This window comes from Oncorhynchus masou, chromosome 24, assembly GCF_036934945.1.
Source record: "Oncorhynchus masou masou isolate Uvic2021 chromosome 24, UVic_Omas_1.1, whole genome shotgun sequence".
Lineage (NCBI taxonomy): Eukaryota > Metazoa > Chordata > Actinopteri > Salmoniformes > Salmonidae > Oncorhynchus > Oncorhynchus masou.
Genome location: NC_088235.1, coordinates 77,501,680 through 77,572,815, shown reverse-complemented (window position 1 = coordinate 77,572,815; position 71,136 = coordinate 77,501,680). Strand labels below are relative to the sequence as shown.

General features: G+C 42.9%; 5 protein-coding genes across 12 annotated transcripts in view; 1 reads left to right on the top strand and 4 right to left on the bottom strand.

The window, feature by feature from the left end:
• tax1bp3 (Tax1 (human T-cell leukemia virus type I) binding protein 3) overlaps nt 1-57 on the bottom strand; it is a 5,039-nt gene extending 4,982 nt beyond the window's left edge. The window contains exon 1 of the mRNA XM_064935021.1: nt 1-57. This exon is cut by the window's left edge and continues 161 nt beyond it. The gene's annotated coding sequence lies outside the window, so the exon portion shown is untranslated.
• Nucleotides 58-16,245: 16,188 nt separating this feature from the next.
• On the bottom strand, nt 16,246-21,282 carry LOC135512709 (hematopoietic SH2 domain-containing protein homolog). 5 transcript variants are annotated; one of them, XM_064935007.1, is made up of 7 exons: nt 21,145-21,267; nt 20,626-20,677; nt 20,314-20,452; nt 20,061-20,150; nt 18,047-18,212; nt 17,526-17,819; nt 16,246-17,275 (listed from the first exon to the last, which is right to left on the bottom strand). In XM_064935007.1, exons 3-7 carry the CDS (start codon nt 20,433-20,435, stop codon nt 16,721-16,723), a joined length of 1,227 nt encoding a protein of 408 aa, XP_064791079.1. In that variant the 5' UTR covers nt 20,436-20,452; nt 20,626-20,677; nt 21,145-21,267; the 3' UTR covers nt 16,246-16,720. The 5 variants fall into 5 exon arrangements, with proteins under 5 accessions (XP_064791079.1, XP_064791080.1, XP_064791082.1 ...); XM_064935008.1 differs by having other exon boundaries at nt 21,195-21,257; XM_064935010.1 differs by lacking the exon at nt 20,626-20,677 and having other exon boundaries at nt 21,195-21,282.
• A 1,894-nt stretch (nt 21,283-23,176) lies between these two features.
• LOC135512711 (ras-related protein Rab-8A) lies at nt 23,177-30,157 on the bottom strand. Its single transcript, XM_064935017.1, has 8 exons — nt 29,979-30,157; nt 27,925-27,985; nt 27,713-27,773; nt 27,268-27,345; nt 27,061-27,150; nt 26,737-26,802; nt 25,006-25,056; nt 23,177-24,916 (listed from the first exon to the last, which is right to left on the bottom strand). Exons 1-8 carry the CDS (start codon nt 30,100-30,102, stop codon nt 24,827-24,829), a joined length of 621 nt encoding a protein of 206 aa, XP_064791089.1. The 5' UTR covers nt 30,103-30,157; the 3' UTR covers nt 23,177-24,826.
• Nucleotides 30,158-30,344: 187 nt separating this feature from the next.
• LOC135512714 (small ribosomal subunit protein eS27-like) lies at nt 30,345-34,038 on the top strand. The gene is made up of 4 exons (XM_064935022.1): nt 30,345-30,498; nt 31,182-31,290; nt 33,451-33,561; nt 33,683-34,038. The coding sequence occupies exons 1-4, from the start codon at nt 30,493-30,495 to the stop codon at nt 33,709-33,711; spliced, it is 255 nt and encodes an 84-aa protein (XP_064791094.1). The 5' UTR covers nt 30,345-30,492; the 3' UTR covers nt 33,712-34,038.
• LOC135512710 (tropomyosin alpha-4 chain) lies at nt 34,039-58,255 on the bottom strand. Of its 4 annotated transcripts, none has more exons than XM_064935012.1 (9): nt 57,892-58,248; nt 53,780-53,905; nt 39,562-39,695; nt 39,099-39,216; nt 38,860-38,930; nt 38,487-38,562; nt 37,731-37,793; nt 37,549-37,618; nt 34,039-35,398 (listed from the first exon to the last, which is right to left on the bottom strand). In XM_064935012.1, the coding sequence occupies exons 1-9, from the start codon at nt 58,003-58,005 to the stop codon at nt 35,316-35,318; spliced, it is 855 nt and encodes a 284-aa protein (XP_064791084.1). In that variant the 5' UTR covers nt 58,006-58,248; the 3' UTR covers nt 34,039-35,315. The 4 variants fall into 4 exon arrangements, with proteins under 4 accessions (XP_064791084.1, XP_064791087.1, XP_064791086.1 ...); XM_064935014.1 differs by having other exon boundaries at nt 35,313-36,270; nt 57,892-58,255; XM_064935015.1 differs by lacking the exons at nt 53,780-53,905; nt 57,892-58,248 and adding an exon at nt 49,703-50,222.
• Between the last annotated feature and the right edge of the window lie 12,881 nt (nt 58,256-71,136).

Below are 71,136 nucleotides of genomic sequence, written 5' to 3'. Positions count from 1 at the left end.
TAACAACGAGCAAATGATTCCTGGCATGTAAAGGCAGGGTTGGTGATGTCATACTGCCTTCCGTGGTTAGTCATCATCATGGATCCTGTAATGTCCTGGGACAAGGTTGGGGTGTAGCCCAGAAAAGGGTTAGGCAGGCCCGTTACAGTATTTATCTTTGTATGATGGGCATACTACCTGCCAATTAAGAAAATAGTTATTCTGTCAAGAGCTTTACTGAATGCCCACTACTTTTTAAGGACTTAATTTAATTGGCAACTGGAAAACTCATGTCATGGAGGATTCATTACCACTAAAATAAATGGTCTTTCTCACAGAATTCTGCTTTGTGTTTGAGTTTGACAGGGCATGCATCTCAAGTTAACTGCCTAAAATCAATGGCCTCTTGGCCTTTTCTCCTGTTCCCCAGTTAGCAAAATGACTCTGGTGCAGCTGTGGGGCACATACTTTGTGTTTTTCTGGACCATATGCCTGGGTAAAATACGGCATCACCATCAGATTAAAAAGGACCTGGCCCACAGAGTGCAGACTGATCAAATTGAAATGTGTGGCCCTCTGTAAAATTGTTCATTGTAAAAGGTGTGGCCCATATATGGTGCAAAACGGTTGTAAAAATAAAAAGGTCTGGTTCACGTACTGCACAAAGGTTGAGTTCCCACCTAGATTCCCGGACCAGAGGGTGGCTAGATGCACGCTGCCACACGGACCTTATATGGGGATATATTAAACCTGCTACTCCCCAAATCAAAGGTAAGTACTCTGCTATCAAATTATGTATTTAAATTAAAGAGAAGAGCAGATGTAGTCAATCAAAAATATATCTGGTTCATAAAAAGTTGCAACAGGTAACATGGAACATAGGAAAAAGAGACAGCTTCTGAAATGTAGTGCACAAAATGCTAATACACTGAGTATACAAAACATTAGAAACACCTGCTCTTTCCATGACATAGACTGACCAGGAGAACCCAGGTGAAAGCTATGATTCTTTATTGATGCCACTTGTTAAATCAACTTCAATCAGTGTAGATGAAGGGGAGGAGACAGGTTAAAGAAGGCTTTTTAAGCCTTGATACTGTTGAGACATGGATTGTGTGCCATTCAGAGAGTAAATGGGCAAGACAAAAGATTTAAGTTCCTTTGAACGGGGTATGGTAGTAGGTGCCAGGCGCACCAGTTTGAGTATATCAAGAACTGCAATGCTGCTGGGTTTTTCACACTCAACTGTTTCCCCTGTATGTCAAGAATGATCCACCACCCAAGACTTCCAGCCAACTTGGCACAACCTTGGAAAGCATTAGAGTCAACATGGACCAGTTGTAGAGTCCGTGAGCCAATGAATTGAAGTTGTTCTGAAAAAGGAGATGCAACTCAACATTATGAAGGTGTTCATAATGTTTTGTACTCATTGTATATAGGTACTATTGACTTGCAGTGGATTGTTGCCACAAATGCAAAAAAAGTTATCATTTGAAACAGTGGCCAGGTAAACACAACCAAAGCATGGACTGTTGTCATACCTTGTCCATAGACTGCTTGCATTCTAATGACATTTGGGTGAGATTTCCTTATTCTTTAGAACCCATAGCGGCCATCTACGGCCATCTAGTCAGTTGCACAACTGAATGCATTCAACCAAAATGTGTCTTCAGCATTTAACCCAACCCCTTTGAATCAGAGAGGTTCGGGGGACTGCCTTAACTGACGTCCACGTCTTCAGCGCCTGGGGAGCATTTGTTGTTGGGGTTTAACTGCCTTGCTCAAGGAGAGAACGTCAGATTTTTTTCCCACCTTGCCAGCTCAAGGATTCGAACCAGTGACCTTTTGGTCACTGGCCCAACACTCTTAACCGCTAGGCTTCCTGCCGCAAATTATGATATCGAGGTAATTGAGATGAGTTAACAGCAGATGTAAATTGGGAAAATATTCAGACCCCTTTTTCCACATTTTGTTACGTTACAGCCTTATTCTAAAGTTGATTAAATTGTTTTTTCCCCCTCCAATCATCTTTCCCTCGATCCTGACTAGTCTCCCAGTCCCTGCCGCTGAAAAACATCCCCACAGCATGATGCTGCCACCACCATGCTTCCCGTAGGGATGGAGCCAGGTTTCCTCAAGACGTGACTCTTGCCATTCAGGCTATATAGTTCAATCTTGGTTTCATCAGACCAGAGAATCTTGTTTCTCATGATCTGAGAGCCCTTTAGGTGTCTTTTGACAAACTCCAAGTGGGCCGTCATGTGCCTTTTGCTGAGGAGTGGCTTCCATCTGGGCACTCTACCATAAAGGCTGCAGAGATGGTTGTCCTTCTGGAAGGTTCTTCCGTCTCCATAGAGAAACTCTGGAGCTCTTTCAGAGTGATCATCGAGTTCTTGGTCACCTCCCTGACAAAGGCCCTTCTTCCCCCGTCAAAAGTTTGGCCGGGTGGCCAGCTCTAGGAAGAGTGTTGGTGGTTCCAAACTTCTTCCATTTAAGAATGATGGAGGACACTGTGTTGTTGGGGACCTCTCACACTACAGAAATGCTTTGGTACCCTAACCCAGATCTGTGCCTCGACACAGTCCTGTCTCAGAGCTATACGGACAATTCCTGTCAAATCATGTCCAATCAATTGAATTTACCACAGGTGGTATTTGTTATTTTATTAGGATCCCATTAGCTGATGCAAAAGCATGAAACATGACATAATACAGAACTCCAACCAAGTTGTAGAAACATCTCAAGGATGATCAATGGAAACAGGATCTACCTGAGCTCAATTTTGAGTCTCATAGCAAAGGGGCTGAATACTTATGTAAATCAGTTATGTCTGTTTTTTCTTTTTAACACTTTTTCTAAAAAGCCTGTTTTAAATGGATCCTTATGTGGTATTGGTAACCATTTTATAATGAGTATTTAACAAAACAAAATATGGAAAAAGTCAAGGGGTCTGAATACTTTCCGAATGCACTGTATGTTTGAAGTTGTCCATGTTTGATGCATTGAAATTTGGGGAGTAGCTCTCAGATGAGCAAATCCTGTCACGGTCTCTTGGTTGGTACAGGCGAGAGCACATCAACGGTGGAGCTCAAATGATTGCTCTCTGTCTCGTCGAAAGAGTTGCAGTGTTTAGCTGTATATAGTCAGCTAACTAGTTGGTTGTTTTGTAATGTTTCTACTGATGTAATTAATATGGAAACGTCACAAACTGCTTGGTATATCTAGCTAGCTAGTCTGTCAGGAAAGAAAGGTTGTGTGGCAGTAAACTGCGTTTGCGACGCGTCAAACTCAGCTGTCACTTTTACTAGCTAACCATACCAGCTAACTAGCCACCGAAATGTAGATTAGAGTAATTGTTGTTTATCTGTTATTATGGTTTGTCATGTTTGCTAGGTACAGATATTCATAGTCTTTACATTGCCTCGTTTTCCTATTATTTGACAGTTTAGCTGTCGTGTTAGGGTAGATGCCCGCGCAGTGATATTTGTTTACATAGCCAGCTGACAAGTTAAATGTATTTGTTTTGTCCTGTTTCTACCGATGCTATTCATGTGAAAACTGTCCTAGCTTCGTAACTAATCAGCTAACATTGGCAAACTCTGTAGTTAGTCTGTCAGGCAAGAAAACAAGAGTTGATTGAAGGCAACATTGTGCTTCGCTCACTCGCGACGCTTTCACTTGATCGTCACTCCTTCTCCACAAAAACAACCAGCAATAGCTGATGTGTTAAATCTGTAAACAGTTGTGCCACATACTTTAAATGATCATCTATGTAAAGTAATCTGACCATCGGTTTTGAGGTGTGTGTATCCTATTTATCTATAATATGACCCATCTATGAACATATTCATTAATGTATTTTTGTGTACTCTATCCTGTCTGATTATTCATCAGGCTGCCATACATATGCACACCATGAACTGAAAAACAATCTGGCCACTAAAATAGGGCTTCATAAAATAATATTGATTAATTGAAAGTGCTGTATAGCATCATTATGATACTGTGTGTGTATTTGGGGCGAGAGCAGCAGGAAGCTCATGTTGACAGGAGAGCCCACCTGCACTTGGCTGGCTTAAACAGGAACAGGATAGGACATCAAACAAGATAGATATGGCAAGAGCAGTAGTGCCTTGTATGTCCCGGGTTTCTCGGGTGTAGGCCGGGTTACTGTAAAAGCACTTTGTGACAACTGCTGAAATAAAAAATATATACTTGATTGATAGATGGTATATTAAGTACAAGTGATGACCTCCTATTCATCATGTCGGAGGTAGCTGTGCCAACACTGCCCCTTTGTTGGGATGTCCACCAACAGAGTGACACACAACACACAAAAGGAGAGGAAGGTCATGTCTTCCGTGACCTACTTCCTCAGAGGGAGCAGAGGGAGAGTAGCAGGTTAGAGCCCTCACACACTAGCCCCTTCAGAGAGGACAGAGGGTACGACACGGTCTGCCTCCCCACCTCCTACACACACAAACACACGTCTCCTCCCTTATTTCTCCATGTCTTACGAGTAATGGCTGTACCACAAGGAGTGTTGTTGATAGCTCCATGGCTGTGTGCATGCAGTATAAGGGGTGCTCCCCGTTCTGGCCCTTTCCACAGTCACGTTGAACTCTCCCTGCTCTCGACCAACACCTAGAACACTCACCAGAGAGACTTCATACACAGTTGCATCTCGGCAGCCCCTACACACACACACACAAACAGACACACACACACACAAACCCAGACACACAAAACTCAATTGAAGTAGCAATCAAGCTAACGCATCATCACATAATAGCCTATAGGCTGTGTATGATGGTTAGCACAGACACACAAACCCTTACTAAAACTAGTAGCATGTAGCAAGTCTACTATTAACATTACAGTATATTAATTAATAACGAATTAATCATAGATTAATTTATAGATAGTAGATTAAATAAATTAGAAGGCTGAATTTATGAACTTATTTTGAAGGGACAGGAAGTGTTGGCTGTGCATTTGAGCAGTAACAGACATTCCACATTTAACCCCACCCACTTGTGAAAATCTAAATAATTTATATGCAAAAGCAAGATGACAAAAACAAACAATTTCTCATTTCATTTTTTGACAAAAAGGAAAAACAAACAACTAAATATCAACAACAACAAAAAATCTACAAAAAAAATCGACATTTCTCAATTGTTTCATTTTTTTTTTCAAAAAGGAAAAACAAACAACTAAATATCAGCAAAATACAATTTGTTTTGTTCATCTGCCAAAGATGAGAACAAAAATCAAGGAATTCTTCACATGTGAAAAAAAAAAATGGTCCGTTTTCACATTGCCGTTTTACATCGGAAATGATATACACCGATATACACTGGAAGTGAACGTTATTTATAATAAGGACTACATGGAGAAAATCGGGCCTCTCTAAATGAAAATGGATGGCCCTCCCTTCAGTAAAATATATTTTAACTAAACCCTCCCTGAACGCTTGAAAAAACAAACAAGTGACCCTCCCCTATACCCAAAATAATAATTAAAACAAAGTGGAAAGCAGAGAACATGACTACCATTTATTCTATCTACTTGGACAGACCAGAGCTTTAAACAACTGTTTTGGATGCTGTAAGCATTACAAGACTTACAAGGAATTTTGATAGCACAGAGGGCTGTCAGCCAGAAGGTTGTGGGTTCACAGACCACCGTGGACAAAAGTAGGGGTGGAATCTATCTATCTATTTGCAGGTCCGAGAAAAAATTGTCTTTTAAAAAACACTTCTATAAACAATTCTACATAATTTGACATAGTAGCAGTGTCTTTTTTAATACCACACAAACTACTGAAACTACAGGCTAAAAATGGACAGTGTCACACCCTGATCTGTTTCACCTGTCTTTGCTTTGTCTCCACCCCCTCCAGGTATCGCCCATCTTCCTCCTTATCCCCAGTGTATTTATAGCTGTGTTCTCTGTTTGTCTGTTGCCAGTTTGTCTTGTCAGGTCTTCCCAGTGTGTTTTCCCATCTCCCTGCTTTCTCAAGTTCTGTTCCCTAGTTTTCCCGGGTTCTGACCATTCTGCCTGCCCTGACCCTGAGCCTGCCTGCCGTTCTGTACCAGCCTGACTCTGCCATGGAATATGGACCTCTGCCTGCCTTTGACCTGTATTTTCCCTGCCCCCTGTTTGGGTCAATAAACATCTGTGACTCTAGCTGTCTGCATCTGGGTCTTATTCTGAGTTCTGATAGAGAGATATATGCCTGTGTGTTCATCTTATCATATTTCTCCAATGTCAAATCAGTGTGTCTTGTTTGCAATGAAATCTGAGACGCCATTAGCATGGTACTTTCAAAAGTTAGGCCTACCTTTCCTCCCCAGACAGAGTAGGACTACCGATGCTGAAAAATGTAAGCTTTAACTGCTGGCTACCCTTCTTCTGTGGCTTAATCCAACTAGAGAAGGTCACAAGTGTTTCCCTAACAGCTGTCTGGGTTTAAACATCTTCTATTGCACAGAAAGTGAATAGCTTAATCAGTTGATAGTGACAGAATTAGATTACTTCCCATGCAAAGTCATTTTTTGGTCTCCTCGGCTATAGAAGGTTGTATCCCAGCCTCTAAAACTCAAAGAAACTAAACAATGATATCCCCATGTGCATCAGAGTTACGTCTTTCCCGGGTATTTTACAGCTTGTTTGTAGCATAAACCACCGTGGACCAAAGCGCTGTCATAGATCAATGTATATAAATCGGATCAGTTTTATTTTCCTCCAAATCTAACAAGGGGTAGGCCTGTGCTTTTTTCCATTTTCTTTAATAAAAGGTAGGCCTATGGCACACTCTCTCATCATTTCGTCCTGTTTTTAACTTAACAGTCACTGACAAAGAGGTAGGCTTTTTAGGGTGGGCGGGCATAAAGCACCCCTTGAGAAACTCTTATTTTTTTAAATTATTACTTTTCCCCCAAAAGTAGTACACTGGACCTGTATTAGTCCTGTATTAGCGGACCAAAACAGCCATCTGTAGCATGGGCAAACACTTTTCTGTTAAACAGGTAGGCCTACCTCTTATTTCTTAAATAGTAAGGAATAGACTCCAACACAAAACCGTCTAGTTGTGAGTCGCATTCAAATGAAGACATTGAAATGAATTATACCTAATTGAATTTGCCTACTTTCAGCACCGTGAGCCATGTCCATTTCCATGTCCATTTCCGATTGTGCCTCAGCTGCTGTTTCATGTTTCAGCAACACAATGTAAGTTACTTGAATCTGACTTATTTTGTGGACAATATCTCTGATAAATACGTCATGGGTAAGAAACAGTTTTTATTCAAATCAATTATAGTTGTATCAAACTATCAAAGTTGACCTCTGGTCCTCCTCGTCTTTGCGCTTTCCTTCTCAAACTGAACAGAACATATGCTATATTGCATTTTTTGGACTAGGCCCAAACAACACAAAAATTCAGAAGAAACCTTTGATTCTCTTCCTGAACTGCCCATGAAGGCCTACACAGCACAGCATTGGTTAGGCAGCACAGAAGAAAGGTTTTGATCAGCAAGAGTAGAGCAGGCCGGGGCTTAGGGTTGGAATATCCATTGCCGTGTATAATATATCTTAGTTTTATTTACACCATCCCAGCAGCTATCTTGGAAATATACTGTAACTTTGTGTTTCTTCGAGCATGCAGTTCATAGCCTATAGATTGAGACCACACTAAATAGCCTATAGGTGAACTTGATATTGTTCACCCAGCTGAGAATCAGAGATGAGGGTCGGCATAGGGCACACATCAATATACTTTATAGCCTAACAAGCAGCTCATTCTAAAACTCAATGACATGATAAAAAAAACTCTCCCCTTGACTGAAATTGAAAAAGCATGACCCTTCCCCATTTTCCTCCAGGTACCAATTCTGTACATTTCAATCCATCCTTTAGTATATTTGGTCCAGCGATAGCGTTAGCTAGCTATCAGATGGTGTAACAGGCTACCTGGATAGCTGCTTATTTACAGATTGTAACTATCTGTATGGGTCCCCAAGGTCTGTAGCATAGAGAAATCACACAATGTTATGTCTCATTGTTTGAATGTCTACCACTGAATCAAGAGACAAACACTTCAATCACAGACTGACCTTTTCCATTAGACCAACTTCTCCTGATGCACCTACTTGCACTGCTACCCTGGCTGCATCTCAACATCATCATCGTCTCCTTTTAAGATTTTTCTCAGGTAATTTTGCCTTAACCTGTCTAGGTTTTTCATATCACTGTAGTTGAAGGACAGTCACTAAAACATTGGCCTCTCACTAAAACTAACATGAATACTATTGACTGTGGCTAAATCTCCCTACCACATACACTCACCCAGTATGTATTGGCTAACTATTTAGCAGTCTTATGGCTGGGGGGTAGAAGCTGTTCTGGAGCCTTTTGGTCCCAGACTTGGCGCTTGCTGTGTGGTAGCAGAGACGACAGTCTGTGACTTGGGTGGCTGTAGTCTTTGACAATTGTGAGGGCTTTCCTCTGACACCGCCTGGTATAGAGTTACTGGATGGCAGGGAGCTTGGCCCCAGTGATGTACTGGGCCGTAAGCACTACCCTCTGTAGCGCCTTCCTCTGACACCGCCTGGTATAGAGTTACTGGATGGCAGGGAGCTTGGCCCCAGTGATGTACTGGGCCGTACGCACTACCCTCTGTAGCGCCTTCCTCTGCCACCGCCTGGTATAGAGTTACTGGATGGCAGGGAGCTTGGCCCCAGTGATGTACTGGGCCGTAAGCACTACCCTCTGTAGCGCCTTCCTCTGACACCGCCTGGTATAGAGTTACTGGATGGCAGGGAGCTTGGCCCCAGTGATGTACTGGGCCGTACGCACTACCCTCTGCCACCGCCTGGTATAGAGGTACTGGATGGCAGGGAGCTTGGCCCCAGTGATGTACTGGGCCGTACGCACTACCCTCTGTAGCGCCTTGCGGTCAGATGCAGAGCAGTTTCCATAACAAGCATTGATTCAGCCAGTCAAGATACTCTCAATGGTGCAGATGTAGAACTTTTTGAGGATCTGAGGGCCATGCCAAATCTTTTCAGCCTCCTGAGGGGGAAGAGGCGTTGTCGTGCCCTCTTCACGACTGTGTTGGTGTGTTTGGACCATGATAGTTCCTTAGTGATGTGGACACAACAGAACTTGAAGCTCTCGACCTGCTCCACTACAGCCCTGTTGATGTTTCCTGTGGTCTACGATCAGCTCCTTTGTCTTGCCCACGTTGAGGGGGAGGTTGCTGTCCTGACACAACACTGGCAGGTCTCTAACCTCCCTATAGACTGAATCATCATCGTGGGTGATCAGGCCTACCACCGCCCTGTTGTCGGAAAAGTTAATAACGGTGTTGGTGTCGTGCACGGCCACGCAGTCGTGGGTGAACAGGGTGTACAGGAGGGAACTAAGCACGCACCCCCGAGGGGAGCCCATCATTGTCTCCTTTTCTGTGCAGGTTTTTCATATCAGTGTTGTTGAAGGACAGCATGGCCTGTCACTAAATACACTGGCCTCGCACTAAAACTAACGTTAATACTATTGACTGTGGTTAATCTCCCTACCACAGTCACTCCCCTCGTATGTATTTGTACAGTGAAGCTAACACAAATGTAATAATAATATTTGTCTCTATACTCACAGCATGTTTCCTATGGGGATTTTCATACATATCTGTTTTTACCATTTAGAAATTGAAGCAATTTATATATCTAGTACCCCAATTTGAAGAAGTCACATGTATTTGGACCAATTCACCCCAAGTGTTATAAAGTAGTCAAAAGATTAGTATTTGGTCCCATATTCCTAGCTTGCAATGACTATATCAAGCGTGTGACTCTACACACTCTTTAGGAGCATTTGCAGTTTGTTTTTGGCTATGTTTTTCCCAAGAGAAACTGAATGATCACTGAAATAATTATCTGTCTATGTAAGTAGATACAGTAAAATGTTTCTGAAGTATACTACCTACCAAGCAAAAAGGCAGTAACTGCTCAGAGTGTGAAACTGAGCAAAATGACTTTTATTTACCTTGGTTTCACAGTAACTTTATGCAGTTACTGCTAACATAACCCCAATTTTCTCCAAAACACAATACAATAGAGTCGGGAGAAGGAGAAGACCAAGGTGCAGCGTGCTAAGTATTCATAATACCTTTTAATCAATACGAATACTTGAACAAACTAAATGACAACCGAACAGTTCTGCAAGGTACAAAACAGAAAACAACTACCCACAACCCATAGTGGGAAAACAGGCTGCCTAAGTATGGTTCTCAATCAGAGACAACGATTGACAGCTGCCTCTGATTGGGAACCATACCAGGCCAAACACCTAGAAATATAACACACAGAACAAAACATAGAAAGCCCACCCCAACTTACGCCCTGACCAAACTAAAATAGAGACATAAAAAAGGAACTAAGGTCAGGATGTGACAGGATACTTGTCCATATGATTAAGCATGTATTTAATGTAGCAAAAATGACATGAACTAATTTCCGACCAAATGAGCAGTTACTGCCTTTTTGCTTGTTAGGGCAGTACATTATAATGCCACGATTCAGAAAAATCAGGAATAATGATGAATGAGAAGGTTACAGAGGCTACAACAAAACATGCTAACCTCCATCACCATTACCAATAACAGGGGAGATTAGCATTTTTGTGGGGGGTATGATCTTTGTCCTTCTGTAACTTTCTCACTTTTTATCTTTCACAATGTATTCATGATTATCCATAATAATGGTATCATCCACATTAACGTCGACGTGTTCAGAAACATCCTTTCCTTATTTCCTTTCCTATCTCTAGCCCACCAGATTTCTCAAGACCTTGCAAGACCTAGGCCCCAGCAGACACCACCACAAGAAAAGCCAAGGATTCATCAGACGCACAAGGGAGAGATGGGTCCATCCTACGCTGAGGATAGACACATATTCCCTGTCTCTCCTTCTTATCTAGGTGGGCAACGATACCTCACTTGCTCATGTTTCAGTGTCAGCTGGTGGAAGGAGAGATGGTGAGGATGTGTCCATCCGTTGCATAGGAAAGATACATCTTCCCAATCTCTCCTCCTGGTGGGCAGCAATATACTTCACTCTAGTCCACCTCGTTGTGTTATAGTGAAATGCCCCTTAAAAGGTTTTTTCAGCGTTAATTCAGGAAATGCTCATCAAGCATGGAACAGAAAACAATCATCATACACCTCATAGTGGAATGCTGCAGAATATGTGATTGAAGAAGGCCTTTTGCCGTCTAAGGATCAACAAGGTCTCCACAGCCTGGAAACCAAACTTCAGGGGGCCGACTTCAGACTGAAACTGGTGAGTTTCATTCCACTTTGTATGTCATGCTCTTTTTTCAGAGATTCAATTTTACAGCATTCCATTTACCTCCATTTACCAACTACATTTCACATATTTCCAACCAATTGTGCTCTTGTTCTGCTGCTGTCCGGAAGAATCTCAAAACATCTAAAGTACAGTGGAGTCAGTCATGAAGAGGTGGTTGCAGCAGGCAGCAGACCGGGAAGGAGGAAGGAGGAGACGAGCCAGGGGTGTGGAGGCACCTGTGCCATGATGGACTTGGGTAGAGGGGTGTATTTGAGGTTGGAGAATGGTATGGAGTGGGGGATGGTATGTCCTAGCTGGCGGATGGAGAGATTGGGAGGATGTGTCCATCTGACGCCGAAGAGTGACACCTTCCCTGTCTCCCCTTCTCCTGTGGGGCAGCAATACCTCACTCACTCATGCTTCAGTACCAGCTGGGGAAGAGAGATGTGGAGGATGTGTTCATCCGAAGCTGAGGATAGACACATCTTCCTTGTCTCTCCTTCCAGCAGCTCGGAAGATATATACCAATCTTATCAAATTCAGGTATAATTCTCAGGTTTTGACCTCCTGTTGAAGTGTTTGTCATTTGAGTATGACTATCCCTTTAATTACTGTTTCCCCTTCCTACTTACACTGGGCTCACAAATAGTTAATACAGCACAATAGTGCAAAAATCCAAATAAAATACAGAAAACAATTAACCCTATCAACACCAGTGGACTTCAAGTGGGAAGGGGAAACAGTAATTAACCCTCTAGACCCCAATAGAATTCTAGAATGCTGCTGTAGAATGCTGCTTTATTAGAATGGTGCCGGAGGGGATTGCCACGGTTCTTACGGCTCCTGACAAATTGTGATATTTTGTGTGTTTTTAACTTTTTTTGCCATCGTTTCCTATGACCGAAAATAGCTTTTGGACATCAGAACAGAGATTTCTCACCTCGATCTGGACAAGGATGTTTTCTTTAATGACTCGTATGGAAAGGATATAATGTTCTTCCCGGACCAGGCCCAAAACCCTGTCATTCGTAAGTAGAGGAGGTGCCTCTCCAGGGGTCGACAAGCCGGATGCCTGGCGAGACTGCATCGGCGAATGGATAATCCGCCTCTACGCTCCGTTCCACTGGTGAACGTGCAATCACTGGAGAATAAACTGGATGAACTTCATTCGAGACTATCCTATCAACGGGATATTAAAAACTGTAATGTCCTATTTTTCTCTGAGTCCTGGCTGAACAAGGGCATGGATAATATACAGTTAGCTGGGTTTTTCGTGCATCAACAAGACAGAGCAGCAGCCTTCAGTAAGATTGGGGGGTGATCTATTTTTCTTTATCAACAACAGCTGGTGTGCTCTAATATTAAGGAAGTCTCAAGGTTTTGCTCGCCTGTTAGTACTTCATGATAAACTGTAAACCACACTATTTATCAAGAGAGTTTTCATCTATCTTCTTCATGGCTGTCTATTTACCACTACATACCGATGCTGGTACTAAGGCTGCACTCAGCGAGCTGTATAAGGTCATAAGTAAACAAGAAAATGCTCCTCCAGATGTGGCGCTCTTAGTGGCTGGGCACTTTAATGCAGGAAAACTAAAATCCGTTTTACCTCATTTCTACCAGTATGTCAAAAAACTCTAGACCACCTTTACTCCACACACAGAGATGAGCACAAAGCTCTTTTGCACTCCACCCACAAGAGCCATAGTGAGGTCAGGCACTGATGTTGGGTGATTAGTCCTGGCTCACAGTTTACATTCCAATTCATCCCAAATGTGTTCGATGGAGTTGAGGTCAGGACTCTGTGCAGGCCAGTCAAGATCTTCCACACCGATCTCGACAAACCATTTCTGTATGGACCTCGCTTTGTGCACAGGGGCATTGTCAGGCTGAAACAGGTAAGGGCCTTCCCCAAACTGTTGCCACAATGTTGGAAGCACAGAATCATCTAGAATGTCATTGTATGCTGTAGCGTTAAGATTTCCTAGCCCAAACCATGAAAAACAGCCCCAAACTTTACACTTGGCACTATGCATTAGGACAGATAGCGTTCGCCTGGCATCTGCCAAACCCAGATTCATCCATCGGACTGCAATATGGTGAAGTGTGAAATATTACTCCAAAGAATGCGTTTCCACTGCTCCAGAGTCCAATGGCAGCGAGCTTTACACCACTCCAGCCGATGCTTAGCATTGCACATGGGGATCTTAGACTTGTGTCGGCTGCTCAGCCATGGAAACCCATTTCATGAAACTCCAGGCGAACAGTTATTGCGCTGAATTACTTCCAGAGGCAGTTTGGAACTCGGAAGTGAGTGTTTCAGCCGAAGACAGAAGATTTTTACTGTGCATGATGGTTAGCACAGAGACACACAAACCCCTTACTAACATTGATAGCATGTAGAAAAAGCCTACCACGTATGTTACAGTAGATGCATTAATAACAGATTAATAATGAATTAATAATACATTAATTCATAGTAGATTAATAGAAAAACGTTAGAAAGAGTTAACTCTTATTTTGAAGGGACAGGAAGTGTTGGCTGTGCATTTGGCCAATGACAGACATTCCACATGTAACCCCACCCACTGCAATTCGAAATATCAAGTTGTTTTTTTATATGCATAAATCGAGATAACAAAAAACTAACCATTTTTTTAAAAAGAGAGAAAAAAATGCATAAAAAGCTAATTGTTGTTTTGTTCATGTTCTGAAAACGAGATGACAAAAATCAAGGCGTTTCTCGTTTTGAAAAAAAAACAACAGTTTTCACGTTGCTGTTTTAGATCGGAAACCCATTGGCCACGATATACACGGAACCCCACCTCCCCTAACCCCGTTTGTCTGTACAATAATTTGGAAGGGGTGCTTTCAGGACCACTGCAAGCCAGATTCTTAAATACAATACAATTTTCATTTACTCAACCTGTTGTCTAGGTGATTAGTCATTATGCAGATGGTTTTGTGACAAAATGTACACAGGAAATAATTATTAAACAGACTTTTTTTAAACGATGGTAGTGCTTTCAGCTTTCGATCACCTGCATGTGCATATGACATACAGGGTATTCGGATACGTTTTCAGACCCCTTGACTCCTTCCACATTTTGTTACATTACAGCCTTATTCTAAAATTGATTAAATTGTTTTCCCCCCTCATCAATCTACACACAATTCCCCATAATGACAAAGCAAAAACAGGTTTTTATACATTTTTTGCACCTAATACATTGTTTTTTAAATATCACATTTACATAAGTATTCAGACCCTTTACTCAGTACTTGGTTGAAGCACCTTTGGCAGTGATTACAGCCTTTACTCTTCTTGGATATGACACTACAAGCTTAGCACGCCAGTATTTGCAGAGTTTCTCCCATTCTTCTCTGCAGATCCTCTCAAGCTCTGTGAAGTTGAATGGGGAGCGTCACTGCACAGCTATTTTCAGGTCTCTCCAGAGATGTTAGATCGGGTTCTGTGCTCTGGCTGGCTGTGTGCTTAGGGTCGTTGTCCTGTTGAAAGGTGAACCTTCGCCCCAGTATTCAAGGGTCACTCTGTACTTTTCTCCATTCATCTTTCCCTTAATCCTGACAAGTCTCCCATTCTCTGCCGCTGAAAAACATCGCCACAGCATGATGCTGCCACCATCAGACTTCACCGTAGGGATGGTGCCTGGTTTCCTCGAGACCTGACGCTTGGCATTCAGGCCAAAAAGTTCAATCTTGGTTTCATCAGACCAGAGAATCTTGTGTCTGGTGCCTTTTGGCAAATTCCAAGCAGGCTGTCATGTGCCTTTTCCTGAGGAGTGGCTTCCGTCTGGCCACTCTATCATAAAGGCCTGATTAGTGGAGTGCTGCAGAGATGGTTGTCTTTCTGGAAGGTTCTCCCATTTCCACAGAGGAACTCTGGAGTTCTGTCAGAATGACAATTAGGTTCTTGGTCACCTCCCTGACAAAGGCCGTTCTTTCATGATTGCTCAGTTTGGCCAGGCGGCCAGCACTAGGAAGAGTGCCAAGCATCACATCTGAAGGAACCCAGGCACCGCTCATCACCTCGCCAATACCATCCCTACGGTGAAGCATGGTGGTGGCAACATCATGCTGTGGGGATGTTTTTCAGCTGCAGGGACTGATGAACGGAGCAAAATACAGAGAGATCCTTGAGGAAAACCTGCTCTGGAGGACTCAGGACATCAGACTGGGGCGAAGGATCCCTTCCAACAGGACAATGACCCTAAGCACACAGCAAAGACAACACAGGAGTGGCTTCAGGACAAGTCTCAATGTCCTTGAGTAGCCCAGCCAGAATACGGACTTGAACATCTCTGAAGAGACCTGAAAATAGCTGTGCAGCGACACTCCCCATCCAACCTGACAGAGCTTGAGAGGATCTGCAGAGAAGAATGGGAGAAACTCCCTTAAATGCAGGTGAGCCAAGCTTGTAGCGTCATACCCAATTAGACTCCAGGCTGTAAACGCTGCCAAAAGGTGCATGAACAAAGTACTGAGTAAAGGGTCTAAATACTTACAGTATGTAAATGTGATAGTTTTTTCATTTTTAATACTTTTGCAAAAATGTCTAAAAACCTGTTTTTGCTTTGTCATTATGGAATATTGTGTGTATATTGAGGAAAAACAATGTAATCAATTTTAGAATAAGGCTGAAACGTAACAAAATGTGGAAGAAGTGAAGGCGTCTGAATACTTTCCGAATGCAACCGAATGCCCACGTTGTCACTTGATTCTCCCGATTGACTCACTCACATTCATCTGGTCAAACCAGTTAGACCAGCACCTATCTCTGAGAGCACACTTCCCTATTACATTGTTGATAACAAATCAGCATTTGACTGCCATCCCTTGCAGAAACAAAGTTGTATCACATAACTGGATGGACAATTGAAACAGGTATTTGCCATGGTTGTATTTTAATTAAAATAATACATAGGTGTAACATAATTCCTCACATCAAATTAAATAAAACAAAAGTATTTTCACATTTGATATGAAATAGTTGACCATACATAGCACTGTAAAAAAACATTGGATATTGTCTAATCACTAACCAGAGCTGGTTGCAGACATAAATAGCTCTCAATGTTACGTTGTAAAATGTATTATTTACCTTTATTTAACTAGGCAAGTCAGTTAAGAACAAATACTTATTTTCAATGACGGCCTAGGAACAGTGGGTTAACTGCCTGTTCAGGGGCAGAACGACAGATTTGTACCTTGTCCGCTCGGGGATTTGAACTTGCAGCCTTCCGGTTTCTAGCCCAACGCTCTAACCACTAGGCTACCCTTCAGACTAACTTTAACTCATCAGTGCCTTCTCAAAATGCATGTGTCCATTTGGCCACCCAGCCATCCTGAGGGTAGAGAAGTGGACATTAGTATCCAGGGGCAAAAGGAGGAGGGTTCAGATACTCTGGCAGTAACCCACAGTCCGTGGGTCTAACAGCGGTGACAGCAGTGATGGGTGGAAGGCCATTGTCAATCTCTCCTGGTAGCATCTGATACTCGTTATCAGCAGCTGTATCAATATCCCTATCTCTAGCCTCCACGGCTGGGAGTTTCCCCTGGTCTTGCCCCTGCTCATCCTCCACACTGATCTCTGCATACATGTGCTCCTGAGAGGCACTTCTCTTCTTATGGAACTTCCTCCTGAAGTAGCTCAGGTTGCTGACCACGGACTTTACATCTTGATTCTTCTGTTGGTTGGAGTTTGGGTCCTGGTGGTGTGTGTTTGGTCGGGTCTGTGGTCTGCCTGTACCCACAGTCCTGGGTTCTGTGGGACCTTTAGATGTTGTACTGCTCTGGTCCGTGTCCTTTCTCTGTGGTAGAGCAGGGCTTCTGGCAGGTAACTCAGGAGGTTGGTCCGGCTGGGCCGTGGTGACTACATGCATTTTCCTGGGCAATGGCACTGGTTTAGCAGTATGATCTACCTGGAATGAAAATAATACATTCCGTATAAGAGTACAGTCTAACCTTAGTTTGCTTAACCTACAATGAAATATGTAGGTATTTCATTTTTTTTTTAGACCCAGAGTTAGGAAACTTCAACATTATGGCAATGTAGGCCTACAACACATTTGCAATAGCATTATCTCACCATTCAAAGTATGAAAATAAAGATTTAGCCCTATCCCCCAACAAACACATACTGTAAACACTATGATAGTCCAGTATCTTTACCATGCTTGGGGTTTGGAAGCTCAGTGTGTTTAACTCAGTCTCCAGGCAGGGGTAGAGTCTGGGAGAAGGGGTGATTGGAGATACAGGTGGTTTGCTAGTGTTTGGAGGTGGACCGGCAGGGTCACTCAATGTGCTGGGACGATTTGGAAGGGCAGGTGGAATGTCCTCAGCTACTTTCAGATGAGTACTACTGTGCATGTGTGGGGGGTTATTTGGCAACACACCATGATTAGGGTTCATGGCTGGTCTTTTCGGGAATAACAGTTCTGCATAATTAGTCTTGACCTTTGATACCTACAACAAGAAGTAGATGAAGGGGAAGAATGTTGAGTCAAACACACGTCAATTCACTAATAATATCCACAACAGTGTACAGAATACAGCACAGTGTACCGTACCCGGACCACTGTGTGTTTATGCTATATCAAACCAACTCAATTCAAGCCTATAGGGTACTGGTGTGTACACAAAACAAACAATACGGTAGTTTGTAGTTTACTGAATCAAGTATAGTTCCTCACCTGTCCACAAGCTACAGTCAGCAGCTCATTGAAAGGCATGATAGGCACTCTGCGGTGAAAGTTCACAAGGTCTTGCAGTGAGCTGTGATGCATGTCCTCTCCTACAATAATGTAGCGATTGTCCTTCAGCACATCGATCATGAAGTGCCTGCACCGATCAGTGGCACTAGATGTACAGAGAATTTATTTTGATAAGGAAATGCAGATGGACTTTGAACTACACCGTTGAATGACGTTTCAGAGTGGGTAGGATGTGGCATTGACGTAGAATAGGATAAAAGCTATGGAAACAGAACACACCAATATGCTTATTGTCATCAGCTGAACATACAGTGCCTTGCGAAAGTATTCGGCCCCCTTGAACTTTGCGACCTTTTGCCACATTTCAGGCTTCAAACATAAAGATATAAAACTGTATTTTTTTGTGAAGAATCAACAACAAGTGGGACACAATCATGAAGTGGAACGACATTTATTGGATATTTCAAACTTTTTTAACAAATCAAAAACTGAAAAATTTGGCGTGCTAAATTATTCAGCCCCTTTACTTTCAGTGCAGCAAACTCTCTCCAGAAGTTCAGTGAGGATCTCTGAATGATCCAATGTTGACCTAAATCACTAATGATGATAAATACAATCCACCTGTGTGTAATCAAGTCTCCGTATAAATGCACCTGCACTGTGATAGTCTCAGAGGTCCGTTAAAAGCGCAGAGAGCATCATGAAGAACAAGGAACACACCAGGCAGGTCCGAGATACTGTTGTGAAGAAGTTTAAAGCCGGATTTGGATACAAAAAGATTTCCCAAGCTTTAAACATCCCAAGGAGCACTGTGCAAGCGATAATATTGAAATGGAAGGTGTATCAGACCACTGCAAATCTACCAAGACCTGGCCGTCCCTCTAAACTTTCAGCTCATACAAAGAGAAGACTGATCAGAGATGCAGCCAAGAGGCCCATAATCACTCTGGATGAACTGCAGAGATCTACAGCTGAGGTGGGAGACTCTGTCCATAGGACAACAATCAGTCATATATTGCACAAATCTGGCCTTTATGGAAGAGTGGCAAGAAGAAAGCCATTTCTTAAAGATATCCATAAAAAGTGTTGTTTAAAGTTTGCCACAAGCCAGCTGGGAGACACACCAAACATGTGGAAGAAGGTGGTCAGATGAAACCAAAATTGAACTTTTTGGCAACAATGCAAAACGTTATGTTTGGCGTAAAAGCAACACAGCTCATCACCCTGAACACACCATACCCACTGTCAAACATGGTGGTGGCAGCATCATGGTTTGGGCCTGCTTTTCTTCAGCAGGGACAGAGACGATGGTTAAAATTTATGGGAAGATGGATGGAGCCAAATACAGGACCATTCTGGAAGAAAACCTGATGGAGTCTGCAAAAGACCTGAGACTGGGACGGAGATTTGTCTTCCAACAAGACAATGATCCAAAACATAAAGCAAAATCTACAATGGAATGGTTCAAAAATAAACATATCCAGGTGTTAGAATGGCCAAGTCAAAGTCCAGACCTGAATCCAATTGAGAATCTGTGGAAAGAACTGAAAACTGCTGTTCACAAATGCTCTCCATCCAACCTCACTCAGCGATTTTGCAAGGAGGAACGGGAAAAAAATTCAGTCTCTCGATGTGCAAAACTGATAGAGACATACCCCAAGCAACTTACAGCTGTAATCGCAGCAAAAGGTGGCGCTACAAAGTATTAACTTAAGGGGGCTGAATAATTTTGCACGCCCAATTTTTCAGTTTTTGATTTGTTAAATTTTTTTGAAATATCCTATAAATGTCGTTCCACTTCATGATTGTGTCCCACTTGTTGTTGATTCTTCACAAAAAAATACAGTTTTATATCTTTATGTTTGAAGCCTGAAATGTGGCAAAAGGTTGCAAAGTTCAAGGGGGCCGAATACTTTCGCAAGGCACTGTACAACCAATCTAATGATGCCTCACCTGGAGTTGTCTATCTCATGTACAAAGCACAGAGGCTTACCGATAGGAGAGTGTGTATCCTATCCTGCTTTCACTGACACGGATCAGGAAGTAGCCTGTGGGAGTGGACAGGAGCATTTCCTCAGCAACCCTGCGGTGTATAAACACTACGACGTTAGAACAAACTTAGTGCCCTACTGTAAGACAATAACAGTCATAAAGCATACAGTATATCCTTCACCACAAGCCACACATTGGTCTCATCTGTGTTGTTAATCAGGGAAAAGAAACAGAGACACAATTTGAGAACTTACTTCCTGGAAATAATGCCATGGAACCATTCTGGAACTACCCCATTCCTGATGACACAGTCCAGTTGGAACTCAGTGAACCAGGAAAGGGCGTCATGTCTTCCCTGAGCCTGTATTCCATCCATACCCCCCCAGTTGTGTCCTGGTAACATACAGTAAAGAATGTCAAGAAGCACCCCTCATTCTCTAAATGTTATTCCATTGCCAGTTTGACATGTCAACAATTTTTTTTTTAAAGGACAGTAAACACATTTGGTATAAATGACAGATTTAATGTCCAGTTATAAACTGTAAGAAGGTAAAAGATGTAATCACCCCAATTTCAAAGAGCACTTTGCTCTGATTGTTCCTCTATAATTTGCAGCTTCTGAATTCAAAGAGGAAGACCATTCAGCTGGCTGGTTGATACACTTATTTACATTAGGGCAACAAAGACATTTATGCTGCCAAATATTTAGTAGCACTAATAAACCTTGGATTAGTATTAAGTATATATTCAACTACATTTAAACTGAGACAGTTAACACAAAGTGAAATAGCTTCACATACATGCCACATTGTTGACCTCAATGGAAATATATATACATTTGCTTTTACTCTGCTCTTAATATTCAAATATTATTTAGACAAGTGGGTAAAACCAGATACAAAAAATGCATCCAAATGAATACAATACTAAAACTATAGTAATACCCGAGTAATTAGGCCTACTAACTATACATCTGTATACCACATGGTCTAACAAAACAAATACTCTTCTTTGAAAATGTACATATAATAAGAAAAGTTGTCCAATCCCACAAATAAAACGAACATTACATTTTGTCTACGCACCTGTTGTGGCTCGTTACAGTTTTAGTCGCCTTTTCAATAAAGCAATTTACCTCATGACGAGCAACTCGAAACTGAAGCTTTGCGCTGTTCACACACCTTTACAAGTTAGCTCCTGTAAGTGAAAAGGGTGGAGATATTTTTCCCGTGCGTGAAACGGGTAGGTCTATCGTCGTAAAATTGCCTTGCCTAGCCTCAATACCAATTACAGCTTTATCAAGCTAATTTAAACATTTAATTTTAATTCTATAGGAGTAGTCCTCTTCAATATATACGATTGATAAGATATACAGCACAGGTGCAATCGAAAGTAAGAAAAATAAAAACGACAGTTTCGTTGTGGTCGATCTTGGGATATAAATATCTGACATTTCTGCATTGCTAACGTTTCCATTAATATTATAGGAAGGATTTAATTGGGACAACAATTGATGGTAGCCTAATACGTTGTAAGTAAATTGAGAAACTGCAGCAAGTTAAAATAATCATTTTAATAAATCATCAAAAGTACACATCTACAAAAGGTGTAGATCAATTCAGTAATATTTATGAAAGTACAGTACAATCATTTTAGATCTTTCTTATTTACAATTGTTTTCTAAATACAATTTCTCCCCCATTTTCCATAGTTATCTATGAAATCCAAATTGTCTTGAACATGGAATGCTGGAATGATTTATGAACTGAAAAAGATGTACAAATAGTTCCACCAAAAGGAAACGAAACCGTCATTGTTATGGGTGTAAGATGGCACAGTGATGCCATCTTACACCCATAACAGTCATAATTGCTATTCTGAATAAACATTTGCCAGACCTATACAAGGTCCTGAACATACACAGCGGTTCAGCAAACTGACTGTGCCACTCGTGATGTTCTACACAAGAGGACATAAAAAGCTCATCCGCAAAATAATATACAGTATTTCTAAATACAATTTACTTGGTCACAAGTAGAGATAAGAGCTGTGCAAAATCAGGGGGAAGTCGTTTCCTTTTGCTGTGATTTAATATGTGCTCAATTTCCTAGAAATGTTTGTGTTGACAAATGGAATGCAAATTCCACATTAAGACGGATTGAATGGGAATGATGGGAGTGACAAAGTATAAAGAGAACAGAAAGCAATGCAATAATGATCCTTTGCACATGTCTAATATCAAAGAAAAGCTCAAGTCAAATGTGCAAACCCTCAAGAGGACCTACAGCCTCATGATGCATAGTTGCAAAGACCATGATATCAAGTATTAGGTGAAAATAAGACACGCTGTCATGGACAGTGGCAAATTCAGAGGGAAGGGCAAGCAAGGAAGAACGAAACCGAAACGCAAACTCCAATAAGCAAAGCTACTTTCCTCCAGGCATCCATTTAACATTGTCACCCTATAACGGACTAAAAATCACTAAGACTATGATTAAATCTTGAGGATAGGGACTGGAAGAATATTTCAACTCTGGCAAGGGTTTCTACAAGGGCACTTTCATAATTGGATGTTGTTTCACTGAAAATACTGACTACATGTCCTCTTGACTTGTTGCTTGTGACATTTTAGTCCATTGCCATGTCACTACATTGCCCCCTAGTGCTTAGATAAAGTACTGATGCCAATGCATTCAATGTAAAACTGCAACATTAAGTCAAACACAAAACACCCAGAATTAGATTGTCTTAATACTGGCACATGAATAGTAATTATCAACACCAAAATGTGGGTCTCTTCAGTTTCAAAGCAGCAAGTATTAGGAAAACATATAGCTACTATCTTCGACTAAAAAAAAGCAGGAGTGGTTCTCTAGTGAAATGGACTGTCATTGCATATTGTATTTCAAATATTCTCAATACGATAGGTTGATGTTACTCAATTGAGTTCTTATAACCATAACATGTACTTTAGTTGGAATGGAATATAGGCCTACAAAACAACTACAAGGCAGACTAATATTTGCGCCATTGTCACTAATTTTCTGCCAACAAATACTGACAAGAGCAGCATTAAAACAGGCTTAGAAAGTCAAAGACCACACAACTAAACCCGAATGGTATTACAGGATCACAATTTAACAACCAGTAAACAAATAAGGAATAGGTTGAGGTTGGCATTTGAAAAGGTTGCCTAAGACATGACTTTAAAAAATAATTATAATCCATGACAAAGTGATTATTACCACCCAAAAGATTCTCTCCGTTTCAGTGGTCTCCACATCACACACAATATTCATAATTGGGGCAAAGAAAACATTTTGTGGAGTGGTTTAATATTAAAACACATTTTGAATGCCAAAACCAAAGTTGTGGGCAATTTATGCAACTCAATTGTTAGGAAATGAATTGTGCTCCAACTAGACTGATGTTACTGTGGAACAGATTTCAACTGACAGCCACTGGAAGTTCCGGAATGTAATAGTTCTAAAGAACACTGACATATTCCTATACAAGCTAACAGAATAAGACATGCTTTTGCAAATGTTAAGCAGTGAAGCCAATTTCATTACTAAAGTGCAATCAAAATGTGCAGATATCAGCACAGAATTGTTTTACCACTCAAATATGGTTGATAAACCTTGCGCAGGAAACAAATTGGAACTGCATAACGATAGAGTACATGTAAAATGATGAACACAGGTCTTTTTATTTTATTTTTTTAGGTATGTCTAAGATGGAATGTCCACTATTGAAAAAAAAGAAAAAAGAAAGAAATCATGATTAGGCAGCCAGTACGTTGCAATACATTTTAGTGAACTGTTAACAGAAATATATACATATTGGAGCAGATCGGCATTGTACATGAGGACGCACAACTGCAACGCGTTTTGACTTCTCTACAGTCAGCGTCAAAATGCATTGCAGTTGTGCGTCCTCAAGTACAATGCCGATCTGCTCCAACATGTATATTTTCTGTTAACAGTTCACTAAAGTTTATTACAACGTACTGGCCACCTACTCATCTTATTTCTTGGATTGCCTGCCATTTAGGGGCCTACCTTCCCACTGTCCTCACCTCACACGTCTTCACTATTAACATGGTAAGACTTCAGAATTTTTCTAGGTATTATCTTAAGAAATTAAGTGTCTTTCCTGGATGGCAAATGAGTAATGTCAATGTAGAATAGAGAGAATCACTATCATTTGAGAAAGGAAAAAACAGGGACGCATAGATCTCCATAGTAGTAGCTAGATGACACAGAAGGCAACTCTCTGACAGAAGACGTCAGATGTATATATGATGGTTAACTAGTCTTATCATGGAAATAAGCCACTGCTTTTAAGGATAAGGTTAATTCATGTTGAGAAGAAAAAAAACCTCACTAAGGATCAACTTTGGCAGCAGTGCAACCACATAGCAACATGAAGTACCTGTAACAATACCAGTTGCATAAGACAGAGAGGAGAGGGGGAGCAGAAGCCAAAGTGTAATTATGAGAAACGATATAAGAGCATGAGGAGTGCCCGGTATAGAGATCTCCATCTAACAACCCTGATTGAGCAACTGATTGATCCACCTGACCAATGAATACATCCGTTTTTAAACTGGGGGACACATGGTGAATCAGAAAAAAAGCTCAAAACCCAAAGAGGCCTGGGATATGGGGAATGAGAAAGGGATGAGAACAGGGCGAAAGAGAGGAGAGCTCTGAGCAAGCTCAGTCCAGTTCTGTCCAGCTGTGGACAATGAGAAGGCCGTGGTCCTCACAGGAGGGTGCAGCGGAAGAAACTGCTCTTCTTGGGCTGCTCTGTGATCTTCACCCCCTGACTGCTGCCCTGAGGACTGTTGCCCTCCTGGAACACACATACACTCAGTGTAAGTCAGAGGGAACACACATTATAGCCCATTGAAATAGATGTGCACATACTACACACACACTTACCAGTTTCTTGTCCATTTTCGCCTTGATGTCTCTGGCAAGGGTCATAAATGCCTGAAAATGTCAGGGGGAAAACAGGGCAAATAGATATCAAATCAAAAGAGATGAAACAATGCGCATTGTCTTTCACTAATGTCACAACTTTACTGTACTCCCATTGTTCTTAGAACTGCTTGGAATGAGTCAACTCTGTAGGCTCAGCCCTAAACGGTGTGCTCGCTGTCACCTGGGGCTGCACGGCAAATGAAGCTGTCGATATGGATGTATGATCTCTGTGGTAACTTGTATTTGTACAGGGTGAACTTTAAATGACTATAGATGAATCGGAGTTTGTCTTCAGGAATTCTGTCTTATTTGCATTGGTCTCACCCCTCACACAAGCCTTTAGATGCTGTGACACCCTATGGGTGATCAGGTTACTGTAAACTTTGGATCATATGATTGGTCAATGGTGGTTGGTTTTACACCTTCAGGATGTTTGAAATGAAGTTCTGTTCACCCTCTTATCCTGCATGCAGTCCATTAGATAATGGTTGTATGATATTTCCTCAGACAATGGCCTAGTAGGCATCTCTTCGTTCATGCTTGGTCTTGTAAGTTAACCTTAATATTATGACTTGTGTGTGAATTAGAGGTCTTCACGGATCCACTTGTACCCGAATACCCAAGACCCAAACCGGGACTCGAGCGGGTCTGGATCCAGAATTCTAAATAAAGTCACGGGTCTGATCATCACGGGTATGTGTAAGGGCTGGTACAGATCCGAACGCAACTGCTGCAGTAGAGAGAGAGCAACATTTTAATAATTTATGCTGCTACTCTTGCTTTTCACGAGAGTGGAGCATGGCACGTGTAGCTTGTTTTTGGCCTATCATAAGCCATCAAAGCAGCAATAAGCTACAGTCATAGAGCCTCTGTGTATGTCTAAAGTTAAGAGACATCTACTCAATGGAAGATGTAATTAAAATGATGTAATTCAATGTTAAAGGAGGATAGGCTACAATGACCAAGAGCAAACAGCTAGGCTGCTACTTAATATTCTGAATGGAGTTGTTATTTCTAACTGTAGGATGAGAAACTGCAATTAGCCTAGCTCGCGAGCTTAATTAGCTTCTCCCGGTTTGATGCAGTCAAGACAGGTACTACATAATGATGTGACAATAAATAAGTTAGCTACGGCAGCCATTAGTCTACTATGGTGCGAGTCGTCTTGGTTGGTTGCCATCTCTTCCTCCCTGTGTTACTCACTCACAGTTCGGCCCCTCCCCCACCTGCTAAAGCAGCACCTCTCTCTCCCTCTTAGGCTTTAGCTCCCGTTAATAGAGTAGCTTGTAAAAATAATTTTCTGCTGTTTCCCTCACTCGGATCGGACCTGGTCTGGAGCCAACCAGGTCGATACGGAATGGGTCTAGTTGTCCTCGGGTTCATTTGGAATGGGTCACAATATTTTGAAAATATATATTTATTCATAGCGGGTCTGGGTGGGAAAGCCCAGATCCATTTCAGAACTGGACCCGTGAAGACTTCTAATGTGAATCCATTCATTTAACAGAGTTATTAAATAATACTTGCTTTGATATTCTCTTCTCATGACCATTCCTTGATCTTAGTCAGCTAAACACATAATTGCACATGGTTTTACTATAATGTTAAATCGAGTCAGGCATTTGGTTTAATAGACTTTGATCATATTAATTGCATAGTCTTATCAAATTATACCCCACTGCAACTCACATTCTCCACGTTGATGTTGGCCTTTGCACTGGTCTCCATAAACTTAATACCGTACTCCAACGCTAACTGCCAACAGGAGATAAGAGGGACACACACAAAACCTCAGTCAACATGTAGATTTCTTATTGTACTGTCCATGTTGCCTCGCAAAGCCACCTGATCCCGTGAGCTTACATGCAGCGTTTTAATGTAAGTTTGTGTGGATCAGGTGCCCTTGAGTGGCTACATGGACAGTATCACAATCAGAAATCGACATCTACTCTATAGACTATGAGTTATTTCGTTTATGATATACTTTTCATTTACTGGTCAGTGATCACCCACCTTCTCCCCTCTGTCTTTGGACACCTGTCGCTTGTCATTGACGTCACACTTGTTGCCCAGCACCATCTTCTCCACATCTGCAGAGGCATGCTGGACAGGAAGAGAGGATAAGTCATCCATAGCATTTATAGAGCAATGCAACGCCTTCAATTTCACTAACTTCTGTTCTCCTGCAGAGATGTAAATGTTACAATTTCTGACGACTACCTCCTCTATATTCCTTATCCAGTTCTTGATGTTTTCAAATGACTTCTCGTTGGTGATGTCGAAGACTAACATGATGCCCTGGGGAGGAAGAAAACAAACAAACAACCAATTTAACAGAGCATGTCAGATATTAGCATCCTGTTAAACTTGAGAAACCTGTACACTTGGGAGGATAGCGAAATGTTATAAAGGGCCTAAACAGGATTCCAGGGTGATTGTACCCACCTCCCATGGATGATCTCAGGTATGTACTGCTTCATTTACAACTCTAAAAAGGGAGTGGCTCAAACTAGTTTGGAATCTATTAGTTGATTCACTGATCGCCATGAACGTCTCCGAATAGGATTTTTATAATTAAATTCAAACTAAGTTCTTAGCTAGCTAGGCATATGCTTAGTACATTTCTGACATTGTGAGAGTGACATAGTGAAGCAAGGCAACTGACCATGGCTCCTCTGTAATATGCCGTTGTGATTGTTCGAAACCGCTCCTGGCCAGCTGTGTCCCTGGTAAGAGAACAACACAATGAGAGCCTTTCATTCCTATCCCTGAATCAACCCACTTGTTGAATTATAGGCCAACTGTGAGCATTCCCAAGGTGCTCTTTCTAATACATAATTTAAGACACTGTGTGAAGAAGTCAAAGGGCTGTCTTACCATATCTGTAGCTTGATCTTCTTCCCGTCTAGTTCTATTGTTCTAATTTTGAAATCAATACCTAAAAAGGCAAAGAGGATTAGCAAGAGTGAGACAATTCTTGCACTTCTACCCACCTAAAATAGATGTACATTTCACTGTCGTCTCGGAGTTGCAAATGACAAAGGATTTTTGAAACAACCATTTGACATTGATGTACAGCACTGTTTATGCACAGGTGGCAAAAGCAGACTGCATTCAACATTTGCTCGGAAGCTAGCAAGTACTTATTTGCATGACACCAAGTCCAGAGTGACTGGGGTCTGGCTAGGGAGGCCCATTTTTTTAGATGATGTTGCAAGCCACACACAGGAAGTCAACGATTTCAATGTAAATTGCTGCAAAACTTCAGGGGAGACCTCACCTCCGAGCTAACCTTTCTGTAATGCAACTCTCAGCTAAAATTGGACTGCTTGCTGTGTATGAACATCACTGCTAAATTAGCTAGCTAGAATACACAATATGAACAGAAGTATGTGGACACATGCTCATCAGGTTTACCCAATAAATTACTGGGAGTTTATACATGTAGTGTGCAACTCTGTTTTTATAGACACCTGCTCGTCAAACATCTCATTATAAAATCATGGGCATTAATATGTAGTTGGTTCCCCCATTGCTGCTATAACAGCCTCCACTCTTCTGGGAAGGCTTTCCACTAGATGTTGGAACATTGCTGCGTGGACTTGCTTCCATTCAGCCACAAAAGCATTAGTGAGGCCGGGGACTGATGTTGGGCGATTAGGCCTGGCTCGCAGTCGAAGTTTGAATTCATCCCAAAGGTGTTTGATGGGGTTAAGGTCAGGGCTCTGTGCAGGCCAGTCAAGTTCTTCCACACCGATCTCGACAAACCATCTGTTTGTGCACAGGGGCATTGTCATGCTAAAACAGTAAAGGGCCTACCTCAAACTGTTGCCACAAAGTTGGAAGCACATAATGGTCTACAATGTCCTTGTATGCTGTAGCGTTACGATTTCCCTTCTCTGTAAATAAGGGGCATAGCCCAAATCCCAAAAAACATTATTCCTCCTCCACCTAACTTTACAATTGGCACTATGCATTGGGGCAAGTAGTGTTCTCCTGGCATCCGCTAAACCCAGATGGTGTGATTGACCACTCCAGAGAACACTTTTCCACTGCTCCAGAGTTCAATTGGGGCGAGCTTTACACCACTCCAGCCGAAGCTTGGCATTGTGCATGATGATCTTAGGCTTGTGTATGGCAGTTCGGCCATGATAAAAATAAAAAAAATCATGAAGCTCCCAAAGAACAGTTATTGTGTTGGCAGTTTGGAACTCAGTAGCAATAGTGAGCGTTGCAACCAAGGACAGACGATTTTTAAGCACTGAGCTTGTGTGGCCTACTACTTCATAGCTGAGCCGTTGTTGCTCCTAGATGTTTCCCCTTCACAATAACAGCACATAGTTGAACAGGGTAGCTCTAGCAGGGCAGGCATTTGACAAACTGACTTGTTGTTAAGGTGGCATCCTATGACGGTGCCACGTTGAAAGTCACCGAGGTTTTCAGTAAGGTCATTCTACTGCCAATGTTAGTCTATGGAGATTGCAAGGCTGTGAGCTCGATTTTATACACCTGTCAGCAAAGGGTGTGGCTGAAATAGCGGAATCCACTCATTTGAACTGGTGTCCACATACTTTTGTATATATATTGTGTAGTTACTTAGGGTAGTTTACTTGCTCACCTGACAGCTAACGTTAGCTAGATAGCTAAGGAGTCAGCTGGTGACGTCGCCAGCTAAAACAATATCATGAACATTTCAATTTGAGGTATGCCGGGGATGCTGAAGTGCTGGTTTTTATTGTCAAGCAAGCCCTGTAAACAATCCGGTTGTTTCCTGGCTGGAGAACTAAATGCTAACCAAACAAGCTCGAGTTAGCTAGCGTTAGCATGACAGGATGGGCGCTCACCACCAATATTGCTAGTTGGGGTCGAGAGCTAGCTACCCCTCCTCCTGCATAACTTTTCGAACCACAAAACTTACGAAATGTACATACCTATTGTCGAGATAAACGTTGAGTTAAACGCATCTTCTGAAAATCTGAACAACACACAAGTCTTTCCGACGCCAGAATCGCCGATTAACAGTAATTTGAACAAGTAATCGTAAGTCTTCGCCATGTTATTAGCTATTGCGGAAATCCCGCCCGGCAGCTGTGTAAAGAGATATGGTTAGTTGAAAAAAATATTTGGATATGTCACTTCTTTTTCGATTTATACTGGACCAGTGATTGGACAAACAACATGTCACTCTTGACAGCAGTCGTGGCTCCGGAAGCGCACTTCCCCACTGTCAATCAAAATAGAAAAGGCAGCTGATTGTGCGTTTGCAGTCAATGTCCCACCCATTAAGATGTGATCCCACCCATTATATGATCTCACCCTTTGTACAGTTTTACAACTTTCAGCTTCACATTCACGACAACAATATCAGTGTACAGTCTGAAAGCCGTGCGATAATCTTGTTATCAAAGTACAGTGCCAGTGAAATAACAATAACCAAGAGAAGCAATGTCGGTAAGTGTTTTTTCATTGCTCATGTGAGAAGTAGCCACATATACCGTTATCGTGTTTACACCTTTGGAATAGCCAGTCAAATACTATAGGCCTAATTATTTATTGTATGCCTTGCTTTCATTGGTGTAAAGTACTTTAGTAAAAATATATACCCAAAAGTACTCGTTACATTTTGAATGCTCAGACAGGACAGCAATATGGTCCAATTCACGCACCTATCAATATAACGTTTTGTCATCCCTTCTGCCTCTTATCTGGTGGACTCACTAAACACATACTGTTTGTAAATTTTATCTGAGTGTTGGAGTGTTATTGTCTGTCCGTAAGTTTAAAAAATCGTGCTGTTTGCTTAATATAAGGAATTTGATGTATAGAATTTTCATTGTACTTTTATTCAAATATGACGATTGATTACTTTTTCACCACATGTCATAAACAAATTAAATAGTGGAGTTTGTCCCGGGAATGGGATACATGTCTGGGCATGCCTCAAAAATAGCTCTGCTGAAGTTTTTGTATCAGACATGAGAGGGCGCCCTTGACTTATTTACATAAAAACCATACAGTTATATCAAATGTTATTATAACCAATGATTTCCCTTCTAATCTGTGTTTATATCTTTCTATGGATCTTAATGTATAAATTGTACAGTCATATATTTACACATTAATCCGTATTGCAGCTCGCTAAGGACCTAATGCACCCTACTTTGGTGGCTGAGAGGCAAAGACACAAGAAGAAGAGGTTGGTTCAGAGTCCCAACTCCTACTTCATGGATGTAAAATGCCCAGGTGAGTATTAAGGATGTACAACTTCCCAAGTTTGCGATTTACCATTAGGGCTGGGAATTGCCAGGGACCTCACAATATGATATTATCACAATACATATGTGCCGATACGATATGCATTGTAATTCTCACGATTCTGTATATGCATTGCACTTCCATACTGATATTTTATTGTGATTTGATGGTCCAAATATTGCTCACTATATATCTGCTGCAGAGAGACTATGAGAAAATTATTTTTGATTAGTCATGGAAATAAATGTGTTGGAAACATGTTGTCTCACTATAGAAAGAAGACGGGGAACGAGCTATTGGTTGAACAATACTGGAGTTTTGGCACAGAAAATGAAAAAGCACAACGCTTGCTCACCATAGCCTGTGTGCGCCTTGAGTCTTTACCTTTTCAATGAGGATCTAATTGTTTGATTGTACCTCGACTCTCATTGGTTGAGGGCCTGACACATCTTTCCATTACCAATATTTATTTACAGACACTGTAGTAAACTATATTTAAGTTAATTTCCTTGGAAAGATTACTGTCAAGTGATTCTCTTCCGCCGATGTGTAGGCAGCCTACTCTATTTAATTGAGACCACACATACTGTAGGCACACTTGATCTTGCAAGCCCAACTAGGAGAGGAGAGGTAGGCCATTGAACTTGGAGGCAGTGAATTCTGAGTGTGTGAATAATGTGACAAAAGGTTGCTTTTAATACAGTAGGTAGGCCCAGGCTAATGCATACAAAGCAAAAAGACAATCGTTTCCAAATAATATGCGCAACCAAAAAAAAACAATTTTCATCCCAAAATTGTCTGTCTGACTGGCCGCTCCTGCCCACAGCATGGAAAAATTACGATGCACCACAATGATCTCTGTCAGGACACGCAGCCCTCTACTTGGAGTGAAAGTATGGATACTGTATGTTTGCAAAATAATATAATGATATGTAACTATTTCCCCCCCCATCACTATTTACCATACTCCATTGATAAACTATGTGTATGTATGTACATATGTATGTACAGGGCGGCGGGCGGCCTAGTGGTTAGACGTTGGGCCAGTAACCGAAAGGTTGCTAGATAAAATCCCGAGCTGATATGATACAAATCTGTCATTCTGCCCCTGTACAAGGCAGTTGACCCACTGTTCCGAGGCCGTCATTGTAAATATGAATTTGTTCTTAACTGACTTGCCTAGTTAAATAAAGGTAAAATAAAATAAATAAAATGGTGTTCACACTATTATTCTAATAACATTATCTAAAATAATTATAATTTAAAACAAATAAATGAAGCATGAAAATAAAGCATTTACAAAGGCTTATTAAAGGGATATATTGGGATTTTGGCAATGAGGCCCTTTAGCTACTTCCCCAGAGTCAGATGAACTTGTGGATACCATTTTTATGTATCTTTTTGCGTTGCGTAATGACAAAATCTACAGGAACAACTAGCATGCCAGTCATTGCGCTAACGCTTGTTAGCAATTGCACTAACACTAGTTAGCAGCTTCCTTCAAACTACGCAGGTACATAAAAATGGTATCCATGAGCTCATCTGACTCTGGGGTGGATAAAGGGTGTCATTGCCAAAATCCCGAACTATCACTTTAATGAAAACATATGAATGTTTTCATTTTCAGCAGCATACCACCCTGCATACCACTGCTGGCTTGCTTCTGAAGTTAAGCAGGGTTGGTCTTGGTCAGTCCCTGGATGGGAGACCAGATGCTGCTGGAAGTGGTGTTGGAGGGCCAGTAGGAGGCACTCTTTCCTCTGGTCTAAAAAAAAATCCCAATGCCCCAGGGAAGTGATTGGGGACACTGCCCTGTGTAGGGTGCTGTCTTTCGGATGGGATGTTAAACAGGTGTCCTGACTATCTGAGGTCATTAAAGATCCCATGGCACTTATTGTAAGAGTAGGGGTGTTAACACCGGTGTCCTTGCTAAAATGTCCAATCTGGCCCTCAAACCATTCACGGTCACCTAATAATCCCCAGTTTACAATTGGCTCATTCATCCCCCTCTTCTCCCCTGTAACTATTCTCCAGGTTGTTGCTGTAAATGAGAATATGTTCTAAGTCAACTTACCTGGTAAAATAACAGATAAGTAAAACGTATATAAGGGAACAGAAAAACATCTTTGTTTCCCCGTTTTATTCCAGGCTGCTACAGGATCACCACAGTGTTCAGTCATGCCCAGAGAGTGGTGCCCTGTGGCGGCTGCTCCTTCGTCCTGTGCCAGCCCAGAGGGGGTAAATGTCGCCTCACCGAGGGTAAGACGTTGTACAACACATTGCTCAAAAGCCTGAACCTATATATAGTAGCATAGACGCACACTATATCAGTTCAGAGCTCTATTGAATGTCTACTGACTATGAACTCCCCTTTGTCCAGGCTGCTCGTTCAGAAGAAAGCAACACTGAGGGAGGTTACAGTTGTGAGCTTTCAACTCTGATAATCGTGGGAGGTGGACCATAAATGATTCTGACTGTTCAGTCTTCATTTTAGCTTACATTATGTTGATTGGAATGGGTATATTTAGCTGAGCTGATTGACAGTGTTTTGATCTTATTGTGATGTATTTCACGCAAAATACAAGCAGATTAATTTTTCAGCTACAATATTATGTCTTCTTTTCATATTGAATAGGAATAATATGATATAATAAGTTGAAATAGTCTCCCTCTGTATGTGTATGAAATGTATATTTTTCTTAGTAAATCATCAAATAAATAATCGCTTAAGCCAGGTTACTTTGTTTTGTAAAAATTTATTAGATTGAAAGAGGGAAAGGTGAATGAAACATTTCAACACAGACTCAAGTCAAATGAGAAGCTTTTTTTCACGGGCCAAGGATGAGAAGCCATGATCACCTTCACAGACAACAATAAAAAAACATTTGAGGGTTCATCTTCTCTGGTATGTGTATTCTTTGGTTTCGAGAGTTCCCCTGCCGGAAAGTGGTGAAAAACTGGAGCAATACATCTCCTCAATAACTAACATTATTCTACTATATACAATAAGTATCCATGTTGTATTACCTTGATTGAGGCTCCAGTGGTGCTTATTTGGCATAACGTTTACTGCATATGCTACCACCACATTTAATACCAGGAATGTGATTTTACATCCAAGGCTCAGGCAGTCAAATGTAGAGCTGGGATAGTGGAAAGGAGGTGCTATCAAGTTTCATGTCAGCATATGGTGGCACTTTAAAACCATACAGATTATAGGTTAAGTCAGAGGATGGGATGCAGTTCTTTAAAGAATTTGCATGAGGCTCTTTTCACATCAAAAAACATTTAGAGTTTGGCTTTGGCAAACCCTCCACCTGACTGTCGGTCATAGTATTTTACCACCACAAGTAGCACCACAGACATGTTCACCATACTTTCCTTGAGTCGTCCTTTAGTCTCAACGACCATGTTAACACACGCAAGCACACCAAAGGTAGAATATTGGCTCATTCTGAAAAGGCACAGTCCAACCTGTGAATATGGTCACACACATTGTGAATGTATAAAATATGACCATATCGATGGGTGCATGGACAGTAAAGCTGATTCCTGTAAACTGTTCACATAAGACCTCGAGGTGGAGCTCATGAATCATATGTAAAATGAAGACCATGTCACAAGACCTATTTCAAAAACATGCTCTTGGAGTGCACACTTCAGATATGAATTGTTGTTTTTTCTATTCTTTACTAATTGGCCTGAATATAAGACTGTTTGTAAATATGGTCATATTTTATTTTAATGCTGGTCTATAATCTCAAAGTTCCATGAAACAAAATGCTGTAAACATAAGAAACGGGATTCGAGGAAGCTGGTGATTTGGAATTGCATTTCTCTTAAAGAGAGAGAGAAAGTTGTGACTTAAAAAGAGAAGAGAATATTAAGGGTACAAGTATTTAAGTTAATCCCCTTTCCCTGGGAATAAGACTTTACAGCTGGAAATGTGGAATGAAATTGAATATTTATGGAATGTTGCAAGACTTTTATTCTTTCCATCTTCTTCATCATTTTTATAAGCTGTTGAGCTCTTGCAGTGTTTGGTCCAGGACTTGATGCATCCCCAAGTTCTCTTCTTTGGCACCTGCTAATTTTTCTGGAAAACAAAAAAGAATGACATATTGAAGAATAATTGAATGAAACCACACAGGACAGGAGCATCATAAAGTTGATTCATATTCATTCATTCTCCTTAGGTTTGGTAAACAATAGTCTACACTGACGCCAAAGCGATTCTTATACCGTATGTCCAACAGCTGTTTAACATAACTGCTGTGGTCATGTTAAGTTGTTCCATATGCAAACCCCAACCACACTAAAGAACCCTACCCAAAACAAAAGGCAGATTTGCATGCATAACATGGATGATGGCAAAGTCTGCCGCAACTATGTACAGTGACAGTCTATTGAAAGCAATTTTTGAACTGAACTTAAAAGACAAAGCCACTGGACATTTCCGATCTTATGAGCTGTAAGCAAAATGCACACGTTTTAAAACACGTTGCTGTGAACACACCTCAAATACTTAAACTGCAACCACAACCAGGAGTGTGTTAGTCAAGAGATACAGTTGTGTGACATTTATGCAAAAGAGGTGAGGGACACTCAACGTGAATGCATACGTCACTCCATAAATTCTCACCTTCTTAAAACAGTTGTTTTGAAACATTGAAACATTTAATTCAAGAAGAAAGGCTGGTTTAGACGTAGGAAAGATTAGGCTTTTAATGAGTTTAATTTGCACAGTGAGATGGACAGAAGGCACATAGAACTGGAGAACGGCCTGTGTTTCTGGAAGCGAACCCTGGGACACAGTAGGCCTACAGTGGGAAGGGTGAGAGGACAGACACCCTAGAGGCAGCATGAGACAGACAGGAAGAGACATCTACAAGGAGGTCATGTCATTGAGGGCATGGTCCAGCTCCTCGCTGATTGCCTTGTACTTCAGCTTCTGAGCGTACAGTTCATCTGGAGGTCAAAGCGCAGCAGGAAGTAGTGCAGGTAAGGCCCAAGGGAAGCAGCAGTAGCAGAGAGAGAGAGGTGGAGGACAGGGAATGAGAAAAGAAATAGCAGAAAAAGAGAGGGAAGAGAAATAGAGGACAGGTCACTGGTTGCAGAAGAGACAATTCATACAGTGTAAACATTTAAGAACAGAAGATGCCAGAAAGATAAGAGATATTTGTCTACCTGTGAGCATTTAAAAATAAAAATGTTGTTGCAAATCTTTTTTTTATGGGCAGGAGGTGACTACCTTATGCAATTAAGCCCATTTAAAGGTTTTCATCAAAGTACTTCATACCGGTAAACCCATTCCATGTGGCTTTAGGGCCAAATATGCTGATCTAAAAGGAATTTGAGCATACTTTGTCCTTTGTGCAGACAGCAGACACAAAAAGTGGTTCTCTTTGGAAGCCGGCGTTTTGCTGGTTAGTGGAGAAGTGGCCTACATATTTCTTTACACTTGAGACCACAGCAGTGTGTTTTATTAGCTTGTCGGAGAAGTTTCCATACGTTTGGCAAGGTACCATTTTCTTCCAGAGAAATATTTCCAGCTAGTTGAAAGACAAAACCCTTGCTGGGACAGTGTCAACATGAAACGTTATCACAAAATGGAACTGTGTATATTAAATTGATGTTTCTATGCTCACGGAGAGGATTAAATAACCACACCTCTTGACCTAGGAAACTACATCCACCGAGGATTCCTGAACAAGCTTTGACATCTTTAGTAATGTAATAAATTGGAACGTCTCACTGGGAGAAATGTATATGGTAAACTGTGGCCTCTCTTGTCTGATATACTACTGTATGGATGAAATTAATGACATTTTATTTTTGTGTCAAATCGCCACTGGCAACCCATCCCTTGTGTGATCAATTGACACATAAACAAACATTACAATAATTCACTGTGGTAATTCAGTGATAATTCTTCTTCCGGGGTTCTCTGTAGTGTGCATTGCATAAAGAGTGAACAGATTAAAGGTACAAATCTATCCATAATAGTCAAAAAGTTTATCCTAACAATAATTATAATCCCTGTATGTTATTCTTGTTAGAGATACCCAGGTTTACAGGTCTGGGTTGCTACTAAAGACAATGATAAAATGGTTCTTTCAAAATATAGTTTAATATCATGCCATGAAATATGTCTAACTTAGTTGCTCTACAATAAGATAAGTTGACTTTCTCTTCTATATTGCCATAGAGCAGTTTGCAACAGTTTCTTAAACAAAGCACTCGTACCTTCCAGGTCGTCGATGGACTTTTCCAGTTTGGCCACAGTCCTCTCTGCAAACTCTGCACGAGTCTCAGCCTGGGGGGCACAGAGGGAGTGGGAGGGCGTCAGAACAAGATGCCATCTTTGACATGGAGCAAATTGGTTTACTACTGTAAGAATTAAGAATCAGATGCCAGCAGTTGCTTACCTCCTTCAGCTTGTCACTAAGAACCTTGATCTCCTCCTCATACTTGTCCTCTTTTTCTGAGTACTGTCAAAATACAAGTCTGTTACAGGCAAGCTCTTAACTCTTGAACATGCCTGATCTTCCAAGACAGATGCAGACATATTAGCATGAAAGTGCACAGAGAATGATGGTCTTGCAGGACTGTGTGTCAACCATGCTTAGTTGTAACACAACTCTTCAGGTGTGATCAAACTGGCTATGTGTTGGTATAAGGAACACATTGTGCTGTGATGCCAAAGAGAAGGACATTGATTTAAATCAGCACAGGGCAACTGCTTAAGTGGCTAAGGTGGAATCATGTGGCGAGACTGGCACTAGAGCGGCTGGGTCGGAACGCAGAGACAAATCTGTGCTGGTTTAGGACTATTACACCGTCATGCATCATCAACATTATCATAAAGAAATCAACGTTCAGTTTGCCCGGTTGATAACAGGGTCTTTGCTCTGATGTCTGTGAAGGTAAAAGTGTGGCAGGCAGTGATTATACTCTAAACTACTCTGCTTTCACATCAGCCACGGCGAGTCAACTCCTGATAGATACAAAGGCTCGGGACAGCCCTTAAGTGGGTGAACTAACCCTGAACATGCAGATATCCAGAATAAGTTCAAATCATGTATTTTGAATGGTGATCTACACCGCACTTTGTACTTATCCAACGTTCACTTATCAGCAGTTGACTGCATTTACTTGTATGATGTAATAGTATGCACACTGACCTTCTCAGACGAGGCTTCTAGAGACTTGAGGTTGTTGGTCACATTTTTCAACTCCTCCTCCAGGTCACTGCATTTACTACAGGGGGAGAAAGGAAGAAAAGTACTTTGCTTTGACATCGTAATAGCTACACAAGCCTGGAAAAACCTTCAAGTTACTGATGTCCATTTTAGCTTATGGCAGAAAATCCCCGTTTTTAACTAGACACTGTTTTTTAAATGTTAATTTTAAAAAAGTGTTATGAAACTCCTTACAAACCTTAGTCTTTGACTCATCTATTTCTAAATAGGAGGATAAAAGACCCCATCACAGAGGTCCTAACCCCCAGTTCCTCTTTGTCATTCCAGCGTAATAGGCGGACTGTGCTGCACTTACAGTTCTGAGACCTCTGCCCTCTCCTCAGCTCTCTCCAGCTCTCCCTCCAAGATCACCAGCTTACGGGCCACCTAAGGTAGACAGAGCCAACTGTATGAGTGAACAGTAAGAGCAAAAGGAATATGAAAAGGAAGAGGAGTGAATGGGAGAAGAGTATGAAAACACTACGGATGGGTGAACAGACGGTTGTTGTAGAACTGCAGAAAGGACAATCTCTATGGGACTATATGACATCTCACCTCCTCGTATTTGCGGTCGGCCTCCTCAGCGATGTGCTTGGCCTCCTTCAGCTGCATCTCCTGGATCTCCATCTTCTCCTCATCCTTTGAGGCTCTGTTCTCTATCACCTTCATTCCTCTGATTGGACAGGACACACAGCGATGTCAGCAACACCCAAGACACACTCAATTTCTACTGTCATTTAGATAGCCCATCCAACACGGAGGCACATTGAATCGTTTTACACAATCAAGATGGCGGTCTGGGAAATAGCGCGCTTTCACTACGCTATTGGAGGGGCTTGTCATTTGCTAGCAAAGCACATAGCAACAAACCTTATAACAATAAAGAACCTTCAAAGGAAGCTGCATGTGCCTGGTACTATCCAACAGGCCTCAAATTAGCAGGAAAATAGGGCATATAAATATGCTGTCAAATGAAAGATTAGAAATCCATCAGGTTCTGTGGCTGGCTGGTACTGACCTCTCGCTCTCATCTGCGGCCTTCTCTGCCTCCTCCAGTTTCTGCAGCGCGGTAGACAGCCTCTCCTGGGCCCGGTCCAACTCCTCCTCCACTAGCTGGATCCTGCGGTTCAGACCCGCCACATCACCCTCCGCCTGGGAGAAGAGAGGGGGAAGAGGGGTCAAAGGTTAGACAGATATCAGGGTCACACTTGCATCATAACGCTGTTGTACTAAATTGGTTGCTCTTCACTCGATAAACAATCCGCGTTGTAGAAAGCAAACAGAAAAGCAAACATTTATTTAGTCCATAAGCATATCCACCTCCCAGCGAACTGACTCCAGACCAGTGCAATGGAAGTTCTCCAGCAAACTCCGACTCACTCAGGCCCTACTACTACTTATCCCACAGTTCAGTACAGCACCCGCAGGCCTGCCTCTTGCTGACCATGACCATACCCATTTTACATAACCTGCAGTTACTCTCCTCCTAATTACAAGGCGTGTTGACAAAGGGAGCTGCCCTCCACTGCCCTCTATCACTTGGTCCTATCTCCAGCCAGTCAGTCTTTCAGTCAGGTAGTTACCATGGGTGTGAGGACTGAACATGAGGCCTGCCTGCTAGAGATGCTGTCTCAGAGGCCAGAAAAACACACGTTAGGGCTAGGGCCTGGAATAAAAGGGCCACAGAGAGGGAGGTTTCCAGTTGGAGAGGGAGCTAACAGAGCACCGGGGAAAAGGGTAATTAGGAGCTATTTGTGCAGAGTGAGTGCCATTCCATTCCATTTTCTCATGGGCTGGATATTTCTGCTCTGGGCTGACTGTGGGAGAGAGACATGGCTTCCTGCTCTGCTCTGGGCTGACTGTGGGAGAGAGACATGGCTTCCTACTCTGCTCTGGGCTGACTGTGGGAGAGACATGGCTTCCTGCTCTGCTCTGGGCTGACTGTGGGAGAGAGACATGGCTTCCTACTCTGCTCTGGGCTGACTGTGGGAGAGACATGGCTTCCTGCTCTGCTCTGGGCTGACTGTGGGAGAGAGACATGGCTTCCTGCTCTGCTCTGGGCTGACTGTGGGAGAGAGACATGGCTTCCTGCTCTGCTCTGGGCTGACTGTGGGAGAGAGACATGGCTTCCTGCTCTGCTCTGGGCTGACTGTGGGAGAGAGACATGGCTTCCTGCTCTGCTCTGGGCTGACTGTGGGAGAGAGACATGGCTTCCTGCTCTGCTCAGGGCTGACTGTGGGAGAGAGACATGGCATCTGCTCTGCTCAGGGCTGACTGTGGGAGAGAGACATGGCTTCCTGCTCTGCTCAGGGCTGACTGTGGGAGAGAGACATGGCTTCCTGCTCTGCTCAGGGACTGGTGGTTAGTCCGCACTCTCCATTCTATGCCTCTCTTTTGCTTTCTCTTGATCTCTCCCTCTCTTTCAGGCCTGACTGACACCCCACCCATCCTCCCCCTCTCTCTCTCTCTCTGTCTTTCCCTAGTTACAACAGAAGCCTGTAAAGAGACAGTGGAGGAGGGCAGGAAATGTCTGTTAAATGAAGGTTGATGGAACAACAGCCAGCCAGCTAAAAGCCAATTGAATCCAACGCGACGATGACCGATTTTCCAGAAAGTGAATGCTGTTGCATAAATTGACCACAAAATGAACCATTGTGGATAATATATTGTTCCCTGACTTCTTTATGGGATTTTATGGATATCAGATCAACTGTCAGACAGTTTGAAAGAAAATAAAAACCAGGCCGGAAAAACTGATTGTTATTTCCTGGGTGAAGTAATGTCTATCTGGAGAATTCCTCCATAAACAAACATTCTATTCATGAGCGCAGGTCAGTTAGGTATGCAGGTCGGTATGCGGCTGTAAAACAGGTCCAGATACAGACAGGCAGCCAGTTAGCAACAGAGCTAGCTTCCAGAACAGTTTAACGGCTGTAGTCAAAATATCAGCATCATAGAAACATGATTACCAGGGGATTTACCACATAAAACAAATGCGCAATAGTGTTGAGGTACTAGTTGGTAATGGCGATCTAACATCAGACTTTCAAGTTTTTACGTTTGTAATGTCACATGCACAAGTACAGTGAAATGTCTTCGATTAACATGTAGGGGAATCTCCCTCAGACAGAACTCTGTGGGTTTTAAAACATGCTTATCCATCGAGACAGTATGTCCCTTCATGCTGCCGAAGGTAATTCATTCAGCCATGTGGAGGGAACCAGGCATTCTTCTGTGAGATGCATGATGATGGTAGATACTGGCATTCAACAACTGAAGTCTCTCAGGGTTGGATGGGAGAGGCATTTTGTTGTTGTTAGGTTCAGCTACATAGTCACTTATCTATGGCCCAGGCCCATGTCATTATGGATTGTCACTAATGAATACTCGGTGGAGACTTGAAAAGTACCACAAAGAAAAGTATGCAACACATTTCCAATAAGCTGACATAACAGCTTACAGGTTCACCATATACAGTACATGAGTACATTCCTGTTACACATTAAACGTTTTAGACTAAATGTAATGACCCTTTTTGAGAGAAAGGAAGTGGAATAAGTTTCAAGGGGGTGAAAGGTAGAAAAGGAAGAGGAAGCCAACCCTCTCCTTCCTCCTTCCCCTCTTTCTTTCTCTGTCAGTTCAGGGTCAGAGGAGAGTTCGCTCTCCCTCTTTCTCTCTTCCCCTAGCCATGCCCCTTCCTTAGTCACCCAGCATTCTCCAGCTGCCTGCACGCCTTATATGGTAAAACATACTCACAAGAATGTTTGTGGTGTAGTGCCAGGAAGATGTTTGAGAGCAATCACACACACACACACTCGCGCACATACACTCGCACACACATACACACACAGACCTGCGCGTGCGCACACACACACACACATACTTGCTTACATGCACACTTGCGCGCACACAATCACACAAGGACACACATAGAAAACAATGCTTAAATTAAACCATCTGGGATTCAGGAAAAGGAAAGATACCAAGCTACAAGGACGTGCTCTGTTTGTTCTTCCTCATAAACTAAGCCGATTCAATTATTATTATAATTTTAACCAGGCAAGTCAGTCAAAAACAAATTCTTATTTACAATGACGGCCTAGGAACATTGGGTTAACCTCCATATTCAGGGGGTAGAACGACATATTTGTATCTTGCCAGCTCTGGGATTTGATCTAGCAACTTTCCGGTTACTAGTCCAACGCTCTAACCACTAGGCTACCTGCCGCCCCTATTACGAATGACGACAGGAAATGTCTGGTGAGAAACAAAACAGACTACATTCATGACATGTCTAATATTACGTCATGATGACACTTCATATAGCTGTCAACAATAATGTGTTCAGAATGGCTAGGGCTAGGGCCAGGAGTGTCTCCTGGTCAGGGAAACGTGCAACCTCAGTTAACGTTACAGTCTATAACTAGGAACGGGAGGTTTTTTTCTGATCCCATGGCCAGATCAGGAAAAACTGAGTTACCTAAGTTATATTGGTCAGGAAAGACTCCTTGCAGGTCGGTAGCAACAATACATCTGCAGTACCAGCTGAATGTGTTATGTTATATGGAGGCTGTTTGAAGCTTGGCAGCTGATGACACAACGACACCCTACTGACACTAATTACACAGTGACACAGCATCCTCAATGAGCGCCCGCAGCTCACTAGAATAAGCTTGATGTTGTCAGCCCAGCATCTGGAGTGCTGAATCGCTGAATCACTCCCTTTGTCCCCCGCTCTGCACACAGTGGTATCTCCCTCTCTTTGGCCACACGACTGGCTTTCTTTATGCTGCCAATATAACTTCAAGATACTTTATATCAACACCAGAGCCTTTTCAATGGCCACAATTATGTCAATTCCGAGCAATAGGCGACAGGGATTGGCTATATAATTTCGCACTTTCTTTTTGCCAAAGCGACTTATACAGTGCCTAAATACATTTTCGCATTGATGGCCCCAGCGGAAATCGAACCCAAGACCTTGGCGCCTCTAGCGTCACGCTCTTGCCACCCGCTGTGGCTCATGGAACCGGGCGGGCCCAGACCAGCACACCACACATTTTTATTTGTGGAGGCAAAGGACAATACTTTATGAAAAGAGCAGACGCTCTGTGCTATTCAACCAGGACCAAGACTACTACTACCATATTCATACTTATGCCAGAGTTTTCAAACTAAACCATCTTTGCTTAAGAGTTCTTTCCATACATACAAGCGATGAGTGGGGTTGGGTATGCCTGGTACCCACCAGAGGCATGCATTTATTAATCTAAATACATGGCTCTGGTACGTGCTTGTCCCTCTTGTCAAAGCGGCTAGTGCCTTGGTCCGTGCTATCCAGAATCCTTTGGACTTTCCGACTCTGACCTATTGAAGATGAAATGTAAAATGGTTCTGGTAAGGGTTAAAGGTCCCGATCAGTCATTCTGATTCCGTGTAAAATAGCCTTTTGGGTGATTAAAATATCACCTAGAATATTTTGGGGGGGGGATATAAATGCTCAAATTTTGAGAAAAATGTATTTTTCTAACGACCTGGAAGTTTTTTTAATAAGAGGCTGATTTGGGGGGCTTATAATCATGAGCTCGCCTTGACTGACAGCTATTTGAAACGCCTATGTCAAGAAACTTGGATGCAGTGAACAGCGTTGCACTAAAATCCTCTCAAGCAAATTTGGTGAAACACAAAGCAACTGAAACAACATTGAAATTTGGCGTATTTCTTGTGATGCGGTTCACAGCAGCACTGATGGATGTGTTGACATGACAACTGCATCAGAGTTTTGAACAGCCCTCCTCCCTTTTGTTCCATGGTGGCTGAAGACCTAGCTAGCCATTAAGTAGCTAACACCAGACACATGAAATGGGAAACATATAAGTATCTTTGCCATAGATGAATAGTGTAAACTTCTAATTATATTTCCTGACAGCCTACAGTCAAATTATGGCAGCAGCTGAGTAGCTATCCAGCTATATTAACCACACCCCTCTGCAAAACACACCTTCTCCAATGTTGGTCACAAGGCTGTAATTATTTAAATTAGGTAAGAGAATATCATGTTACCATTGGTGTATTAAAATAAGAGTAACCCCCATCCCCGTAATAATCCTGAATCCTGAATCCAAGTGTTTGATATGGGGGAAGAGACCAGTATCTTTCTGATCAAACCTTACCATTGTAGAAGCACCAGTACTTTGTTATACTTTGGTCATCATACTTTGAACTGGTTTCATCCAAATATCATCCAATTTCATGAAGAAAAAAATAGATTTTGACTATACATGACCGTTAAGGTTAGGGTTAGGGCACACACACAGAGGACAACGGCCAATGGTGACCATAGCAATGGAGTAAACAAACATTTTCGAAGTGTGAAAAGTGAATAGCACCATAAACATGCATAAAAACATATTTACAGGCAACCAAAATTATTACCCAAAATGTTTTAGAAACAAATGTTTTTTATTGTGACAGACTGTGTAAACATGTGATGTGACAGTTGTGACTGACTCTGTAAACATAGTTATAATGCTATCCAGCTGGCTAGAGCTAGAGTGGAAAGCTAGCTGATCAGTAGCTGCATGGACGGGCTGACGTATAACCACGCAGGCTAGGTTGTGTTACTGAACAAACGTCTCGAACGCGGTGGAATGCGAATGCGCCTCCACCAATAACAATGTGTTGTGGATGGGGTCAGCCCCACAGCCGACCCCACCCCGTTCTATGTGCCGCAGCGAGGGGTACTTGAACTGAGCCACAAAGGACCAAGGAGGTGAGACATGCCATTCACTAGGAAATACATTCCTGTTGTTGCACTCATCCTGTTGAGTCATAGGCATTGAGAGGGAAGGAGGGCTACAGCACAAGGAAGTGAGACATCAGGAATGTAATAATTGCTTAATTTGAGGATGGTGGGGTAATGAAGAGCATAAGGCTTGGGTTTCTATGGAAGTGTTCCAGGCAGGCGCTATGTTATATGCTGATCCAGTCCTGGTGAGATCCCATCTGTTAGCAGAGACTTGACATGCAAAGACAGCCTCATATAAGCAGGCATGTCAGGAGGAGAATGAGATATGTAAAGAGAGGCTATTAAACATCAGGCACATGCTTCTAATGCAGCTCCTTTTCACACCTTTTCAATGCAAATAGGATGCTGAATCAATAGTGGACAACTCCATCCTATTTCAGCCACATTCAGACCCTGCTCCATTCTTCATCCAGACTTAAGCCAGCCTTATAGTGGAGACTCACTGATTCGTATATGAGTCTTAGAACCTGGGTAAAACCAAAGGCCTGAGCTTCAGTAGGGTCCACAGTAGTGTGGGTATGCATGCAAATAAGGATGCAAGAGCTCAATTGGGTCTTAAATCTTTGAGCCTTGCTGACAGCAGAGACCAGAGAGTTAAGTGCCATCAGGTCAAGTAAACATTCCGCTAGTAAAACTAATTACTGGTCTATATATCATGGTGACCCCCTCCCACAACTCTAAAGCAGTGGACAAGCTTAGGCCTGTCACTACGCATGGCAGCCAGTGGGACCCCTGGTCAACACTGTAAGTAAGTATAAGACAACATCCACTCCAGCGATGTAGTGGTAAAAAATAAACTCCAGTGGGTGATCGAGATAAGACGAACAACCACCGATATGAACCAAAACATATTACATTTTTAGAACTGTATTGTTTGATTGAATTGTCATGCATGTCTATAGGGAAAAAGCCTAATGTCATTTTCAGTGGTAGAAATTCCACATAATGCACATAAGATAATCCCTCCCAAAATAGTACATTTGGACACTGGAAAAGTAAAGAAAAATAGGATGTGGAGATATTTATATTGAAATGTGGTGTTTAAAAAAAATCATGTTCATGTTATTAGTATCTTGTGTGAGCAGCACTGCAATTCTGTATTGTAAACTGCTTAAGTGCACCAGTGTAAAAGGCCCTTAGTTGACTCTAAAATGTACTCTATACCCATTTGAAGAGACACAAGTTTGATAAGGTTACAGACTCTCTCAGTGGACTCCATGTACATTTCAGGGGACCCCATATAGAATATCCGTGTTCTGAGTATTGATCAACGCTGGGAACACAATAAGAAGCAGGGCAAATGATAATTAACAAAATAAAAAGGTGAGTAAACTCTATTTCACAACAACAACAGAAAAAGTGCGTAAACGGCATAAAAGTTTACCCGCCACTGCATCCCTGATCCACTCCCTCAAATACTGTACTTCGAATGCTCATGGGAGTGCCCCGTGGAACTTCAATTAATGCCAAAATGCATGACTGTTGAAGTTAAATTAGGAAAGTCGTGATATTCCCATAGAGAAAGTCCAAAGAGAAAAAAAGAATCCAGTGGAACAAGGAAGTAATTCTTTCCATAGCATGCAATTCATCCTGGTGCTATTAGGGGCAGGAAACCACTAGCCAATTACCAGACAGGCCAGTCAACAGATCTAGGCCTATTTGGCATTCGCTGTAGGCTGCTGTATGTTTACGTGGCTGTCAAAATCATACGGATCTAAGCAAACAAATGTAATTTAAAGCTTGGTGAGAGGGACAGACAACAAGACTCTTATAAGAAGGGATTAGTTGGAGGTATTTCAAAGAGAAAAAAGTAGAGGTGAGAAATACTTTCAGCAACAGTGGCCAACTTCAAATAGCAACTGGGTTGTCTTGACCCTTCACATCATCAGGATGTGTCTGTATCATAGAGCCCAAGCCTGGGAGAAATGTCCAGCATCTGCTTATCTTCCTGCTGATCTGGGCTGAAGCACAGGAAGTGTTGGAGTGGAGCTGGCAGACAGGCAGTATCCTGGGCATGTTCCTCAGGGGCAGGGAGTAGAGAAGCTGCTTCTCTAACCACTGATATTGGGTCAGATACTGTTTCATCCATCTAATGGTTAAGGCTAGGACTGGGGGTAGGGTAATCTGATTCTAGATCTGTGGTTTGGCGCAAAAAGGTCTATATCGAGCCAGAGGTATTCCCTCCAGGAAGAGGCTTGGCTGGGCTGGGAATGGAGTTAGCAGAGCCTGGGCTATATCTACTCACTGGCCACACACTGGTTGAATCAACGTTGTTTCCACATTATTTCAAAGAAATTAAGTTTAATCAACGTGGTATAGATGTGAATTGGTGTCTGTGCCCAGTGGGTGGCAACCATCCTTCTCATCGACATGAATGGAAAATAGATCTTACCTCAAATAATCTCGAAACTAAACTGTGAGAACTGTTGAACTGAATATCTAGAAGAATGTAAACGGTGCACATTTTGCTCCACACACTTTCCTTAATTGAATCTTTCAATGGTGATTCAACAAAAGCTGAGGGTGTTGTGTGAAGTAAAGTCACGCCTTGAACGACAAGAATACCACTTCACACCAAATTAACGTCAAGGAATTTGTTTGATGCCAAAAGAGTCTCCCTGCTTTAACTATTCAAAAGAGGATTCATTACCTCAAAGACACACCAATGTTCCCTCTTTTGTGCACCGTGTTGCAATGAAAGGGTTTGTTGTGCCAAGAAATCATCCTGCTCTGCGCCAATTACTCACACATGGGCCCATACTCCCACAAGGTTGCTACACAAGTGCTCAGTCAACCACTTCAAGTCTTTTCATCCTTGAACACAGACAAATAGCTTGAGTTTAAGAGGTACGTGTTCTTATGCTTTGAAGTTGAGATGACTGAAATGATGTTGAGACAGTCTGTGTCTGAGTAAACTGTGAATGAATGGCAGGTCTCAATCGCAACCAGTTTGGGGGCTTGGGGTTAATTCAAGGGATGCAATATGTAACTTTTTTGAGCGTCCTGACCAAATTCACATAGAACTATGAGCTATAGATCTGTCATTCTCATTGAAAGGAAGTCTAGGAAGCGGTGCACTCTTTCTTGGATTCCCATTCTTATGTTTCGTTTGTGCGTGTACTACTTTCGGTTTTGTACAACAGCTGAAAATACAATATTTTTGGTTATTGAAAAGATATGTCACAGCGTTTAGATGGTACAATGATAATAAGTCAGTATTCTGTCATCAGTGAGCCTTGAGGTCCTCTCTTCTTTGTTTATCACCATATATCAGTGAAAGCTGCCTCCCCACAAGGCCTATAGCTGACAACAACTCCCAAGATGCCAGTGGTCTGGGACATTGACATCCTGGGCTTCTCATGGAGGACAATTCCATCCATTTCACATCTCTCTTTCTTTGCTCCCTGCAATAGATTCTTCTGAAATGAAGGGGAAACACTTCCTTTAGCCAGATCCTCTCATTACCTCACCTCTGCTGCCTTTCTCTCTGAGCTTTCTCTCTCTAATTCTCTCATCCGGGCCTCCTACAAGTTAGCAAATGGTAGCCTACATACTCTCTCTACATACATAATCAAGTATTTTACCATAGAAAACATGTCAAGACCGCCTCCCATACTACTGAGCAGTAACTCCACAACTCTCTCTCCCTTTCTCGCTCTCATTCTTTCGCCAATCTCTCTCTCTCCCTCCCTCATTCACTCTCAGTCAAAATCTAATATCGCATAATGCAACAAGCCATTTAATACTTATATTGGAAATATCATCATATTATGTTTGGTGATTCAGATCCCCTAGGCACATTTAAAAAGGAACCATGTGTGAAATACTTTTGAAATCCATCCAGCTAAGTTTGAACTGGCCCTCCAGAAGTACCCTGGTTTACCTATAGGCTACTAACACTTAGTAGCATTGCACTTGTACAAACCAAAATTAGGCCTTATTAAGATGTAATACTAATGAAGTAGCCTACTTACAGCGTACTCCCTTTATAACGAAAAGTACACGTGACAATGTCCAAAACGAGAAGAAGATCATATATTCATGCTATGAAATATGTCAAAAGAGGACTGTCTAAGACAAAGATGGATGATTCCTACTTTTATAACACCTCTGAGAATGATTATCCTGTTTTTTTTGGGGGGGGGGGGGAGACCAACGCCATGCATTGTATGTCTTCATCACTACCGGCAGATCAATTAATTAACGTGGCTTTACCACACTATCACTGAACGTAACACTGTTCTGTCGTAGTGAACATGGCAGACTTGGTCAGGGGGGGAAGGACAGGTAACAGACGTTTCCAAAGGGAATAGACAGAGAGAGGGAAAAGGGAAATATTCTATTGTCTCACTTTCTCCCGAAGTTCTCGTTCCCCATCCAGTTCTCGCTGTAAAACCTGGGTCCGGTCTTCTGCGTCGTCGGCTTGCTGTTGCAAACACTGGATCTTTCTCTTCACAGCTTCCAAAGAATTCAAACCTGCCATTGTCGTACTATTTGGTTAAAAAGAAAACTTTTGGTATAGAAAAATAAAATATTGTGGTAAAAGCTGCTTTAGTCTATTCGAAACAGGATATAGGCTACAAATAGTATTCAAAGTCTTTGGAATGGACCCGAAAGAGCCGAATAGAAATCTCAAGTGGAAAAATTAAAGCTGTATAAACCAAAGCAGTAGGCTATCCAGGTGTTTCCCGAAATGTTTCTTTAGTTCAGCTTCAGCCTAAGAATGGCTTAACAAAAGTATTAAAATATCTAATTTGGAATGTAATATGGATGAACGCATTAGCGAAGCGCAGCGTTCCAGTTTTGAAAGCCAGATAAAATGGCAGGAGTGATGAGGAAAGTTAATGTGCACTCCTCCAACCCAGAGAAGTGTGATTCAGATGAGGTCACGGTTCCAGGGTAGGCAGGGCGTGCCGGTCCTGGTTGCGTGATGCTTGAGGGGGGTGTAGGCGAAGGGAACTTTCAATGAACAGCTTAAATGATGAGACATCAATACAGAGCATAGCCTATAAAGCCGTATGTAAGTCAACAGTTGTTCAACGAATGTTCTTCAAATTCAGGGCTTCAGTTCAGTCACAAAAGAACAAGGAGTCACGTTACAGGGGAAATCCAGTACAGCAAACATAAGACTAAATGTAACACTTTTAACTGCTGAAAAAATAGCTCCCCTCTCTGACAGGGAAAAGATACTTGACCTTAAAGAGATTAAACTGAACACTTAATTCTTATGATGCTATATAGTATATGTTACAGTGTACCAAAAAATCCAGGTTTTATCAGCAGTTGTCCAGATCAAAGTCCAAAGTGTTAGATTTTTATCCAATTGAATTGGTCACATATACATGGTTAGCAGATGTTAATGTGAGTGTAGCAAAATGCTTGTGCTTCTAGTTCCGAGAGTGCAGTAATATCCAAAAAGTAATCTAACATTCCACAACAACTACCAAATACACACAAATCTAAAGGGATGGAATAAGAATATGTACATATAAATATATGGATGAGCGATGACCAAGCGGCATACGCAAGATGCAATAGATGGTATAAAATACAGTATATATGTATGAGATGAGTATTGTAAGATATGTAAACATTATTCAAGTGGAATTATTTAAATCGACCAGTGATCCATTTATTAAAGTGGCCAATTAATCAAGTCTGTATGTAGGCAGCAGCCTCTCTGTGCTAGTGATGGCTGTTTAACAGTCTGATGGCCTTGAGATAAAAGCTGTTTTTTAGTCTCTCGATCCCAGCTTTGATGCACCTGCACTGACCTCGCGTTCTGGATGGTAACGAGGTGAACAGGCAGTGGCTCGGGTGGTTGTTGTCCTTGATGATCTTTTGACCTTCCTGTGACATCGGGTGCTGTAGGTGTCCTGGAGGGCAGGTAGTTCGCCCCCGGTGATACGTTGTGCAGACTGCACCACCCTCTGGAGAGCCTTGCGGTTGAGGAGGAAGCAGTTGCTGTACCAGGCAGTGATACAGCCCGACAGGATGCTTTCAATTGTGCATCTGTAAAGGTTTGTGAGGGTATTAGGTGACAAGCCACATTTCCTCAGCCTCCTGAGGTTGAAGAGGCGCTGTTGCGTCTTCTTCACCACACTATCTGTGTGGGTGGGCCATTTCAGTTTGTCAGTGATATGTACGCCGAGGAACTTAAAAGTTTCCACCTTCTCCACTACTGTCCCCTCGAATGTGGATGGGGGGATACCACCTGTGCTGTTTCCTGAAGTCCACGATCATCTCCTTTGTTTTGTTGACGTTGCGTGAGAGGTTGTTTTCCTGACAACACGCTACTGTATGTTGTGGTGTGTTAGTGTAGTTCTGGAGATGTCTATTTGTATTGGCTACTGTAACTTTATTGTTAAATATCTCATATGTGAGTGGGTGCCAATACACAAAGCAATACTTATGATTCAGTTGTCTGTATATACTCCAACCAGCAGATAGAATAAGCAGGTTTTGATTTATGGTGTCTTGAGTGAGTGTCTGTTGTGGAAATGTGGTCGATACAACTCCAGCTCTGTAAATGCCAGTGTGATTTGCCCACCAGAAAAGCTTGGAGCATTGATTTCATTAGACACAGGACTGTGTGGGCCTTTCTGTTTGCTTTAGCTGCATTCCTGACATTCTGGGACTGCTACTCAGCTATTGGAGCCTGCTCTCCCCTGCTGCTCCACAGCCCTTATCAGTAACAGGCCTGCAATGAACTACCACCAGCCCCCTATTCACTACAGCCCACTCCCTCATAATGTAGCATGCCCCAAAGACACAGACCTACACTCTTAGAAAAAGTGTTCCAACAGGGTTCTTCGACTGTCCCATAGGAGAACCCTTTTTGGTTCCCCGTAGAACCATTTTGGGACCCAGTTAGAACCTTTTTCGGTTCCATATAGAAATCTCTGTGGAAAGGGTTCTACATGGAACCCAAAATGGTTCTACCTGGAACCCAAAAGGGTTCTTTAAAGGGTTCTCCTATGGAGACAGCCGAGGAACCCCTTTTAGGCTCTAGATAGCACCTATTTTTCTAAGAGTGTAGGACATACCACACGCTTCAGGTTGGAGTTCCCCCTAGGCACTGATCTAGGATCAGCTTCCCCCTCCCCAAAATCCTGATGTTAATCATTATGTTGGTTAGCTTATATTGTTTATTGTATAAATATTTATGGTAATTCGTTCTGTCTGTCTGCTTGCAGATCCCAGGCACCAGGCCTGCTGTGTTTGGTGTGAGTGATAATATCTGAGGACAAAAGCAGGATAACATAATTTAGCCACAGGCAAAACAGACAGTGTCGTCCTCTCTGACAGCTGCTTGTGTCAAAATCTTCTGATGGAAATCTGTACATTTTGTATATTTGAATGGCTATAGATTAAAATAAGATTGTGGCTAAGTATGACAAATACACCCTTAATTCTGTATGAAACTTTGAAATGAAGCCTAAGCCTGTAAGTACAGCTGGACAGTGCAGTATAGTCAGAGAAGGTGTAGGGATACCCCCTTTACAGCAGCTGACCAGCCATGCAATAATCACTATGCAGGGTTTATCAGCTTTACTGTCTGTTAACCAGTGCTACTGTGTTTAGGTGGAACAGATCGACTGAGTGTGAGTGTGTATGGGGTGTTAGTGAGCTCATCTTTCAGGACTGGGTGCACAGGAATGTGAACACACTCTCTGATCTCCTCCCCAGCAGATAGGCCTGATCAAAGCACACTCACAGCTGGCACTGGCACTGGGGCAACGGGCCAGCTATAGAACTAGAATCTGTAGAATGGATATTCCCATTCAAAATAATGATCTGTGCTGGTACAACAGTGTTCATATTTGGTTTTGGTGTTAATGCCTCTTAAGGGTCACACACACGTTGCACAGGAATGTGGATCTCCCTTCCGCCTACCGATCGCTCACCATGCTGTTGACGTCTGACTGCCGATTCTGTGATTCTACATGCACAATTGGTCTCCGCTCGATTCGCAAGTACTCTCGGTAGGCAAACTCTATTGGTGTATTCGAGCCCTTAGTGATAGCGAAGGGACTGGGTGATGGCTCAGTCCCAACAGAAGGGAGCCATTCCACTAATGCTCAATACTGTAACAATTATCTAACTAAATAATAAAGCCTTGGTAATAGGGACTGTTCATAACAGAGAACCTGTGTTATAGAATGACTATTACATTACATTACCGTTCCCCAAATAAGCAATATTAGCCCGTAACTCTTAGCCGTTATTCTTAGTTTCTACATTTTACAAAACTAAACATATGACAGAAACTGGGGGGCCTGTGGCTTGGTTAATGAGGGTATTGGCTCAGGTGTGCCCCAAACATACTTAACCCATACCTCCAACCTACTCCTAGTCCCCTCCCTCCAATCACTACCCAGTGGGCATGTTATAGGGGCTCTACCCAGGGGCTTTGGTGCCTACTCACGTCTGCGGCGGTCTTCTCAGACTGTTCCAGTTTCTCCTGGGCATCTTTGAGGGCCTCAGAGTATTTGTCCAACTCATCTTCAGTCCCCTTCAAATTCTTCTGCAGGCTCAGCAACTCGTCTTCCAGCTAGAGCAGGACAGGTGTTTGTTAGTTAAAAGTACACACAGTTAACTCACCCCCACCCCTCTTTCTCTCTCCCTCCCTCCCTCTCCTTCTCACACATTTTATTTTGGCGTCTTTTCTTCTTTCAGTATTATAATAACTTATTTTACTCTTCTTAAATTACAGCCCTATCAAAGTTAAACAACAAAGTCTCTTGAAGAATTCTTCAAATTCCTCCAGGCTTTTATGGTTTGAGGTCAACTCAAGGTTTTTAGTATCATGTTTCCTTTATGTCGTATCGTTTTTGTATATCCTCTTTTATGAATGAATAAAATCCATTTAAGTGGTTGAATTGGAAAGATTTTTCACTTTCTATAAGAAAATATGTTGGTATGGGCAGGAGTGTGTATTCTTTGCACAGCATTGTGTTTCAGCTACACATCTAGCTACATCAAATTCCCCAGAGCCGCAAATAAAAGGGTGTGTGTTTTCATTTACCAGGGCTCCCGAGTGGCGCAGCGATCTAAGGCACTGCATCTCACTGCTAGAGGTGTCACTACAGACACCCTGGTTTGAATCCAGGCTGTATCACAACCAGCTGTGATTGGGAGTCCTATAGGGTGGTGCACTATTGGCCCAGCGTAGGCCGTCATTGTAAATAACAATTTGTTCTTAACTGACTTGCCAAGTTAAATAAAGGTTCAATTTAATAAATGACTTTGTTAGATGTTTGTGTTCAGTGAACTTTACAGGACCAATCCATCTTGTTATTCAGGGACCTATTTAGCAGACACCCGCATGGGTACCATTATTACACCCCTCTATCATGCGATGGGAAAATGTTACAGAGGAAGATGAATGCCTTTAAAATTATAACAATTCTGCTGATGGATTGATAATCTACTCAAAGTAACAGTGATGAGATGATAAGTCTATGAAGTGCATGATGACTTCCTTCGGGGTGTTGAAAGCTGAGTTTATTTTTAGTCAGTAATAACAAGAGCATTGGCATGCACAGCCTCCTGATATCCCCACTGGATTCCACACAGCTTATCTCTCCTCTGTCTAAAAATACAGCTGCTATCCAGGTGGAGACACCTGTCAGGCATTTGGATGGACGACCATACAGATGCCCTTGGTCTACTAGTGGACCCCAGCCAGAGCCCCATCACAAAGCTCTATTTCCAGTGTGAATAGGCTTTGGCACCTGGGTCTCCGTGGCTGTAGAGGTTGGGATTGTTGGTATCTTGATTTTGGGGCGAGCCTTGCTGAAAACAGACCGTCAATCAAGACATATCCCAGTAATGCTGCATTCAGCCCCTATTTGTCCTTTTTTTTAGTTGGCATCACTTTAGTACTCAGATCACCATGAATCAAATCAAATGTTATTGTCACATGTGTCGTAAACAACAGGTGTAGACTAACAGTGAAATGCTTACTTACGGCCCTTCCCAACAACACTGAATATAATACAAATAATAATAGAAATACAAATCTTTATATGATGTGCTGAATTCTGTTGGATGCAAACGACAGCTAAACTGATGGGTTATATTGGCAGCAGCTGATGTACAGTTGAATTCGGGAGTTTACATAGACCTTAGCCTAATACATTTAATCCTAGTAAAAATTATCTGTCATAGGTCAGTTAGGATCACCACTTTATTTTAAGAATGTGAAACGTCAGAATAATAGTAGAGAGAATGATTTACTTCAGCTTTTATTTATTTCATCACATTCCCAGTCGGTCAGAAGTTTACATACACTCAATTAGTATTTGGTAAAATTACCTTTAAATTGTTTAACCCTCGGTCAAACGTTTCGGGTAGCCTTCCACAAGCTTCCAAACAATAAGTTGGGTGAATTTTGGCCCATTCCTGCCGACAGAGTTGGTGTAACTGACTGATGTTTGTAGGCTTCCTTGCTCACACATGCTTTTTCAGTTCTGCTCATACATTTTCTATGGGATTGAGTTCAGGGCTTTGTGATGGCCACTCCAATACCTTGACTTTGTTGTCCTTAAGCCATTTTGTCACAACTTTAGACGTGTGCTTGGGGTCATTGTCCATTTGGAAGACCCATTTGTGACAAAGCTTTAACTTCCTGACTGATGTCTTGAGATGTTGCTTCAATATATCCACGGAATTTTCCATCCTCATGATGCCAACTATTTTGTGAAGTGCACCAGTCCCTCCTGCAGCAAAGCACCCCCATAACATGATGCTGACACCCCCGTGCTTCACGTTTGGGATGGTGTTCTTTGGCTTGCAAGCCTCCCCCTTTTTCCTCCAAACGTAACGATGGTCACTATGACCAAACAGTTATATTTTTGTTTCATCAGACCAGAGGACATTTCTCCAAAAAGTACGATCTTTGTCCCCATGTGCAGGTGCAAACCGTAGTCTGGCTGTTTTATGGCGGTTTTGGAGCAGTGGCTTCTTCCTTGCTGAGCTGCCTTTCAGGTTATGTCAATATAGGACTTGTTTTACTGTGGATATAGATACTTTTGTACCTGTTTCCTCCAGCATCTTCACAAGGTCCTTTGCCGTTCTTCTGGGATTGATTTGCGCTTTTTGCACCAAAGTATGTTAATCTCTAGGAGACAGAACGCGTCTCCTTCCTGAGCAGTATGACGGCTGCATGATCCCATAGTGTTTATGCTTGCGTACTATTGTTTGTACAGATGGACGTGGTACCTTCAGGCATTTGGAAATTGCTCCCAAGGATGAACCAGACCTGTGGACGTCTACAATTTTTTTCTGAGGTCTTGGCTGATTTCTTCTGATTTTCCAATGATATCAAGCAAAGAGGCACTACGTTTGAAGGTAGTCCTTGAAATACATCCACAGGTACACCTCCAATTGACTCAAATAATGTCAATTAGCCTATCAGAAGCTTCTAAAGCTATGACATCATTTTCTGGACTTTTCCAAGCTGTTTAAAGGCACAGTCAACTTAGTGTATGTAAACATCTGACCCACTGGAATTGTGATACAGATTAAATAATCTGTCTGTAAAAAATTGTTGGAAAAATTACTTGTGTCGCGCACAAAGTAGATGTCCTAACCGACTTGCCAAAACTAGAGTTTGTTAACAAGAAATTTTTGGAGTGGTTGAAAAACAAGTTTTAATGACAACCTAAGTGTATGTAAACTTCCGACTTCAACTGTAGCTCTGTTTTATTCCTCTTGTCAAGTCCAAGTGGTAATGTGTGTGGTCCAGTGAAGGAGATGTCATCCTGTCCTCTTTCCCTCCCAAGGCTGCTGTGGGCTGTTGGGAAGGAAACCTGCCTCAGAGGTCAGTGTCCTCAGGTTTCATAGCGTCCATGAGTCGTTTGTTGATTTATGCCGACATTCACACTTTCAAACCAGGCTTTGCTCTGTCAGCTCAAACCATTGTAGGCATACTGTACACTCTCACTCCATGAAGCATCATCTTCAATATGCTTTCATTTTGCTTCATAAAATGGGATTATTTCATACATTTTCATCAACTTCGATTGACTTGGTCTTACATCTTCTTTTAAAATTCACTAACAATAAATTGCTAACAATGTCAATCTTTGATTTAGGTCCATACTTTAATCAAACATAATGATGTGATGTGTTTACGCCTCATTTCCTCAGAAATATGTCTGGTATGGATTAAATGCTGAGGTTGGCTTCCAGAGTCTGGGCAGTATGAGACATAACATCAGAGCCTGTACATGGCTTGAGTTTGAGCATCATCATCCTCCAACTCCGTACAACATAAAAGGGTTTTTCGGCTGTCCCCGTAGGAGAACCCTTTGCAGAACCCCTTTGGTTCCAGGTAGAACCCTTTCGGCTTCCGTGTAAAAACCTTTTTACATGGAACCCAAAAGAGTTCTACCTGGAACTAAAAATGGGGTCTCATATGAGGACAGGCACAGAACCTTTTGGAACCCTTTTTTTTGTGCAATTTTACTGTGTCTAGTGTATGGTCCATAGATCCATCAGCATGTATCCTTCTCTCCATCATACTGAACTCACCTGTTTGCACTTGTCCTCCGCTGCCTTCTTATCGGTCTCGGCCTGCTCTGCGCGGTCGATGGCGTTCTCCTTGTCCAGCTTCAGCATCTGCATCTTCTTCTTGATGGCCTCCATGGTGCTTGGTTAGAGTGTGCTCACTGAGATGAGAAATGCAGCTAAGAAAGTTGAGATGTCACCCCTGTAGTTTGAGACAGAGTCTGTCCTGTTCAGTACTGGAGCAACCTCCACTGGAACCTGCGTCCACAAGAGTCAGAGGGATAGAGAGACAAACAGAGGTAGAAACGAGGGAGAGCGAGGGAGAGCGAGGGAGTGAGAGAGAGCGAGGGAGCACGCGCAGCACAGAGGGATGCAGACTCAAGCCTAGGGCTGCCGTCAATACTTTAAACGCCCAACTAAACCTGAGTGTAATCTCCGATGACCCCCACTCCTCTCCTCCATCCCTCCCACCCTGCACTCACCACACTGTCCCCCTCACCTCACCAGACACCCCCCCCCCCCACTCCACCCAATCAAAACACTCATACAAGGCCTTTCTAAAGAATGTCTTGGCCCGCTGTACACACTCACTCACACAGCAGCCCTCAGCCAATCTCCTTATTTGGGTTGCTATGTTTTCACTGAAAAAAAAAGACCGATCAGACAGGAGAGAGAAACACAAGGCCTATTTCCACATTTAACCTTGTGGATGGAAGTGTTGACATACAGTACAAGGCTTAACACACTTCTTGTCCTGCTCAAGGATAGGTTTAGGCTCTGTTATGAGTGAGCCAGAGCCAGAGAGATTGAGAGAAAGAGAACGAAAGAAAAAGAGAGAGTTATCAAGTTGTGATTGCTTAGTGAAGATGTCTGTAGGCTATTGTTGGACGGGCCTTCCAAGCCACTAATACAGGATGCTTAGCAGCTCCAGATACATCAAAGGACAGATCTAATGAGGTTGCATTGACGTAGTTTCCCCTCACCAAGCTGATATTAGTGGGAATGGCAGGGTTTTGAGGTTTGGATGAGGGGATCAGATGTCCTGTTGATGGGAGAGAATGGAGTACAGGGTTGGATAGGTTACCTTCTAAATGTAATCCATTACATTTACTAGTTTCCTGTCCAAAAATGTAATCAGTAACGTAACATTTGGATGACCAAAACTCAGTAATGTAATCGTATTACTTTCAGTTACTGTTAGATTACTTTCCATTAGAAGACAAAAAGGATCCATCAAACACATTTGGTGTGTCATCATGTGGTCTCTGACTTGTGGTCAGACTCGCTCAGGTAGAACAAACTTAATCTTGCGCCTTTTTTCAATTCTGAATTAAATGTCATTGAGAAAACAGAAAGGTGTCATATTGTATTTTTTAATTCTTTCTGAATTTAAAAGTAATCCAAAAAGTACATGTAATCAGCTACTCCCCAACCCTGATGGAGAATAATGGCTGCCATCAAAACAGGAAGATAAACACGATTCTAATTAAGGTTTGACATACATCTACTATAGTAATAAATAGAAGGCAAAATTCTGCATTTTGCTACCAAACACCAACCTCTGATAGATACAGTTTTTCCCAGATTTCTGTAAACCTGATATTTGAGTTTGATGAGTGAGGGGTGAAAATTCACAGAGAGCCAGGGCATTGTGAACAATGGCAGAACTGTGGAGAGCTTCTCTCTCATAGGGGTGTATGTGAAGAGATGTGCAGGGGGTAGGGGTGTAACCCCCCTAAACCTGGACCTGTAGCCTGTTTGTCTGTTCACAGCTTAGTAGCATAGCAGCTGCACTACAACTGTCTAGCTGTGGTAAACCACTACGACAACAGCATACTCAACTAATTACAATGTTATTTTGAAGCTAACAGCAGTGTTAACACTGTGTATATTCTCTTTGGCATGTTTATCCAAAGCAAAACACATAGACAAAATATATCTGGGATCAGTCTCTTCCATACACACTATTTGTGTATAGACATCAAAGCTGTAAGTTATTCATTCCTAAAGATCAGGAAGAAAAGAAAACGAATGTTCCAACTTGGTTGGATGTTACACAATAGTAAATGTTTTTAGATGGGTCGGAAGAGGCCTCTTGGCAACCTGTATTGATTGGCCCGACACGGAGTATCCAGCGAGGATCCTGATCTGATTTGTAAACACTGTGCTTTCACTGTTAGATGTTTTGGTTGTCAGTGGCGAAGGCATCCTATCCACCCCGACTCACCTGAATCATGGAGCAGCATTGTTTACAGACATATCAGCTGCTATGACTTGGGTGACACTGAGGTGCAAAGCTGCCATAGTCCCATCGTTTAGGGTCCTATCATCCTCCAACTGGATGATAGGGAAAACCAGGGAATGTATTGAAAGTTCCCGTCATTTTGCAACCCTGCCCATCATACATATTCCTCCCTTAAGCGGTGTCAAGGGAGTTGGCCAGAAAAAGCTCACTAGAGGAAAAATGTCACACCATGTACCATCCAGCCCACCCGTTAACCCAGGCTACCAGCTTTATCGTAGGGCCATAAGTAGTTCCGATAAAGTCCATAAGCATTTGAATCATGGCAAAGATCATTTGATGATAGGTTAAGATGATGATAATATGGCTTTAAGGAGAACAACACATTTGTATTGCATGTAAGAACTGTAAGCCAGTGTGATTAAAGGTATCCCCCTAAGAGAGTTAGAGGGTCTTATTATAACAAATCTCATCCACTAAGGAATGAGACACGAGGAATCCAAATCCAAAAAGGAACATTTACTTGTTTTTCTAGTGTTTTCATGATTCTTTGTTGTGGCGTTTTCTCCCTTTTAGAATAAGACATTGCACTGCTATCCTGTTCACATTGCATTTCTGCATGGATGGATCCCACTGGAATTTCCCAAATACGGAGCCCATTTCTGAATGTGGGTTGAGAACCAGAAGGATCACATAGGATAGTTATTTAAATATGTGTTACAATTGGCTTCCTCTGTCCCTTCAATGTCTGTCTTTGGGACAGCAGGTAGCCTAGTGGTTAAGAACATTGGGCCAGTAACCAACGGGTTGCTGGTTCAAATCCCTGAGCCAACTCGATAAAACATATGCCGATGTGCCCTTGAGCAATGCACTTAACCCAGGTTCTTCTGGATAAGAGTATCTGCTAATTGTCTCCTCTTTAGGAATAGGCCTGAATTCAGACGGCAACTGGGTGGACTCTATGGAGCTGGCACCTCATAGGTTGATGGGGCCTCAGAACACTCTGGATCCAGAGATCAGAAATACTTTTGAATATTTCAGCATGTTCCCTTTCTCAGCCTCTGAGACAGAAACTATGGAGCATAATTTAGTGCTTTTAATATTCTCTCCCACATATCCAGGCCCACATTCTGTTTCAGAAAAGAAGCCACAGAAATGCTTCAAAATAAGTTTGACCAATATAAAATATGTTGCTAACGGAGTTTGAATGGCTTGTATAAGTGTACCGTTTTGATTTATAACCATGAATTATACTGGTCTGAAGTATGTAAGGCGGAACATATGAGAGGGGTAAGGAAAGGGGAGAGTTATAATGGAATTGATGGATATTAAATCTGGCATGGATTAGGAATCTGCACAGACTCAACAACTCTTAAACGTCATTTTTAAAATAATTTTTATCTGCTGATCTTCTTTTCTCTTAAGAGGAAAGGAATCCTATTCCTACCATACCTATTATATTTAATAAGTGGTAAATCTATATGAACATGTTAATCACCACTATTAATGGCTTCGACCATGTAGTTACACTTCTCTCAATTGTTCAAACAGTCATTCGTTTTCAATTTGATTCCTTATCACTATGGTGAATACAAAAGCATGTAGTCATGACTTTCACTCTTTCCCAGTCAAAGAAATGAAATCAGGCCTGAAGTACACCTCCAGCTCCATTCATCACCTTGTAATCCATCTCAGACTCTCTGACTATGACTCATCCTAGACACTGCACCACCTGGTCTCTGTTACCGGCCGTGATGATGACGTTCTCCTCCTCCTCTGTAACACACACAAACACGCTCATACAAACACTCACCTGTGTGAGAAGGGCACATGTTCCCCTGATTATCATTGCTGCCTTCGTGCCTGTTGAAATGACGTCATGCAACCCCCCCCGGCCATGCACAGATGTTTGGATCACATTTAGCCAATCAGACGTGAGCTCACCTATGAACTCCCCTTGAGCACTAGGGCATGAGGACCACGTTTTGTACCATGGTACGCTTGCAGAATAACAGAGACAGTACATAGACGCGTACACACATACACATTAACACTGACGCTCACTCGTATACAGACACACACACCTGTGTGACTCAACCTTTGCTCACCTCTCAGTTATTCAGTGACAAAGCCTGTCCCTGTGCATGTCACCATGTGACGCCTGTGGGATCCCATATCAGTACATCACCATCACATTACACTGCCTCACAATGCACACTTCCCATTGGAAACCAGATGGGCTGTAGGCCTACGGCCAATTGTTTCTATGAAGCAAAATAACAAAGACAAGTCCAGCAGGTTTATTCCATGACCACATGTTCTTTGATTTGTTCTGATCAGTACACAATAATCCAGATAGTTAATTGAGAATTGTCCTGAGGCACGCTGGGGCAGAAACCTGTGGTACAAGTTTATATGGGGTGATAATGAGCAGGATGCAAACAAACAGTCATCTGATCACTCACTCGTGAAGCATTGATATCACAGGAGAGAGCAAAAGACTACAGAGAGATTCCTACCTTCCCCAGGTAGGAAACAACATCTCCACCCCGCTGATCCTCAACACTGGGGCCCCACAAGTGTGCGTTCTCAGCCCTCTCCAGTACTCCCTGTTCACCCATGACTGCGTGGAGATGCATGTCTCCAACTCAATCATCAAGTTTGCAGATGACACTACTTTGGTAGGCCTGATTACCAACAACGACATGACGGCCTACAGGGAGGAGGTGAGGGCCCTCGGAGCGTGGTGTCAGGAAAATAACCTCTCACTCAACGTCAACAAAACAAAGGAGATGATCATGAACTACAGGAAACAGCAGAGGGAGTACCCCCTTATCCACAATGACGGGACAGTAGTGGAGAAGGTGGAAAGTTTTAAGTTCCTCGGCGTACACATCATGGACAAACTGAAATGGTCCACCCACACAGACAGCGTTGTGAAGAAGGCGTAACAGGAGGCTGAAGATATTTGGCTTGTCATCTAAAACACTCCCAAAGTTTTACAGATGGACAATCGAGAGCATCCTGTCGGGCTGTATCACTGCCTGGTTCGGCAATTGCACAGCCTCAACCGCAAGGCTCTCCAGAGGGTGGTGCGGTCTGCACAACACATCACTGGGGGCAAACTACCTGTCCTCCAGGACACCTAAGCACCCGATGTCACAGGAAAGCCAAAAAGGTCATCAAGGACAACAACCACCCGAGCCACTGCCTGTTCACCCCGCTATCATCCAGAAGGCAAGGTCAGTACAGGTGCATCAAAGCGGGGACTGAGACTGAAAAACAACTTCTATCTCAAAGCCATCAAACTGTTAAACAGCCATCACTAACATAGAGAGGCTGCTGCCAACATACAGACTCAAATCTCTGGCCACTTAATTAAATAAATGGACTTAATAAAGGTATCACTAGTCACTTTAAATAACACTACTTTAATAATGTTTACATATCGTACATTACTCATCTCATATGTATATACTGTATTCTATACCATCTACTGCATCTTGCCTATGCCCCACGCCATCGCTCATCCATATATTTATATGTGTCATGTTCTGACCATAGTTCTGTTATTTTATTCTTTGTTTTAGTATGGTCAGGGCGTGAGTTGGGGTGGGCAGTCTATGTTTGTTTTTCTATGTTGGTTTTTGTGTTCGGTCTAGTATGGTTCTCAATTAGAGTCAGGTGTCATTAGTTGTCTCTGATTGAGAATCATACTTAGGTAGCCTTGGTTTCACTTTTGGTTTGTGAGTGTTTGGGCCACACGGTACTGTTTCGGTTTTGTAAATTCACATCATCGTTTATTGTTTTGATTCAGTGTTCAGTGCTTTATTTAATTAAAATCATCATGAACACTTACTACGCTGCGCTTTGGTCCGATCCTTACTCCTCCTCAGACAAAGAGGAGGAAATTCGTTACAATATGTACATATTGTTAGTCATCCCTTTACATGTGTGTGTATTTGTGTGTATAAGGTAGATGTTGTGAATTTGTTAGATTACTTGTTAGATATTACTGCACTAGAGGCACTAGAGGCACAAGCATTTCACTACACCCGCATTAACATCTGCCAATCAAGTGTATGTGACAATAAGATTTGATTTGATTTTGAGACTAGATGAGAAGGAGAGTTGAACTATTAATCTCTCTATTCCAATAATGTATAGTACTCAAATGTGATAATACACTGTTTATTGTATGGCTACTGTTTTCAGAAGGCTATGTTTCTGTGTCACAACACACTTGTTAATTTCCTCAACAGGGATGATAAATATCCAACCTAATGATGAGTAATGACACACCAACACCTGTGGCAATTCTCCACAGTACTCAGTTAAGCAGGAGTCATCTTCAGCATGTGGAAGTATACCTTATATGGACATGAGCTGACTGAGTCATGTATTATTGTCTGGTCTGAGGAGGAATCAGGATGCCTCTCACAGAGGATGTTACGCACTGAGGATGATTTCATGTTTCAATGAGCACCTACTACTTGGAGTACTCTCTCTCTCTCTCTCTCTCTCTCGCGCTCGCTCTCTGTCGCTCTCCCCTTTTTCTTTTCACTTCTCACCGTCTCTTCCACCCCACCCCCACCCAGCCTCTCATGATTGTGTAGTTGTAGTGGGCAGTACAATTGTTTGGACATACCTACAGTATCCTCCATTAAGCAATCATTGGGTTCTGACTTTTGGGTTATTTAGTGAAAAATCTAAACCAGCATGAGAGATAGGAGGAACGCCTTAAAGTATATTAAACCTCTGTTAAGTAAGAGGTCAGGTCAGCTTTGAGTGGTGGGGACAGCACAATCTCACAGAGAACCTTCCAGTTGAGCCACACATACGCTGTGTATATCTGGCTTTGTGGGGATTGTGCTCTACTCTGCCTGGAACAGGAAAGAGACCAGAAGTGAACATGTATTTGTGTGTGAGGGAGTGGCACAGTGGAGGAGCCAGGACTTGCCGCTGGAAAGGGAGGGAGAACCAGAGAGAGAGAGGGATGTAAAAGGGGGGGAGGGGCAGGTCAAGTCGCCCAGTTGCACAGGCGGAGCGAGGAAAACCCTCCCACAGGAAACCACAGCTCAACTCGGCATGGCCTTTTAAGGTAAAAAACTCCCTAAAAGCTGTTTGCCTGGGGAATAGGAGTAAGATATAGCTGGATTTAAAGCTACAGAGTCACAGGGAAAAATAGAGCTTAGTGTATTTCTGAAGGACAAAACAGGGATTTAACTCTCACACTACTTTGAACATGTTAGTCTGAATGTTTGTTTAGTGTAGATAAGATACCCTTAAGGACAAAAAACAGAAATGCCAGTTAAATTCTACAAGAACAGATGATACCAATTGGTAAAACACTCAGAGCATTAGCTTACATTCTCTTATTGTCCTTGGTGAAGATACTATACCTAGTTTAAGGCTGTTTGAGGTGGTTCACGTCACTGTCTCTTACACATGGCAAATTTTCATAACATTTCACTATCGAGCATTTATGTACATAGCATTCATGAACCTCAGGCATTTCTATATCTTTATTGCATAATATAAGCCAATGAGCCTCGGCACTGATAATATATTGTAAACATTCCTCACTGTGTCGTCCTCTCCAGACGTTTACAGTACTGAATGACTCACATAGTAAGAAATCCTGTTGTTTTTACAGTAACTTACGGGCAGCCAGTTACATGCAAGTTACTATAAAAAAATGTACGGTAATGTACTGTTAAACCAAAGTTTATTTTATTTTTTACAAGTAATTGGTTGCCAGTAAGTTATCGTAAAAACAACATGATTTATTTTTACAGTGCAGTTCTTGACCATAGGAAATGTGTCATAAATTACAAAGGAAACCTAAATAAGAAATGTGTCCATATCCCAGATGAACACTGTGAAAAAACATCAAATATCACATTTCGCCTCCATGACCTCTCATGGCCAGAGATTTGCCTCCAGGAGTCTTTCTCATCAATAGCATTTACCCTCTGTGCCCTCCCTATGACTAGGATTACACTGTGTGAGCTGTGTTCATGGAGGTCACAATAACACAGATAACTCAAGTCGGACCCTTTCTTTATTGTTCTCTTCATCAGTGGAGCACGTCATCATGTAGGCACCCTACATGGCAGTAAAAGCTATGGGAAAGAGGACAGTCTTTCTCCACACAAAGACTGTATCAGTCTACACTTTACAGCTGAATCATTATATCCTCTCCAGCCGGCACTGCTATCTGCAGTTACATTTGCCTCCTCCTGCTGTTCATTGAGACAGGGAATAAATAAAGATCCAGGGCTTTGAATGATTGAAGAATATGATGTGAAGCGAAGTGTACTTACAATGCTTATCATTTCATTACATTCATTCATAAATGGCAGCCACAAGTTGCACAAGAGCTGGGTGTTGAAAGGGAAGGAGAGCAAATACAAGACTTTGTCCAAAGGAAAATGAGAGTATTAGCATGGATGAGACATGAGTGAGACTGGGCCAACATAATGTTTGAATGCTAATTATTAATAGGCTCTAATTCAACATTCGCTGAATTGTTTGCCTCTGTCCTGGGATTATCCACTTTCAAAGACCCCACAGGAAAGTGAAACAGTGTCACGGATCCCCTTGGTACTGCTGCTCATTCTGTTCACCAGCTCCGGAGGTCTACGCCACCGGCCTTCTAGGCGTCACTGAACTGGATTCATGACCACAAACCCCGGACTGTCTTGTCTCATTACACACACCTGGTTCCCATTCCCCCTGATTAGTATGTGTATACGTATATGTTCCCTCTGTTCCCCATATGTGCCCTCTGTTCCCCATGTCCATTGGTCGAGTGAGTACTTGTGCTATTGTATCGGCTTCCATGCTACATGTTATTGTGCACTTATTTTGTGGGTCTCGTCCTGTATATTATTTAGAGGTTTACACATCGCTCTTTTGTTTGGGTGGAGAAAATAAAAAACCCTATTACGTATTCCTGCGCTTGTCTCCAATCATTAATACAACATGACAGAATAACCAACCCACTAAGTGGAGACAGCAGGAAAGGCAGAGCTGTCGAAAATCGTAGAGACAGTCCAGCATCAAGAGGACTGTCTCTCCAGACTCGGCAACGCCATGGGCAGTGTGCTGGCAACCATCCTGCGTTTGGAGGGGAATGTGCAGTCCCTCCAGTCTACAGCACCAGTTCTGGCACCAGCCCCCACACCACTAACTGCCTCCGTCCCATCTGAGCCGGTCCACGGAATACCCCTGTCCCTCCTGAAGCGCTTTGACGGTGCGCCAGCGGGATGCAAGGGATTCCTTCTGCAATGCGACCTGTACCTCGCTCGCTACGCAGAGGCTGTCTCTGGGAGAGGCAGGGTTGCCACATCATCTCTGCACTGACCGGATGGGCCCTGGACTGGGGTGCAGCGGTCTGGGAAAGGGATCCGCCCCTCCGCTTCACCCTCCTCTTTTGCCAAGTGTTTGATCATCCTGTGGAGGGTGGAAAGTTGGGGTGAGCGCCTACTCCGACTACGCCAGAGAGCTAGGACCGCCTGGGAGTTTGCTCTGAAGTTCTGGACCATTGCGGCCTCCACCGGACGGAACGAGTCGGCTCTGGTCACTGTGTTCCGCAGCAAACTGCGGGAGGAGGTATAGATGGAATTAGCCTGCCATGATGACAACCTGTCACTCAACCAGCTCATCAGCATGGCGATTCGTTTGGACAACCTCCTGCGGTCCCAACGAAGACCTGTGTGGAATCCGGAGCCCATGGCTACACCTGCTCCGTGGCCAGAGTCAATGGAGGTGGGCTCTGCACGTTTGCCCGAGGCAGAGCTTAGGAGAAGGAGAAATCTGAGGTTCTGCTCCTATTGTGGAGAAAGGGGTAATTTCTCCCAGACCTGCCTTCGATCCACTAATAGGCGAGGTGACAAGCCAGGGAATTCTCCTTCTCCAACCCAGGTAGGATGCAAGATCTCCCCTCCTTTTCTGTCAACTCAACAAGTGTGTTTTCTCATTAAATTCCCTGAATACCCTAGCCCTTGACTCCAGTTAGCTCTGATTGATTCTCTTTGATTCTCCTACAGTCACCCATTCCGGTTCGAGCCCTGGTTAATCGTCCAATAGGGACAGGGCTCATACATCACATCACTGTTCCCGTTTCTCTGCTGACCCATGACACTCATTTAGAACAGATCACCTGATTATAGACACCTTCACGCACCCCGTTGTTTTAGGTCTCCTCTGGTTGAGTTGGCCTAACGCTGTTATTTCCTAGTCCGAGGGGAGACTGCTGTATTAGTTGCAGCAGTGTCAGGGGAGGAGTCTTGCTGTGTCTGTCAACACCACTAAGGTGGAAAGTCCGGACCACACACCACAAGTGGAGTTACTGGAGGAATATCAGGATCTGCACCGGGTTTTCTCTAAGACCCAGGCTACACGCCTGCCTTCTCATCGCCCCTGGGACTTTGCCATTGACCTGCTGTCTGACGCAGCCCTCCCGAGAGGACACATCTATCCCCTCTTCTATGCGGAGACCCAGGCCATGGAAACCTACATAGAGGAGGGCCTCCAGCAGGGTTTTATCCGCCCCTCTACGTCACCAGCCTCCTGAAGCTTATTTTTTGTTAAAAAGAAAGATGGGGGACTGCGCCTCTGCATTGATTATCAAACTCTGAATAAAGCCACTGTTAAGTTCAGCTATCCTATACCCTCATCCCAACCATCATCAAAAAAATGCACGGGGCGCAGTACTTCATGAAATTAGACTTGAGGAACGCCTACAATCTGGGGCACGTTAGTGCAGGTGATGAATGGAAAACTGCCTTTTTCACAACCACAGGCCATTACGAGTATCTTGTGATTCCTTTTGGCCTGTCTAATGCTCCTTCAGTCTTCCAGACCTTTATTAACTAAGTGATTCGGGACATGCTGGGACAGCGCGTAGTGGTTTATATAGGTAACATTTAGTCTATTCTGCTTTTGTGCTACCTCATATCCACGGAAAGAGTGGAGATGGAGGAGCAACGCGTCAGGTCATGGCCCATCCCCAACTCCGTGAAAGCAGTCCAGTGATTCCTGGGGTTCGGGAACTATTTCCGGAGGTTCATCCGGGGCTTCAGCATGTGGTCGCACCTCTTACCTCCCTGCTGAGAGGAGGTCATCGGCAGCTTCGTTGGACGGCGGAGGAGGAGAGGGCATTTGAGACACTGAAGGCACGCTTCACCACTGCTCCCATGCTGGCACATCCTATCCCCTCACTTCCCTTCATTGTCGAGGTGGATGCCTCCAAAGTAGGAGTCGGGGCAGTGCTGTCCCAGCGCACCGGAACCCCTCCAAAGCTGCGGCCCTGCGCCTTTTACTCCAAGCAGCTGAGCCTCACCCAGAGGATCTAGGACATAGGGGACCGGGAACTTTTGCCGGTCAAGAAGGCTCTGAAGGCATGGAGGCACTGGCTGGAGGGGTCCAAACACCCTTTCGGGGTGTGGACGGACCACCGCAAACTGGACTACATCAGGTCAGCGAAGAGGCTAAATGTGAGACAGGCCAGGTGGGCACTATTCTTCACCACGTTTCAATTCACGCTTTCTTATAGGCCAGGCTCGAAGGATGTGAATGCGGACACCCTGTCTCACCTCTATGATGCAGAGGAGAGGGAGGGAGAGGAGACCCCCATCATCCCTCTGTCCCGTTTCATTGAGCCAGTGGTGTGGGATGTGAACGCCAACATACTTTGTCACTGACCTTCCCCCATCACACAGGAACACCACCATTCTCGTCATCGTGGACCGATTTTCCAAAGCTTGTTGCCTCCTTCCTCTGCCTGGGCTCCTGTCGGCCAAGCAAACCACGGAGGCTCTTTTTATGCACGTCTTCCGGCACTACGGGATCCCGGAGTACATTGTGTCAGATCGTGGCCCCTCAGTTCACCTCACGAGTATGGAAAGCGTTCATGGAACGCCTGGGGGTCACGGTTAGTCTCACATCCGTGTACCGCCCTCAAGCTAATGGGAAGGTGGAGAGGGTCAATCAGGAAGTGGGAAGGTTCCTGAGGTGTTACTGTCAGGACTGGCCATGGGAGTTGGTGGATTTTCTACCTTTGGCTGAGTATGCGCAGAATTCCCTTCCCCACTCCTCCGCTAACCTCACTCCTTTCTAGTGCATGTTGGGGTATCAGCCGGCCCTGGTACCTTGGCGTCTGAGCCAGACCGAGGCCCCTGCAGTAGACGAGTGGTTTCAGCGCGCTGAGGAGACCTGGAACACTGTGCACACTCGTCTACTGCAGGGGCCTCGTCACACCAGCGGGCCGTGCATGGCACAAGGAACAGGCCGACCGCCACCGCAGTGAGGTGTCTGTCTTCTCTCCAGGCGACCGGGTCTGGCTCTCCACCCTTCGCCTGCCCTTCCGGAAGCTGAGCCTGCGGTTTGTGGGGCCATTTAAAGTACTGAGGAGGGTTAATGAGGGGCGGCAGGGTAGCCTAGTGGTTAGAGCGTTGGACTAGTAACCGAAAGGTTGCAAATTCGAATCCCCGAGCTGACAAGGTACAAATCTGTCGTTCTGCCCCTGAACAGGCAGTTAACCCACTGTTCCTAGGCCGCCATTGAAAATAAGAATTTGTTCTTAACTGACTTGCCTAGTAAAATAAAGGTTAAAATAAAATAAATAAAAACGTACCATTTGCAACTCCCTGCTGATTACCGCATTAACCCAACCTTTCATGTGCCTGGTCCCCTTGCTGAGGTTGGACCCAGTGATGCTTCGCCTCCTCCTCTGGACATTGAGGGAGATCTGGAATATTCAGTCCATGAAGTCCTGGATTCGAGGCTTCGGGCAGTGTGTCTCTAGTACCTCATTGACTGGGAGTGGTATGTCCCAGAGGAGCAGTGCTGGGGTCCTGTGGTGGACATCCTGGACGCTTCGGCTGACCAGGGATTTTCATCGTCAGTGCTCTGACCGACCCGCACCAAGTCCCGAGGCCGGTGTCGCCCTGTTACTGAGCTTGTCAAGGGGGGTACTGTCACAGATCCCCCGGTACTGCTGCTCATTCCGTTCACCAGCT

Excerpts from the sequence above, each read along its gene's own strand:
- LOC135512714 (XM_064935022.1), top strand. Across the intron at positions 31,291-33,450 it reads CATGGATGTAAAATGCCCAG|GCTGCTACAGGATCACCACA; the intron begins GTGAGTATTAAG and ends GTTTTATTCCAG. Across the intron at positions 33,562-33,682 it reads TAAATGTCGCCTCACCGAGG|GCTGCTCGTTCAGAAGAAAG; the intron begins GTAAGACGTTGT and ends CCCTTTGTCCAG.
- LOC135512709 (XM_064935010.1), bottom strand. The coding sequence starts at position 20,435 with ATGGATGGAATACAGGCTCAGGGAAGACATGACGCCCTTTCCTGGTTC. Across the intron at positions 18,213-20,060 it reads GGATACACACTCTCCTATCG|TGCCACTGATCGGTGCAGGC; the intron begins GTAAGCCTCTGT and ends CTGTACATCTAG. Across the intron at positions 17,276-17,525 it reads GCTTCCAAACCCCAAGCATG|GTAGATCATACTGCTAAACC; the intron begins GTAAAGATACTG and ends TTTTCATTCCAG.
- LOC135512710 (XM_064935014.1), bottom strand. The coding sequence starts at position 58,005 with ATGGAGGCCATCAAGAAGAAGATGCAGATGCTGAAGCTGGACAAGGAG. Across the intron at positions 38,931-39,098 it reads CCGACCGCAAATACGAGGAG|GTGGCCCGTAAGCTGGTGAT; the intron begins GTGAGATGTCAT and ends TGTCTACCTTAG. Across the intron at positions 37,794-38,486 it reads TAGAAGCCTCGTCTGAGAAG|TACTCAGAAAAAGAGGACAA; the intron begins GTCAGTGTGCAT and ends GTATTTTGACAG.
- LOC135512711 (XM_064935017.1), bottom strand. The coding sequence starts at position 30,102 with ATGGCGAAGACTTACGATTACTTGTTCAAATTACTGTTAATCGGCGAT. Across the intron at positions 27,346-27,712 it reads CATATTACAGAGGAGCCATG|GGCATCATGTTAGTCTTCGA; the intron begins GTCAGTTGCCTT and ends CTTCCTCCCCAG. Across the intron at positions 26,803-27,060 it reads CCAAAGACAGAGGGGAGAAG|TTAGCGTTGGAGTACGGTAT; the intron begins GTGGGTGATCAC and ends TCCTGTTGGCAG.